Genomic DNA, 72,089 nt, shown 5'->3' on the forward strand with positions numbered 1-72,089 from the left:
GAAGTCACGATTAAGGTTGCGACAGAAACGCAATGAGCCTGTGTTGCCAGTTATGGCGATAAAACATTACGAACTGTGTTGCCAATTTAGTCATTTTTTTTACCTTTGGAACGTTTGAAACAGTACCTGAACTCCCCTCGGAATCCATCGGTCAAGTAAATGCACAATACGCATATGAATAGTATGTGCAAAAGTTTCGCGTACCCATAAATTATAACTGTGTGGCATATAAAGTTCATTGACTAGGCACATTGCAAAAATCTATGTGTGGGACACATAGAAACTATACGAAAAGTTTTCTCAGTGTACCAATACACATTCATCCGAGGCTGAAGTTAGCGCGGGCTACTCACAAATACATTTGGTCCGATGCAAAGTTTGTTATAGAGCTTGCTAATTTGCGGTTGTGTTGGTGGTTTGTTTTCCCCCAGTTTGAAAAACGACATGGAAAAACCAACAGCAGCAGCAACAAATCGCGTGTACGTATACGCGGCATAGTGTGCGTACGGAAGCTGTCAGCAATCTCAATGGGCTAGATGAGATGTTCGCATGTTCGCTACACGAAAAATGCATGGGAATGACATTTGTTACAGTGCCGCACCGCACTAACACCACTTTACCAACATGGCCACACCTGTATATATCACATTGCATCATGACGACAAGCAGGGATGCCCAATGTGTATAAATATTAAATTTACATGAATTTATTTAAAAATGTCTGGCATCCCTGATTAGTAGTTTTATGTTGTCAATAATAGACAATTTTTATTAATGATAATAAGTTTTATTGGAGTACTTCACTCCTATATTTTTCACGACAAAATCGTGTGTAGAAATCTCGTTACAAGGAAAAAAATTACAAAAATAATTAACTGTTCTAAAAAAAGTTAAATAGACGCTATACAAACCAGTGAAACAGTGCTTTTCAATATTAAAGTGTGTTTCGATAAGAGTGTTATCATTACTGCTTGCGATGAGTCATTTTCTATTGCTCCTAAACCAAGAGTGCTATCAACGTGCTATTTGAAACAATTCATTAGGCTGACATTGATCACAAACGAGACCAATATTTTTTTGACTGGTTACTTGCCGTAGCAAACGCTGAAATTTTGAAAAATAAGGTCAGCTCAAAAATATAAAACACGGACTACAAAATACTCTCATAATAAGGTGAGGGTGTTTGGAAGGCTGATTATTATTGAAGTCACTGCGACGTTGGTAAGAAAGTTACTGAGCAATGAAAAAATTGATTTCAAAATTCGAAGCTAAGAATGAAGCTACACCCAGTAAAGAAACCAACAGCTTTGTCGGTAAAACATTCAAATTAAGCAAAGATAACGTTGTTACAGTAGAAGAAGTCCTAGCCGAAGGAGGATTCGCCGTCGTCTTTATGGTTAAAGGACAAAAGGGAGAAAAATACGCTCTTAAACGTTTATATGTAAACAACGAACATGACTTGGGTGTCTGTAGCAGAGAAATTAAAATTGCTAGTAATTTGAGCGGTCATAAAAACATAATCGGATACATTGACCATAGCATTAACCCAAAGGGTAATGGTGTGCACGAAGTTTTGCTTCTAATGCCCTATTGCAAAACTAATCTATTATCGTTGATGAACGCTCGTATACCAAACGGATTTAGTGAACAAGATGTGTTGCAAATTTTTTGCGATATAGCAGAAGCAGTAGCACGTTTACATCAATGCCAAACACCGATCATCCATCGTGATCTTAAAATTGAAAATATTCTGCAAAATGATATTGGAAACTTTGTACTTTGTGATTTTGGATCTGCTACAGCTCGTATTTTGAATCCGAATACACATGGGAGAACCGCTGTTGAGGAAGAGATACAAAAATATACAACACTATCTTATCGTGCACCGGAAATGATCGACTTATTTAGTGGTTACGATATAACAGTCAAAGCAGATATTTGGGCACTCGGCTGTTTACTGTATAAACTCTGTTTTTTTACACTACCCTTTGGAGAAAGTGCGCTTGCTATCCAAAGTGGTCAATTCAGTATCCCCGATAATTCTAAATATTCCAAAGAGATGCATCAACTGATCAGATACATGCTTGAACCAGATGCTGATAAGCGCCCGAATATTTATCAAGTTTGTGAGATTGCCTTTAAAATTGCTGGAAAAACTAATCCCGTGCGAAATTTAACTAAATGTTCAGTACCTCCCATAGAGCTATTAGCAGCACCACTGTTTGAAAGTGAATCTAAACGCATTCCAACATGTGCAACAAATACTAAGACAACGAAATCTATTAGCCTATCCACCGAGGCAGGCACCTCGGTTGCCCCTCGTCAACGCCCGAAAGCATCACAGTCCACGGTAAATAATAGTTTTTCACTTGGGCTTCCGCCCAATCCGTCACCTAAAAATATTTTATCTTCACCAACGCCAGGAGTGGTTTTGTCTATTACGCAGGAAAAAGTGTCACAACCGGAGGCCTTTGTAGCCAGCTTTACTGCTAACTTCCCTCCGCCACCAGGACAAGAAATAGCTGGTAGTAATATTTTTCAAACAACTTTTCCGGATCCTTTTCGGGAAGCAGAGGCTGTCGATCAAGTTGGTGTTCTTGTTCATGCTGATGCACAAAACTGCACAGGGAGTGCATCCCAGGAATCATCAAACTCGTCAATTCTTCAGTCACCCATTCATGCACCCGTTACCTCACAATCCGGAAACTCTTTTGTTTCCAGCGGCAGTGGTTCCATACCACCCGGAACACTTTTACCTCCAAAACAATCGCACGTGGTAGGACACCGACGAAATATGAGCGATACGTCAGCTTTTAACAAAGCGTATACTACTGAAACGTCAAAGTTCCTCGCTCCATATGACGCATCGTCCAATAATTATCAGCCACCAGAGGCATCGCCTGGAGGAAATGGATCTGAGCAAAACCTTCGATCGATTCCAGCAAACTTTGAAACTCGACTATCAAATCCTCAACTCAATCCAACGGATCTTAATAACCAGGTACAACAAACATGGAATCCTTTCGGTGATCCCACCCCTTTCGCTCAAATGACAGAAGATCATATCTTCGGTGAAGAGTTCGATAAAATTCGCAAACAAGGATCACAAGGCAGTCTGAAGACGCCGCCCGAATTCACCTCTCGGCATCCATCCTTGCCATTGGTTCAACCTATTCTGAATCAACCGGTGGCATCATTTACTCCACAGCAAACTCAATTTTCACCGGAAAACATTCCAGATACACTGGAAGACGACCCTTTCAGTGCAGCACCTTTTACACTACCACCGTTGCGAGATAGATCTCGTTCTCTTAAACATGGCTTAAAACGAATCATTGTTATAGACGGAGGATTTTCCACGCAGTTGGCAACCCATGTTGGTCAAGCGATTGATAATGATCCGTTGTGGAGTTCAAGATTCAATGCCACTAATCCAAATGCAGTAATCGAAACACACTTAGATTTTCTAAGGGCAGGATCAGATTGTATTTTGACTAATACGTACCAGGCATCGATTGAAGGATATATGGATTATTTAGACATGAACGAAGAAGATAGTTTAAAATTGATTAAATCCACAGTGGAACTGGCCAAACTTGCCAGGTCTCGGTATTTAGCGGAAAAAGTGGAAAACAAATCACATAAAATTCCATGGGTAGTTGGATCAATTGGTCCGTATGGTGCACATTTGCACGATGGATCGGAGTACACTGGTAGTTATGCCGACAGTGTTCCATTAGCTCGTATTCAAAAATGGCACCGGCCTAGAATCAACGCAATTTTGGAGGCGGGAGTAGACGCATTAGCCATTGAAACAATCCCTTGTCGAGGTGAAGCTGATGCTCTTTTAGAACTAATGACGACAGAGCATCCAACAGTGCGTTTTTGGATTGCGTTTCAGTGTAAAGATGGTGTTAGTACAGCTCATGGTGAGAATTTTGCTGATACTGCTATCGGTGTGTGGAACAAAGCGCGTCTCATGAAAAACCACAATTTGCTTGCGGTGGGAATAAATTGTGTACATCCAAAATATACACTCCAACTACTACAAGCTGTTCATGACTTGGGCACAGCTGATGAAGAAAAAATTCCTTTGATCGTATATCCAAATTCTGGAGAAATTTGGGATGCGAGCGGTTCATGGACAGGGGAGGAAAATTGTGTTCCTTTGGAAACCTATGTGCCACAATGGATCGAACTTGGAGTAAAATTTATAGGCGGCTGCTGTAGAACTAATGCCAGAGATATTAAACGTCTTAAAAAAACAGTCATCAATTTATATGGCAGCAGAACTTCTTAGGAATATGATTGCAAGGGAAAAACTGTGATGAAACGCTAGCTTTCGATCAAAAAGGTAATTTGCTGTACAATATTTAAATTGAGTATTGCATGTATGGGTCATTCCACGGGAAATTTACAGTCAAATTTTTTTTTCTCTTCGGAATGCAGTGGCAACCCGAGTTTGTCACGTTTTTGACCTGATTTTGTCACGCTTTTGATTTTCAAAAGCTTAGTTTGAAAATCATTTTCAAACATGTCAAATGTGTTAAAACTGTGAAAAAAAACTGTGTTGATTATCGTGGAGTTTCCACAAAAGTTGTTTCTTATCTCCACAACAATAATAGCTAGAAGGCCACTTTCTTTGGCAAAGTTCTTTATAATAATCTTCCCAAAAATTTTGTAGAACATTGTTTTGCTCTATCTCTCACTGCTTGAAAAATAAATTTTCTATCTTACTTTTAGGGGGGTTAATCGAAAAATCGTTCATACCATAAGAAAGAGCTTTTTTTGCTGTGAAATTTCTCTGAGCATAGTTAACCAGTATAATCAACCATTTTGGCGCAATTAAAAAGCGCGCGTTTTCATACCTGTGGGACCTGTGCGGTGAACAGGTGACAAATGTCCACAGAGAGGTAGAAGGAAGTGCGAAATGTTCTAAAAGTGATCAGAATGAAATACATATATGTAGTTATCTGCAAAAAAATAAAAATTGAAAAAATACCCGATTTTGTCACTGTTCCGTATGTCAGCGTAGACATCTGCGACATAGGCCTAAATCTTGAACTGTTGCCCAGTGCGAGTCACGAGCAGACTCTACGAAACGCTTGCATTTAGTCAGCGACTTGCAATTTTTTTGCACACTAAGGCTGTGTACCATTTCGCGAAATTTTTAACTCTTTGGTTAAAATTTGACAGTTCGAGGTTAGTTTTAACCAAGTTATGAGAGCCAACGAGATATGCACAGGTGAGGAAGAGAGATTCGACAAGTTTCACTGATTTTTCGTTAGATTTTTTTTACATTGGTATGGATGCTTATCGCATTATAAATTTGTTCAAACAACCCGGGTTGAAATGAGATGAATTTTATCTATCAAATGTCCGTCTGTGAAGTGGATGGATACTCTGAAGCTGACTCCTCAAAATGTGCCTTAACAAACGACGTCCCGCGTTTGGTTGCATAGGAGTCACTACATACGGGTTTGAATTCGAATACGACGCTAGGAAAGGCTACGGAGCTCGCAGCTTCCGCCAAAGAATACAACCAACTGCTGAAGGATGGTAGATTGACCGTCGGAAGCGATCGCTTATGTTGCGCCTAGTTTATTTGTTTATTTGAAATTAATTCATCTGACAATGATGGTGTATTAATGAATAAAACTACACTAAACTAACAATGACTTAATTCTACTTTTGAAACGCTCAGTCGGTTCGTCAAACTCTAAATGCTCTTCAACGGTCGTAAATGCACGGATGCATGCTGAGACTGGTTCGTGGTATCCAAACACCGTTCGATGGAAAATTGGTTATAATAACGTCGTATTCCGAAGAGACAGTGGTTGGAGAATTCGCAAAAACGTGATCGTTTGAATCGATGAACATCCCTCATGAACACACACTATTCGCCTGCCTCGCCGATAATGCACGCATCAGCTTTGAATTTTATCACGAACAGAACCTCAATGTGAACATCAGAATTCAGTCAAAAATTGAATATTGAACATTGAGTGTGTTCGATTTATCGGATATAGAATGTCCGGGGACGTCAGAAAGTATTCAAAATAATATTACCACGAAAAGGGAATAGTTTAAAGTAGTGTTAGTGGCTTTACAAGCACCAGAAAGCAGTAATTTGCACTTTTGCGTTGCTCACGATATTCGTATATTCAGCGATGCTATGAAGCGTGAGTGTATGATGCTCATTGTTATAGGCGAATTGAACCACTCGCGTAGCTGTTTTATCATGATAAAAACCGTTTGCCGATGCTCGGTGTATCTATTCATTTTGCGAGTTTTCCAACCTCTGCGAAGAGATCTACCTGGTATGCGAAAATTCAACATTGAGAGCAGTTCGGGGGCATCAATTTCACTATTAATTAATTTCGCAATAAACAGTGACTGCTGAAGTTTCCGTCGTCGTTCTAGAGTGTCTAAGCCCAATAGCCGGCATCTATCAGGATACGGTGGTAAATTATTAGGATCTCGCCAAGGCAAATTTTTTAGCGCTAAACGAATAAACCGTTTCTGAACACGTTCAATCCTTAGACACCATGTAACTTGGTAAGGATGCCATACGATACACGCATTTTCCAAAATTGGACGAACGAGAGCACAGTACAGCGACTTCCAACAATGTGGGTCCGAAAAATCCTTCGCAATCCTGGCGACAAAACCTAACTGTCGTAATGCTTTCGATATGATTGTTGAACATTGTAAGTTGAACGACATTTTTGAGTCAAGTACAATTCCTAAATCCGTCACTTTTGTAACTCTAGTAAGAGTAACGCCGTCGATGTTATAGTCGAACAAAATTGGATGTACCTTGCGATGGAACGTGACCACTTGACATTTTTCCACACTGATAATTAATTTGTTTCGTAGACACCAATCAGCAAATGATATTAATGAGTCTTGTAAGCGCCAGCAATCTTCCAGTGTGTGTACTACTATGTACAACTTCAGATCATCCGCATAAACTAGTTTGAGACTTCCATTCAGGTCAGAGCAGCATCGTTAAAAAATATAATAAACAACAGTGGTCCCAGATTGCTACCCTGCGGGACTCCAGAACTATTTGTAAAAGGTCTTGATATACAACCGTCAATCTTCACCCGCAGCTCACGCTGCGTGAGGTAAGATTCTAGCCAAGCAATCAATTGCGCAGATACACCAAGACGGGTCAGCTTATTTAGCAGTATTTTATGGTCAATTTTGTCAAAAGCTGCTTTCAAATCGGTATAAATTACATCGACTTGCGCTTTCTCTTCAATACCATGTATTACGTTCGACGTAAAATTTAGCAAGTTTGTGGTAACCGACCGGCTAGGCATGAAACCATGTTGATCCTTGGATATATAGTTTTTCGTAGCATTGAGAAGGTTTTTACACATTATGATTTCAAACAATTTAGAAACCGCAGGAAGGCTTGTAATTCCACGATAGTTGACAACGTTATGGCGGTCACCACGTTTGAAAACAGGTGTCATATACGACTGCTTCCAAATGCGCGGGAATCTTGCTTGTTCAAATGAGCGATTAAAAATGTCACATAGAGGTCGTGCCAAAATTGCTGCACAACGACATATTAACACCGCAGGCAAACCATCAGGTCCGGGGACAAACGAGTGCTTTAGCTGTTTCGCAGCTGATAAGATCATATCGAAATTTACAGTGAATACTCCCACATCATTTAAATCACTAGGAACATCACGGATGGCTTCATCAATTTCCAAACTTGAAGCGGTATCCGGTGCGAAAACAGTGGCAAAGTGTTTGGCAAACAACTGGCTTGAATCTGCTGCAGTTTCTGCGGTCACATCATCCATATAGATATTCTTTGGGATTGCAGCACTTTTCCGTTTAGAGTTTACGAAATTCCAAAAGCCACGCGGATTTCTTCGCAAATTTATCTGCACACGTAACACATATGATTTGTACAGTGAGGCATTCAAAATTCGATATGCGTTACTGGCTTGTTTAAACTTTTGTTTATTGCTCGACGTTTGCTGACGACGAAGCTTTCGTTGACAAGCATTGCGTGCACGTTTTAGGGATCGTAATTGTGAATTGCTCCACGCGGACGAAAACGGCGGTCGTATTCGTGGAACGTTCGAAAGTAGCCAATCATTCAATACGGAACAAAAATTCTGAGCCATCACATCTACATCATCAGTTGTGAAAACTTCATTCCAGTCAACAGTCGTCAAATAGTCAGAAAGAGCTGCAAAATCAATTTTGCGAAAATTCAGTGGTTGTTCAATTTGTCTCTCAACAGCTTCATTGCACGCCACTCGTGCGGGCAAGGAGATTTCAAGCGGGGGTGATGTAAATCAACGGGCACCAGCGGTACAGAGCAGTTCATCACGTTGGGCTCACAGTTAGGCGAACAAAAACACAGATCGAGAATGCGGTTGAGTGAATTGTGTACAAGATTCCTTTGGCTAAGGCACAAATAATCCATGCCATCTAGAAGAGTGCTGCTGGACGGTGGCAACTGGGAGCAATCACATTGTATAACGTTGTCAATTGAACGCCAGCGCATGCGTGGCTGGTTGAAGTCGCCACAAATCAAATAATCGTGGCCGGGCCTGCATTTTTGGCAAAGCTCATTTACCGAAGATACATAGTCATTTACAATGCTAACGCTATGACTCCGGTCAGGTGGAATATAAATTGCGCACAACAGAATCTTTCTGCCTTTGATCACCGACGAAACACATATCTAAAGATTGACCGTTCACAGTGTGCACAACACAGCTGGTGTACCGCTCAGAAACTGCGATCAGTACGCCACCGAAGCGAGATTTGTTGCTGTTAGCGGGGCTCCGATCACAACGGAAAACATTAAAACCAGAGCCAAACAGCTGTTGCGAGTTGATGGTATTGTCCAGTCCAGTCTCGGTCATGATGATTACGTCATAGTTGCACTCATTTGTCTGCAGAAACAGGTCACTAATTTTCGTTCTCAGGCTGCGTACATTTTGATAATAGGTCCAGATGTCGTCTTCTATGCATACAGTGTTCCGCTACAACGTACAGTCGGTGAGAGTTGGAGAAAATTCTAAATCGACAGAATACTCGCCTTTGGCGGGAACCAGTTGGTTCCCACCGTCCAGATAGCATCGCGTTAAATTTAATACATTATGGCTGGATTGTCCTAAGAGTTCAGTATCCGCTACTCCCGGGGCGTGATGTAAATCGGCCGCGCAGCATTTTTTGGTTGGTGAACGAACTCCCTGAACATCAAACCGTCTGGCCAATTTTCAGCATTGATCGCTTGCATTTTTAGGGCAGGATCCAACCCGATTTTGAATGAAACGAAAGTCATGTTTGAAACATCTTTCCCTTTTGGCACGAGACGAATGACATTCATCGGTGCATCAGTGTCCAGACAACGGGAAACAATTTTTTCAACGTCTTTATCGGTGATCATAGGTTGGAATCCGGATAGATGAAGCCAGAATACAGGTTTCGGAGCGGCAGGCATGATAAAAGGCACAGATAGATCATCGAAGTTTATTTCCTTTGTACCTTTGTTTACAGTCGGTCGTGCTGTTTGCTCAAAACTAGCGCGGCGGCGTTTTGCACCTAATCTCGGCCACACAGGCGTTCTGGTTTCATTTGACAAATTGGGCAAAGGCGAGGCAACAGGGCAATTATTTTGAGTCGCCATAGAGGAAATATTATCGACTTTTTGGTTTAACACTTCCACCATGCCAGTCAATTGCTGCAGTTGTGTAACGACAGTGGTAGCATTTGTTGAACGAGAAGTATCCCGATCAGCTAAGTAAGCGCGGACGCTCCTTCCATTTAGAATGTCCCTACACGGAGGGCAGATGAAAATCAGCTTCCCTTGTGTAATCACCTCTCTGCATGAGCGCAAGTTAAAACCACAGCACTGTTGACTAATGTGAAAGTAAGCTTCACAAAAACCGCAACGCAAAGGCTCCAGATCGTTGACATCCAGTTCGCAAGCACCACATTGTTTTTGCTCCATTTCTGCTGTTTACGCTGTTCCGTAGATGGTAACAAACCCACACAACTAGACAGAACAATACTGCTGCTAGAAGATGCTAACGGCCACTATGAAGCGTGAAACTTGTTGCGACGGCGAATTAAAACCACAAAATATCCTATATGTTTGCAATAACTTATTGTACTCCACTTTCCAGGTGCGAAACAGCCAGTTTATAGACTATCGAACAATAATTCAAAACAATTAACGGTATTTAAAATAGCTTAAAACGTATAAACTAGCGATCGCGAATAAAAGAGAGTGACTCTAGTCACAGACAATCAGACAATGACAGACAGTTTAGTTGTAGTGACGGTGGGAGCTTGATAACAAGTTGATGGAGAAACGTTACATTATAAAAATACTCTTTGACACCACAAGCATCCACAATTGCGCAAAAGTTTTCGATACTGACGGCGAAGTCTACAAGGCTTTCTAGCTTATCCTCTTTCAGCGGTGGAAGCGAATTAATCTTCGCTATCATCGAGTTCACTACCACCTCCAGTTGTCCTAACAGCATTCTGAGGGTGGAAAAATTGGCGAACTTTGGAGTTTACCCTTGCCATGAGGGTCAGTGCAGACTTGTTGGCAACCAATTTAGATGCGTTTGTCCAAGATTTTCGAAAAATATCTATAGTTGTTGCTTGTTGTTTGTGCTGGAACAGCTTCAGCTCTCTTCACCAAAACTCAATACCGCTCGATGGGGCGTAACTCTGGACAGTTAGGTGGATTCGCCTCCTTCGGTACAATATGGACTCCATTAGCATCATACCATACTAAAACATCTTTGGCGTAGTGACGGGATGCCAAATCAGGCCAAAACAGCGGGGGTACATCATGGCTGTGTAGGAACGGTAACAATCGTTTCTGCAGGCATTTTTCACGGTCTATTTCCTTGTTAACTGTAACTTTTGCTTGCTCGACCACAGCTGCATATGGCATGCCATACTAAATATTTTTAGGGGAATTTGGCTTTCTTCTTTGTCCTAAAGTGCTCTGCAATGCCATTCCGTTTCATGGGAGTGTAAAAAGACATACCAGGAAGCTGTGTAAAGTCTTCTATTTTATCTTTCCAACGATATGTAAATTGTTCCGTTACGTTCAGTTGTTTAGTAGTTATTACTATTTGAAATCTTTCATTCTAACGTTACACTTCTATTTTCGTTTTCACAAAGTGCTACCTAGTCCCAGTATAGTAAACAAAGACGTAGTCCTACGTCAAAAATTCTTGTCTTCTGAAACCCCCACATGCCGAATTTGGTTCCATTTGCTTGATTAGTTCTCGAGTTTTGAGGAAATTTGTGTTTCATTTGAATAGCTCCCCCCCCCCCCCCTCTTACGTCCTCCTTAAAATTGCTCTCTTACCCCCTTCATAAAATTGCTGGTCATTTTATCTATTCAAAGACATATAAATTGTTTAGTTTCGTTTAGTAGTTTAGCAGCTATTAGCATTTGAAATCTTTCATTCAAACGTTACACTTCTATTTTCGTTTTCACAAAGTGCTACTCAGTCCCAGTATAGTAAACAAAGGCGTAGTCCTACGTCAAAACTTTTTCCAAATAGACTATTTCATCGAATTTTTTCCCCGAACTCACTATAGTGTCGCCAGCACCAAATTAAAGTTCTGAATAAACGGCAAACGATTTTTTTCTTTTGCACCGTTCATTAAGCCTAGTGTCGGAAGTAGTGCGCTATATAGCAAATAAAACGCGCTATACAACGCACTACTTCCGACACTATGTAGGCGTAATGTACGGTATGTCGGTTCGAAAGAAATATCGTCTGCCGTTCATTCCGAACTCCAATTTAGTGCTGGCGACACTATTGTAGTGTCTGCCTCGGTTGCCTCCGACCGAGCCCTCCGGAACACGGAACAACAACGTCCGTAAACGTCTACGTTCGTCCAAAAACTGACTCTTGTTTAGAGGATGCTATATCTTGCCACAGTATGCGTAACACAGTATGCGTAACGATATATTTCTCTCCTTGTCTCTTACCGTTCGTATGACGGTATTCTTCCTATGCAAGGGATTTCAGTTACACTCAAGTAAATAATTCAGTTTCATTAGATTTGCTTTACGCTGATTCATCTAACTCGGCTCGTTCCCTACATTCACCCCCTCTTCTACTCTTCTGATAAATTATCAAAAAAAAACTCATGGCAATTATCATTTTTGACATCATCATCATTTTCGTCATTACCACTACCAAATTCGTCGTTACCATTGTCATTTTCATTATTACCAGTACCATCATCATTTTCGTCATTACCATCATTATTTGCATGTTTACTATTTTTTTTCTTCATTACCATCATCATTTTGGCTTCAATCGCCAAAATCATCATAATCCAAATCGTCAACATAATTACAATTATCAACATCATTAAAATGTTCAAAATCATCATCATCTACGCCATCAAAATAATCAAATAGTCAACATCATCCATGACACCAAAATCATCAGAAAGATCAAAATTATCATTATCCATGTCACTAAAACTAACATTAAAATGACCAAATCGTCAATGTCATCTACATAATTTTCGATATTACCGTCATCATTTTCGTCATTATCGTTATCATTTGCATCATAACTATAATTTTCATCATTGCCGTTGTCATTTCCATCATTACCATTGCTATTTTGACATTACCATAGTCATTTTCGTTATTAGCATCATCGCTTTATCATCACCTTCATCAGTTTCGACTTTACAATCATCACTTTCATCAGATTCGTCATTGCCATCGTCATTTTCGTCATTATTATTATTATTATTTTCATCATTGCAATCATCATATACGTCAGATTCGTCAACATAATCATTTTCTTCATTTTCATATCATTTTCGTCATTACTATAATCATTTTCCTCATTGCAATCCTCAATTTCAACATCACCATAATCAGTTTCGTTATTACCATCAATATTTCCGTTATTACAATCATCAGTTTTACTACCTCTGCGGCCGGGGGACCATCGCACACAAGCGATCTTCTACAGCCTGCCCAGAGGCGAACAAACTACGCATACCAGCGTGTTTCAGTAAACCATTCTGCCTTCCCAGAGGTACGCGAATCATACTCGCAAATCACACACGCAAGCATGGGTAAAACAGCCCTCACAAAGGCGGTTCAGAAGACAACCAGATACGCACAAGCATCTTTTCAATTTTCTCAAATAGACCTTTGCCAGACGCCACTAATCCGCGCACACCAGCGTATTCCAACAAAATAAGACGCATACAAGCGAGTTACTAAAAGTCCCTCTCAGAGGAGCTATCGTACACAAACGATTTTGCACAGCCTTCCCAGAGGCGATTAAACTACGCATACCAGCGTGTTTCAATAAACCATTCTGCCTTCCCGGAGGCACGCGAATCATACTCGCAAATCACACACGCAAGCATGTGCAAAAAACAGCCCTCACAGAGGCAGTTCCGAAGACAACCAGATGCGCACAAGCATCTTTTCGCGCACACCAGCGTATTGCAACAAAGAAAGACGCACACAAGCGAGTTACTAAAAGTCCCTCTCAGGGGAGCTATCGTACACAAACGATTTTGCACAGCCTTCCCAGAGGCGTTCAAACTACGCATACCAGCGTGTTTCAGTAAACCATTCTGCCTTCCCGGAGGCACGCAATCACACACGCAAAAAAACACATATGTTCAAAAAACAGCCTTCGCAGAGGCAGTTCAGAAAACAGCCAGATGCGCACAAACATCTTTTTTAATTTTCTCGAACAGGCGTTTGCCAGACGCCACTATTATATTCAACTTAACATACTCACAATTTGGGAGCACTACGCCAATGTCGTGTCCGTCGGTTATTTCCAACCGAGCCCTCCGGAATACGGAACAACGTCCGTCAAAGTCTACGTTCGTCCAAAAACTGACTCTCTGGTTTTAGAGCAAGCTTTATCATGCCATGTGCCAGTATACGTGAGTATCATATTGACCGATTCAAGATTGCTCTCCTTGTCTCTTACCGTTCGTATGACAAATTCTCGCAACACATGCAAAGCAATTTCCGTTACACTGAAACAAATGATTTAGTTTCATTAGATTTATTTTTACGTTAATTCTTCTAACTTCGCACGTTCCCTACATTCACCCCCTCTCCTACTCTTCTGGTAAATTATCTTGATAAAAAATCATTTTCATCATAATTTTTGTCGTCGTCATCATCTTCAGTTTCGTCATTATCATCACTTTTGTCATTTTTATAATCCTTTTCGTAATTGATGATGATGATGATTATCATTTTCGTCTTTTTCACGATTATTTTTATCATAACCATCATCATTTCCATCATCACTATCATCGGTTGGGTCATTATCATCCTTCTGATTTCCCGTTTTAATCATCATTTTTGACATAAATATCATCATTTTCGTCCTTACCATCACCATATTCGTAATAATTATAATAATAATTATAATAATAATTATCATTTATGTCATTACCATCATTAGTTTTGTAATAATCATCATTATTTTCATCATTACCGTAATAATTTTCATCATTATACGAGTAGTCTTCATTTCAATCATTACCATCATTTTCGTGATTGCCATAATCAGTTTCGTCATATTCATCATTTTCGTCGTTACTATCATCATTTTCGTTATTGTTGTCTTCGTTTTCCTGATTACAATAGCCATTTTCGTCACTTTCATTATCATTTTTGTCATTACCATCATTAGTTTCGTCATTATCATCATCATTTCCGTCGCTGGTATGGTCATTTTCATCTTTATATGAGTAGCCATCATTTCAATCATTACTATCATTTTCGTCATTACCATAATCTATTCATTATTTTCGTCGTTACTATCATCATTTTCGTTATTATTGTCTTCATTTTCCTGATTACAATAACCATTTTCGTTATTAGTATCATTTTCGTGATTCTCATCATTTCCGTAATTACTATCATTATTTTTGTCATTACCATCATCATTTTCGTGATTACTATAATCATTTTCGTCATTTTCATTATCATTTTTGTCATTACCATCATTAGTTTTATCATTATCATCATCATTTCCGTCATTGTTATGATCATTTTCGTCACTACCAACATCATTTTCGTCATTACCGTATTTTTCATTACTATCATCATTTGCGTCATTACCACCATCATTTTCGTGATTACAATGAACATTTCCGTCATTATCATCATCATTTTCCTCATTTTAATCATGATTTCCGACATTACAACCATAATTTTCGTCTCTACCGCTATCATTTTCGTGATTACAATAATCATTTTCGTCATTATCATCATCATTTCCACCATTTTTATCATGATATCCGTCATTACTATCATTATTTTTTGTCATTACCACTATCATTTTCGTGATTACAATAATCATTTCCGTTAGTATCATTATCATTTCCGTCATTACTATCATCATTTTTGTCATTATCGACATCATTTTCGTGATCACAGTAATTTTTTTGACACTGTCATCATTTCCGTCATTTTCATCATCAAAAATATAATTTTCGTCATTACCTTAAAATAATAATAATTACATTAATTATTTCCCTCATTACCATCACTTTCGTCAATACTATCATCATTTTCCTGATTACAATAATCATTTCCATTAATATAATCTTTTTCGTCATCATATCCGTCATTACTATCATCATTTTCGTCGTCATCCTCATACCAAATTGTAAGCCTATTGAGGTCTTGGCCGAAGATTCAAAATTCCCCCCAACCTTTGTTACTGTACTGATTGCTTTGAGAGCCGGATGATGTGGGAGGTAACACACCTTTGAAGGTTGCCTGTCATCCTCTCGAACAAACCGCTGTCCGAGGGAGAGGTATTCTGCCGTGAATTCCTGATGTTTCTTCTTCAGCTCCGAATTCCATTCAATGAGAACCGCAGGGGACCGGTGCTATGTAACACTCAACCGTTGTATGCACATTGGTAGATGTACTAGCCGGGCGCTGATCATAACTATTGTCGAGCCCAGGATGGAGGAGGGAATGCTGACGTCTTTTGCAAAACCCACACGTATATTTCGATAAACAGTTGCTAAAGAAGTTGTCACTCCGACAATAACATAACCGTTTAGTATAAACTAGACTTAAACGGTGAGCCGTATTCATAGGACTAGAGGAAACCACAGGTGAACCAATTTGGGAAGCATCAGCATCCAAAATAGAAGGTGGCAGTTTAGAGATTAGATTACCTTTTATTCTAAAATATTTGCCTTCAAATTTTGCACGAATTTCGTTATTGTGTAATAAACTCTCACTGCTTTCCTCGGCTGCCTCCAGTGCCGCTTGCAGCTTATCTAGCTGACGCCAAATACTACCTGTCGTGTCCGTCGGTTATTTCCAACCGAGCCCTCCGGAATACGGAACAACGTCCGTCAAAGTCTACGTTCGTCCAAAAACTGACTCTTGTTTAGAGGATGCTATATCTTGCCACAGTATGCGTAACACAGTATGCGTAACGATATATTTCTCTCCTTGTCTCTTACCGTTCGTATGACGGTATTCTTCCTATGCAAGGGATTTCAGTTACACTCAAGTAAATAATTCAGTTTCATTAGATTTGCTTTACGCTGATTCATCTAACTCGGCTCGTTCCCTACAACTATATTTTCGCCGAAAACTATTTTCTCGAATAATATTGCTAAGAATATTTTTTTTAATGTCAATATAGACCTGGTTAAGCTATCATCAAAATAAATGAAAATTATTTTTATGCGTTTCAGCAAAATATTAAATATCGCAGTAAAAGTAAAATTTTGTACCTTAGTCTCTGGGCATAGTTTACCAGCGTTAACTATAGTTTTGATGATCTACCATAAAATCTAGGGTAAATTTCGTACGATTTCGTTAAATTTCGTCAAACGCGGTGATGTACAACATCATGATAGATGATTTTAATGAGAATTCGCGCCCTTATCAGCTTAGAAAAAAACAATTTCATAATAAAAAAATGAAATTAGCATCTATTTCCCTTATAGGCTCGTTTTTACATGCTTTAGATTGCGATGTGTCAAGGCATACGAAAACAGCATTCAAGCCCTTTTTAAACTTTTTAACGCTAATTTATTTGGAACTTCGTCCATCTATGAATGGCAAATAATAACTGTAACAAAAGAAATTCACTCAGAATTGAGCTTTATGTCAATGAAATCTGCAAAAAATGCGCTACTTTTTAGCCTTATGTATTTTACAGCCTTATATGATATTTTATAGCTTTCAGCCGAAAATCGAAAGATTTTCAGTCTTTCGTAGGAGACCGCTTCCAACCATTTGTTTGATTATCGTCGCAATGATTTGTAAGCCATTCCTCCTAGCCTCCGTTTTTAGTCTAGCGTAGATCGCCTCCGTCGTCCCAAAGTTTCTATAGTTATGTCGAGGTTGTCTACGAAGGCTAGGAGTTGATCTTTTATGCTGAAGATCATTCGTCTCGTTTCGACATATAGGGCAGTCCATTCCCTTGCAGCAACCCTAAGGTTGGTGAGCCCCTCTTGTTATTTTCTTTTTTACAAAAAAAAACAAAGCCTTGAGCTTAAAACTTCTTTCTAAGACTTGACCCTTTTTTATCAACAGACCTCGCAGCCAGCTGTTAGATTACAGGACAGTTACGGCGCTAGGGCAACAATCCTACGGACTCTATCTAGTAGCACCGCTTAACCGAGATTCGAGCATACGACGACTGGCTTATTAGACCAGCATCGTAGCTCGAAGCTAGCAGAGTGGTATTTCATGAAGATATTCCTTTTTGTATTTCTTGTTACCAACATTGTCATGAAACAGATTAAAGGTTTGCATCATGCAGAACAGTCGGGTGCTTTATTTCTCTCAAGAAAATCTGATTCTGTAAGCATAGTAAGCACAAGTTTTTTACACATGCGAAAATTTATTATTTAAATATTCAAGTATGTCCTTATTTCCCAATATCTAATGATATTTTTCTTCTTCATTTTTAGTACTGTTTGGAATACCTAATACCGACCTCTTCATCGTTTGTTTTTGATATTGGTTAACTGGGCACGGCTGGTAAGATAGATTTTAATTTCCGTTTAGATTGTGGATATTGATACGTTTGTACTTCGAAAAGATGCTCAAGTCATTCCGTATCTTTTATACAGCTAGTATTCATAGAACACTGCGTATTTAAACACCATCGTAGCTTACATTATTTAGTGATATACTTAGGTTGAAGTCTGAGATGATAAAACAAAATTTATGTGCGGTAAACTGTGACGGATTCAACAAAAATAGTTGTATTGTATATATGATCCTTTCAATTCAGAAGAACTATATATACACGTGAATAATGAACAATGTTCCTGTTTGAACCTTCTACCACGTTCTCTGCGAATCGGCAAACAATGTTACAGTATGGAAGAGATTGTATCACTTAAGAAGCAAATAATCTCTATTTCCTACATCGTGTTTTTCCGCTAGGTTAGTTTATTTATAGCAAAACAATTGTTTATTCAAGTTATACTATCAACACCACGTCAATGCATGATGTTATCAAAATTTAAAATAATCCGTTTAAAATTTCATAGAGGTTTGTATATCAAGCTTGTTAACTTACCGAAATCAAACGTTATCGTTTATTGTGCAACTTTAATTTTTTTTCTTATAGAACAATAAACCACTTTCTTGCGCCTTTTCTATTTGTCTAGTCTATTGCAAACAGCTCAGTAGATAAACACACTTCCAATCTTCAAAAGCCTAACTGGAGCAACAATTGCCAGATTAGCTTAAGGGGACATAAGCGACAAACTTTTGAAAATTGCATTATTTTTTTATTTCTGATTTTGTTCCTGCCGTCTTTTCCACTTATTTTGATACTAATTTTGTAATGATGCGACTACGGGAAGTGGCCGAAAAACGATCATACACATAAGCGTTCCAGTGCGGCGTGGAACAACCTTGACAGAATAAAACGCCCCTCCTGAAAACCCACGATTAAACTTTATGTACCTTTTTCTCAGAAACTACACAACGTATTAGAACAAGCTTTTTTTTTTTGTTTTGTTGCCATCTTTCTTTTCTTCTCCTTTTTCGTTTTTCTCAAGCAGTATTTCGTTTACAAAGCTCAAAAGTTATAAAAGTCTTTGTCAAGCTACTACCAACAAAACAAAACAAAGTTTGTTCCAATACGTTGTGTAGTTTCTGAGAAAAACTACAAAGTATACAGCGCTAAGAGTTGTACGAAAGAATGACGTAGGACTATATCAGATCATCAGATCAAAAATTAATGTAAATTGCATTTCTGGCATATGTATGTTTATAAGAATCTGTGAGTGCTATTGTTTAAGTGAATGTTTAAATGAGAAGAGCGAAATATTCAGATTCAATTCATCATTTAATGCAATGGTGGCTTTGAAAATATGTGGACGGGGGTTCATAAGTACAACGCCTGCAACCTTTGAGACATAGAGATTTCTTTTAAAAATCACTTGTGTGCATCATAAAGGTTGCAATAGTAATGAATGACCAATTTCTGTTGTATTTGTATGAAAGTCCTTATTCTCCTACCACAGGGGTGACCCCATCATAAAACAAACCATCATAAAACAAATAAATTCAAAATAAATTCATGCCTCCAAAAACTCCCACATGCCAAATTTGGTCCCATTTGCTTGATTAGTTCTTGAGTTATGAAGAAATTTGTATTTCATTTGTATGGGAGCCCCCCCTCTTAGAATAAGAAGGGGTCTCAGTACACCATAGAAAAACATCTTACCTCCAAAAACTCCCACATGTCAAATTTGGTTACATTTGCTTGATTAGTACTGTTATGGAGAAATTTGTATATCATTTGTATGGGAACCCCCCCCCCCTCCTAAAGAGGGGAGGGGTCTCAATTTACCATAGAAAAAATTCTTGCCTTCTGAAACCCCTACATTCCAAATTTGGTTCCATTTGGTGCTTGATTAGTTCTAAAGTTTTAAGGAAATTTGTTTCTCATTTGTATGGGAGCCCCCCTCTCTTAGAAGGGGAAGAGGTTCCAGTACACCGTAGAAAAAAAATCCTGCCTTCTGAAACCCCCATTTGCCAAATTTGGTTCCATTTGCTTGATTAGTTATCGAGTTTTGAGGAAATTTGTGTTTCATTTGTATAGGAGCCCCCCCTCTAACACCCTCCTTAAAACTGCTATCTCACCCCCCAATAAAATTGCTGGTCATTTCATCTATCCAACGACATAAAAATTGTTCAGTTTCGTTCAGTAGTTTAGTAGTCATTAGCATTTCAAATCTTTCATTCAAACGTTACACTTCTATTTTCGTTTTGCTACCCAGTGCTACCCAGTCCCAGTATAGTAAACAAAGACGTAGTCCTACGTCAAAAGGCACATAAAGTTTGAAGATCGTGGTTTTTCAGGACCGGCGTTTTATTCCGTCGAAGTTGCCCCACGCCGCACTGGAACGCTTTTGTGTATGATCGTTTTTCGGCCACTTCCCGTGGTCGGATCATTTTGAAAATTGAAATTAGTATCAAAATCAACGGAAAAGACTGTAGAATCAAAGTCTGAATTAAAAAATAATGAATTTTTCAAAATTTTTAGTCGTTTATGTTCCCTTAATCAATTACAGTATGTAAAGTCGCTTTTTATGCGGTTTGTTTTTTTTCGGTTACTCAATAACGGTGCAACCTATCAGCTTAACGTTTTCCATGTTAAATCAAAAGTAATCATACTTCATTTTTCAAAAATTCGCGTTTTTTTTGTCCATTAGGTGTCGTAATAACACAATCATATAACACATTTTTTCATAAAAATTAAAACGAATAAGTCTCTTTTTAAAGGATTTCAAATGAAACTTGGAACGTATTTCCGCGTCATATTTAGTTATTTGTTTTGAAAATGCATTTCTAAAAATGTTCTATGTTGGGAAGCCGTATCTACTTACACAATTTTCTAATATTTCTCCTCTATATTTGTATATAACATTTAAAAGTGATACGTAGCTTACCAGTAACATTAGAAACCAATTTATTTATATACCCGGTTAGGCATTCTGCATACTGTATCTGCAATACAAAGAAAATAAAAAAATACTAACAATATCGCATAGTGAGATTCGCTTGTTTACTATATGTTAATAAAATTTATGGATTGAATAAAAATATATAACTGTCGAAAAATAACTCGATGAAAAAAAGCATTCTCACTACACTGAAATCTAAGGCACGCAGTAAATTAAGCTACCTTGAAATTGAGCCTTTGAAAAACGCCAAGAGAGATTATTATAATATGGATCAAAAACATTTTAGACAGTTTCGAATAATTTGCTTGACCCACATTTTCATTGTTTCAAAATGTTTCAAAAAACTATGAATTTACCTTTCCCACAGTTATAAAATTGATAAAACCTAGTCTCAACTGTTGGAATGTAATATAATAAAAACATGTTAAAAATATTTGTTTATACGTAAAATAAAATGTCTTAAAATAAACACATAGTTTGTGACAGAAATTCAACTGGAACTCCAGTGAATCAAAAATTAAAGAGCGTAGTCACACAAACCAGCACGACTAGTGATAAAAATTGATAGTTAAAAATTTAAAACATAAATAAATTATTTCAGGATATCCTACAAAATACTCTTAACATAAAACGTACCGAAAATTCTTAAACCATGTTTCGTTTTTCTACTACACTCAACCCCCGCTAATATGAAAAACACCTCGTTCAGAGCAGGCGAATTCATTTTTAATCTGTATATTTGGTAACTCTATTCACTTTCACACACGCGCAAGGCATACACCCTATGATCTTGTTGTTTTGATTTGACGAAAACAAACGTTTTGAAAACATGTCGAATATGCGCAAATTTTGAACATCCAGATTGTAGAAGAGCAAATTGGCTCGACAGTATCAACTAAAATGATCTATTTTGAGTGCTGGAGAGAAATAAGTTGCATATGACCTATATTGCCAAAGCTGCTGAACAAGAGGAAACGTATTAAGTTTTGTTGCTTTTTTTTTTCAATTTGCCCGGTCAACTACCGTCAATTGTGTATGACGCTTGATCAGTTTTTAATGTGAACGCATTCATACCAACGGGGTTCAGATTAAAAATGTTCAGATTAAGGAAGGTCATTCCAGCCGGGGTACACGGTACTATGAGCTCATAACTTATAGGATATCAGGCGAACCAAAATCAGAAAACTAACTTTCACTTCGCTATTTGAAATTAGGTATCTATTAATAATAAACACTTCAAGAAAAATACAAAATAACAAGTGTCTATTCGTTGTTGTTTCTGAGATATTGGCTGTCAAAGCTGAAAACGGCATTACGTACGTGTTTTTTGTCGTTAAGTCGTTAAAAGACGTTTAATTTCGAATCAATTTTCGAACATTATTTTCAAAATCAAATCTAATTTATTGCGGCAATTGCCCCTATTTAGACTACCCCGATTTACACGATTATCACAGTCGAATCTCGCACACGATATCGCTCAAGGAAAATGAAGCGAAAAAGAAGGAGAAGGAAAAAGAAGTCAAACTAATTCGCGTTGACGGCATTAAACGATCTCTTGCACACTCATAGAAATGCCCGTATGTACGTGTGGGTGAAAATCTGCCAAAATGTTTCGATCTCTTGCGCTCTTTAAGAAGTCCCTATTCCGCTTCACCCCTACAGTAAACTTTTGGAGGTGGCAGCAGCTTACGTTCGTCAACGCGAATAAGTTGATTAAACTAAAAGCCTCTCTAGTGTCAGATTAACAGTGCAAAATGCGGTATGTTGCATTGAATGATTATCATAGTAGTCTAAATAGTCATGAAAGGGGCAATACTATACATAATTTTTTTTGTCAATAGTAAAGTTTATTATATTTTAGTTTTTTCAGATCAAATTGTAGTTTGAACCTTAAAGTACCTATATCTACCGTATTACTAGCTTTATCGATAAAATTTATATAACTTGCAATTTTTTTCAGAACTTCTACTTTATTTCTACAGTTGATTCCTCTCAACGCTGGCTTCATGATATCACGAAATTGGAGGCGACTATGTCGTAGTTGAAGCGGTGCGATCGTGTCCTGCAGCAGTTCACATGCGGCCGTTACACGGACGCATTCTCTGAATTTGTGCTGGAGTGTTTCGATTGACGTTGTACAGTATGGGCAGTTTTCACTACAGACGGTAGATAATCTACAGACGCGCAAAGAGCGTGGCATAAAACACCAATCGAACCGTCAAATCGAGACACCAAATGAGCAAAGTAAACAAACTTGTGTTTCGTATAGACAGGGAAGACTAAGTTTTGTAATCTACCAGAGATGTTAAAACTTTAACTATTGATTTACTAAAAACATATGGATTAGTTACCTTGGATATATCATATAATGCTTTGAAAAATTCAATTGGCTTGTTCACTTTGCAAAATATGCGTCGTAATTCGCGAAGTTCCATGGAACATACCAGGTGATTCACGCAACTTACTGCTGATTATAGGAAGATTGATCCAATTCTGACTAGTTGCCAAAACTGTTTAAATAATATAAACAAAAAAAAGTGTTGCCGAATTGGTAATTTTTCTCTTTGCGCGTCTGTAGATTATCTACCGTCTGTAGTTTTCACCATCCTCTCTTCTGCTGACAAACATTAAGCGTCGGTGCTCTATTTTTCCACTCACCATCAGGTTACAATATAGTTTTTTGATGTGACGATAGTCCTCGCAGGCGTGGGATGTTTTTCCAAATTTGACGCCAGTAGTCCCCTGGATTTTCTCGTTGCACCTTTGGTTCTGCCGTACCCTCCACGTAGTGCTGGTAAATGGAGATGGCTGTTGTGTTTGGTTGTAGATATGGGAGAAGAAGCGGTAGCTGCTGCTTGATCATACGAAGGCATGGGCATTGGCTGGATTCGGGTTATTCTGTGTAATGCACGCATAATAGAATGGGATTGAGTCTGTGGATTGAGTCTAGCTCATTGATATGCCTATTGATGAATAACGCTTTGCACTTGAGCGCTGGCAGTTGCAATCCGAGTCCGCCTATTTCGTGCTAGCTGTTGTATCGGAACGCGGGCTGGAATTCCCCGCCAGAGAAATCCCAGTTTAATTGCACAATTTACCGCAATGAATTGACAAATATCACTCCCAAGATTTTCACTGTTTCTGTCGTTTGCAACTAGTCCACATTCAACGAGTTGCTATTAGTGAACCCTAAGGTATAGATGTTAGGCTATCGCGTTTATGTTCGTGTTCTCTCTATAGCCACTAAAGCTTTATAAAATTAATCGAACATAAAATATCTGTAATCTGTGGGGGGTTGACCAGTTGGACGCTGATGAGTGCATTACTTCTATACTAGGCCCGAAGAGTGATCTTATATCGGAGTCTCCAAGATTCATTTCTGTCTGTCGAGACAGCTTACGACAGCCAGTACAGCGCAGTAGTGAATTGACTCTGGAGATTCCAAGATCCAACAACGTCAAGTGATTGGTCATAAAGTCACGTAGTAGTGTAGTTATCAGTGTTGTATAAAATGGTAAACGTTTGAAGCTAAGTGATAAAGATATATATTTTTTATACCTTTGGGGTATTCATATTCCGTTTCTCTTACCTTTTTATGATGGATTTTACCTTAATTTAATAGAAGTTCCCATTCTCATTAAAGCCGTCATTGCCTTGCTTCCATGAAGTGTAGCTATTTTTGGTTTGTCTCAGTAGTGCGTCTTGAGCCATTCTGCTGCAACTTTCCTTGTTTGGGTGGTGGTCCTAGTTTCTTCCCCGTGCGAGCAAGGCATTGGATAACGTGTATGTCCAGTGCAATTCTCTCCTAATTTCTATCTAATTTTCCTTGTCGAAAACTCGCAAAAAACAATATTACAATCCACGCATCCTATTCCTATCTCCACGTGGTGCCGGCTGGGGTACGCAACCTCGGTTGTCATACGCAGGGCTTCGACCGATCCTTTTTTTCTACCGCAGTCACACCAACGCGCATTCAAGTTCACACCGTCCGTTTAGAGGTGGAATACGAACGCTATGCATAACACAACTGGCAGTTTGCTCAGTCAAACGCCGAATGCACGCAACAGAATGAACGCGTTCTACAGCTTTTTGACATTTTCGTTTCGATCAAGTTGCCTTTACCGTTTGGAGCAGCGAATGACTGCAAAACAGTCAAATGACTGGCAATCACCACGCTAACGAAAAGCAACCGCACAATCGTATGATTCAATGCTACAAAAAACAACCACTACATGTGCATGGAAAAAGTCGGTCGGACTCCGTCCAATACAAACGAATATTTTGCTTACGTCGGACCGACGTCCGGGTGACAAACTATTACTGTGAGCAGCCGATTTGAAGACAAAAAGAGAAACGAAAAAATACGTCACCGTATGCTTCCAGTCAGTTTGCAGTTTATATTCTCAAAGCGCAAAGCAAAACGGGAGATTGACTGTTTGCTTTTGCTGAGATGCCGCATGAATTGTAAGACGGCAGCAGCGTAAGCGACAGATTGACTGGATAAGAAAAATAGTCAAATGATCGTTCAAAAAGCGGAGTTTGAATGCGGAAAGTTCGCATTCACGGCAGTCACATTCAACTTGCGATCCCTTTTCAAGCCCTGGTCATACGCTAACAGGAAAGGGGGCACAGTGGCTCCCGCCCACATTATGATGGCAGCTCCATCAGCGGGATAAGGACCTTAGGTTAACAGCCTACCGGAACACAAAAAGTTAATGAAAATGAAAGAAGAAATCTCTCTGGATTATTGGCAACGACCTTTATTCTTATTCTTATTCTTATTAATACCAACACAGCCTCAATAAAGGATTCCTGGAAATAATTTTAATTATTTCTATTCATAGAAATATTTCAAATTATTTTCTTGTCTGTATTAACATTTGCAAAATATCAGAGATATATTGCAAATGTTCAATCGGCCAGGCCAACTGTGATGTATTGCCGCAAAGACGATTATAAGAAATAAATCTTGTGTGAATAAGTTATTCATACATATTACATAGATACATTTCAAAATCAACAGGGGAAGAAGAAACAGGGACGTCTCGTACCAACCGTTTCTGATCAACTGTAAATTTGTTTCGTTGGGAGTATCTTTGCTAATAAAGGTTAAGTGATACTCCAGACCCTCGGGGATGAACTTATGGCATTAACCAAAGTCAGGCTGCAATAGGCCAAGGTTATAGCGCCTTTTTTCGCTCTCTGAAAATAGATACATTCCACCTACCTATCTACTGAATATATATTGGCATCATTTTAATAAAAAAAGAATAAAACTTAGGAATAATAAAATATATGAATGCAGGAAAATCAAATAGATAAACAAGTGAAGTTATAAAACGACCTCACCGGCATTTGTTTCTTCGTCCGTTCCATTAAATTAAATTTGAAAGACAGTTTGAAGATCTTTTCGAAAGCTAGGTTTTGGGCAGGCAGGACTTCATAAACCGCAAAAATCACTACCGTATGCACGAACGTAAATTCGGACCGATTTCAGTAACGGATGCCGCCAGGAACTCCAGCTACATAATTAGTTTGATATTACCTCCAAGGCACTTGCTAATTCTATATCTGCTGCCGCAGGCCAATCACGAAACAACTAATTTGTAGCTTGATTATTCCCAACGATCGGACGCAACCGATAATTCGTTTCATTAAATAATTTTTCACAAACTGTAAGAAAATTTTGACAGCCTCTGGATTATTGGCAACGACCTTTAGCATGAAAACACGGACACGAATCGGATCATGGAATATACTAACCCTTGCCCAACAGGGCAAGCTGACTCAACTTGCAAGGGAAGCTGGCTGCCTGAAGTTTGAAATCCTGGGGCTGAGCGAGGTCCGCTGGCCGGGTACTGACGAACACGAGACATCATCCGGGCAAGTCTTGCTCTACTCTGGCATACGAGGTGAAAATGCTACTCGAGAAAGAGGAGTTGAATTCCTACTGAGCCCGGGGGCACATGCGGCCCTGATGAAGTGGAAACCGATAAATGAGCGAATAATCGTTGCCAGATTCAGAACACGGGTTAGGAACCTTACAGCAATCCAGGGCTATGTGCCAACAGATGCTGCTGACCTGCAGGAGAAAGAGAGTTTTTACAGCCAGCTGAACAGCGAAGTTGAGAAAATCCCGAAGGGGGACATCCAAATCCACGTGGGCGACTTCAACGCGAAGATTGTTTACAGAATTCTGTGGTAATAACAACATGATCATTGGTGGATCGCTCTTCCCCCAAAGACCAGTATATAAAGTCACGTGGGTTTCCCGCGACGGCCGAACAGAAAACCAAATTGACCACATCTGCATCAGCCGAAAATGGCGAAGGAGCCTTCTTGATGTACGCAACAAACGCAGCGCTGATGTCGCATCCGACCATCATCTTGTTATCGCTGAAATACGTTTGCGCGTCGCACGTGTCCAACGACGGGAGGAGAAAGTTGGGTACCGCTACGACATCCGCCGATTGGAGAATCCTGAGATGGAAAGGGCCTTTGTCGAACAACTTGAATCCCGAGCCTCGGAGTTTCCACCTGGTGGAACCGTCGAAGAGCAATGGACCGGCATCAAGAACACCTTCATCCCGACCAGTGATGAAACCCTCGGAAAAGCGCGCAGCGGGCGGAGGGAGTGGATTTCGGATGAAACTTGGAGGAAGATGGGCGAACGGAGAAAGGCGAAAGCCAGCATTGAACGAGCGCGAACCAGATCGGCTAAGACAGCTGCCCGTCAACGATACGCCGAACTGGAAAGGGCTGTTAAACGTGCTTGTAGGCAGGACAAGAGAGCCTGGACTAACTCCCTAGCCGAAGAAGGAGAAACCGCCGCCGCCAATGGTGGTATCCGTTTGTTGTACGATATTTCTCGCCGCCTTAGTGGTGCCAGGATGAATACAAAGATGCCGCTAAAGAACAGAGCTGGTCAGCCACTGACTGACCGTATAGAACAGCTTAAGCGATGGACTGAACATTTTAAACAACTCTTCCGAGTTTCAAATGTCAGATACCAACAAAACCAGCAGCGTATGACGCCTACAGTTCGTCGAATTAATCGCGTCAACTCGGAGGCAGGGATGCCACATATAATTCTGTGTTTTTTGTTGGAAAAATCTGACAATCTGTACGGCGAGGAAAAATATCTGTGCAAAAATCTGTTCAATACAAAACAATGAGAGTGAAAGAGATAGAGAGTCAGTTTGCTGACTATTTCCGTCTCTTTCACTCTCATGTAAAAGCTCAAAAATCTGTTTAATCTGTGTAATTTGGCAAAAATCTGTATTCTATGCATACAGATTCTGTACAGGCGATTTGTTTCAAATATCTGTTAAACACAGAATAATCTGTGCATGTGGCAACCCTGCCCGCGGCACGAAGCCTTTGCGAGATCCGTTGAGTCTCTGATAGAATTTCCGTGCGTCGTGAAAGCGGTACAGCTGTTCGAGTTCTTCGCACTCCTTCTCCTCTTGGTGGCGCTTCTTCTCCTTGAAGAGTCGGGTTTGCTGCCTCCGCTTCTGTTTGTATCGCTCCACCTTCTGACGGGTGGCTCTACGCAGCATTTGTACCCGCGCTGCGTTCTTCTCAGCCAATATCTGCTGGCATTCCTCGTCAAACCATTCGTTACGTCGCCCCACTACCCAGGACGATCTCCGCTACGCTGTTAATGGCTGTTTTAACGGCATTCCAACAGTCCTCAAGAGGGGCTTCATCCAGCTCACCCTTTTCCGGCAGCGAGGTTTCGAGAGATAACGCGTAGTTTTCGGCGACCTCCGGTTGCTTCAGTCGCGCTAGATTATACCGTGGAGGGCGGCGGTATCGTATGTTGTTCACAACAGATAGTTTTTGACGTATCCTTACCATCACTAGGTAGTGATCCGAATCAATGTTAGCGCCCGGATAGGTTCTGACGTCGATAATGTCTGAAAAGTGCCAACCATCTATCAGAACGTGGTCGATTTGTGATTCTGTCTGGTTGGGTGATCTCCAGGTGTACCGACGGTAGAGGTTATGCTGGAAAAAGGTACTACGTATGGTTGTATAACATTTCGCCGAAGACCATATCGCGGAGTACCGTTTCGCGGAATACCATTTCGCGGAAAACATTTTCGCGGAAAGTACCAAAACGCCGAAAACCCTTTCGCGGAAAGGACTATTCCGCGGAAAACTGTTTGGCGGAAAGAACCATTTCGCGGAAAACCATTTGGCGGAAAATATTGTTTCGCGGAAAACCATGTTAGTGGCAAACGTTTCCTAGATGATTCAGGGCGAGCCGGCCGCAGGCAACGGCGAGTGTTCGCCGGTGACTCGCCGTCGGAAGCGCCGGCCACTGCGGGGGCCAGCCCCCCCGCAGAGATCACATCTGTCTAGGTCTATTCGTTTTCCTAGGTCTACTGACCTCTAGTTAGTTTTCCCTAGTCCTCGCATCGATTTAACTTTCGTTGAATACAAAGCAGCGAAGCCGCTTTTTGCGGCTTCCAAACTGAATGAGCGGTGGTTCTCCGCCAAATAGTACTTTCGGCGAAAATTTTTCCGCGAAATAGTACTTTCCGCAAAAATGTTTTCCGCGAAATGGTACTTTCCGCGAAACTGTATATTCCGCGTTATGGTCAACCGCGAATTGGTTTTCCGGGAAATGGGGTTCGGCGAAATGTTATACAATAAACGACGCAACGAATGTGATTGTGTGCACAACTTACATACTTGACAATGAGCTGAAAATCTGTGCAAGTCTTGGTACCTTTTTTTTAAGTTGGTCATGGGCCTAGCCCGACGCAACGAATGTGAATGTGTTTACATGACAATGAGCTAAAACTCTGTGCAAGTCTTGGTGCCTTTTTTTTAGTTGGCCCTGGGCCCAATCCGCGTAAATTCCAAAAATCGCGTAAAAAAACCGTGTAAATTCCGAAAATTGCGTAAAAAAACCGCGTAAATTCCGAAAAAAGCGTAAAAACACCGCGTAAATTCCAAAATTTGCTTAAAAAAAACAAAATTTCGCGTAAAAAACTGTGGATTTCAACACTACGCGAAAAAATAGACGTGTTGAGTGCATCCGTCTAAATTCCAAAAATCGCGTAAAAAAACCGCGTAAATTCCAAAAGCTGCGTAAATTCCGAAAACCACGTAAAAAAAACCGCGTGAATTCCGAAAACCGCGTAAATTCCGAAATTCGCGTAAAAGAAAAACCGCGTAAAAAGCGACTTCAGTGTATTGTAATTTTAATCAAAAGTCAAGTGGGAAAATTTTATAAGCTTCAAAGCATAAAAAAAACAAGTGAATAAACAAAACTTAACCTTAATCTAAACGGATTGAACTAAAAGTTATCAGATATCAATTAAAATATACTTGAAACGTTTATGAGCAAAAATAAAGATTTTGATATGCTGGGATTTAATGGCCATAAAATTCACCAATCGTAATTAAAATACTTATAAAACCACATTTACATCAGATATGCTAACATAACCATCACAAGAACACTATCGATATCGACCCAGTTTCTTTCACCTTTTGCTTACTGTGGGCACCAACAAAATCAGCCATGCACACTGAATACGTCGCTTCAATTCGTCGCAGGTACATCGCATGCATCGTTGAAGTACATCGCATGGCGTTACCAACGTATCGCACCTAAGTGTGAACCATTTGATCAGAGTATGCGGTACGCAAAAAACTTTAAACGCTGCGATGAGCAGGCTTCATTCTCGGTTTTTTGCTCAGTAGATGCTCATTTGACTGCAGTGCCTCAACGAAACAGAACTCGAAAAAGTAGTGTAAAGGGCTATTGTAGAGCTAATTATTATCTAAATTATTGTTGAAGAAAGTATAGTTCTATCTTTTGTATTTACGGCGCTATGCGATTGCTGCCCCGTTGGTAGCCAAATGAGCGCTCTTTTTGCTACCAACGGGGCAGCAATCGCATAGCGCGGTAAATACAAAAGATAGAACTATACTTTCTTCAACCAATAATGTAGTTAATAATTAGTTCTGCAATTGCCCTTTACACTACTCTTTCAAATTCTGTTTCGTTGAGGCGCTGCAATGAAATGAGCATCTACTGAGAAAAAACCGAGAATGAAGCCTGGCGATGAGGCAAGTTTGAATTAAACGTGAATCAAAGAAAAATGACTGCGGGAAAGACGGACACTTGTCATATTTCATAAACAATATTTTTTTGAAGCAAATCAATGATGGGAAATGTTTCTATAGACTGAATGAACACTTTTGAATTAAACTGCCGATTTTTAGTAGCGCAGTCAAATTTATAAGCTAAACAAAAAAAAAACGTAGATACGCTAACTGATGTAATTTTGTGTGTGAAGAAAATAGCTGGTAAACCGTTAAAAAACAACATATTCATGCTAAACCGACGACATTGCGTTAGTTTGATCCTGGTGAATTTTTGAATATTCAGTAAAAAGTTATTGAAGTTTGAAAAAATGATATCCAAGTCGGAAAAGACGCACACCCAACGGTAGGGAAAGACGGACACACAGATTTTGAACCCATTTTGCCCAACAACGATTTAACATTGCAAATACTTACATATTGTATATGTAAAATTGCTATTTATCCTTTTTGTGAACGATTTGTGCTCTACAATTGTATCCCCTAAGAGTATGTTTGCCGACGACCTGAAGTTCTACCGTGTAATATCTTCGAGAGTTGATTGCTGTGCCTTACAATCTGACATTGATTCGTTACTAAATTGGTGCATTCTGAACGGAATGGAGGTGAATGTGCAGAAATGTAATGTCATCTCATTCTGCAGAAATAGACAGATCACTTCGTTCGACTATAAGATGGAAACAGCCAGTATCACCCGGGTTTACACCGTGAAAGATTTGGGCATTCTTCTGGATAGCAAACTTTGTTTTGCGCAGCAGGTCGCAGTTGCTACTGCTAAAGCTTATGCTGTACTAGGCTTTATCAAACGGAATACACAGCAGTTCCAGGATGTCTACTGCCTAAAGTCCCTCTACTGTTCGATTGTGCGCAGTATTCTTGAGTACGGGGTGCTTGTATGGGCGCCCTACCATGCAGTTCAAATCAACCAGATCGAACGAATCCAGCGTAATTTCATCCGGTACGCTCTTCGAATGCTGCCTTGGAATGACTCAGTCCGTTTGCCCTACAAGCACCGTTGCGCCCTAATACGTCTGCCCACTTTGGTAAATAGGAGGAGTATGTTGCAACGACTATTTATCTTTGACCTCCTGCAAAACAATGTCGATAGCCCGGAGATGTTAGGACAGCTTCGACTCAACGTCCCGCCAAGGCGTACCCGACGAGCGGACTTCTTTAGACTTTCAATGCACCGTACTTTGTTTGCCAGGAATAATCCTATTGATGTGTGTTGTCGTGAGTTTAATGTTGTATCTGATTGTTTTGACTATAATGTGACAAGAACTGCTTTTAAACTTAGAATTAGTATATATTAGAACTGTCTGTACGATACCTTCGAAGACCAGTATTAATAAATTAAATTAAAAAAAAAGTAATCAGAAGTCATATAATAGTTGGAATAGGCCAACTTTTAGAAACGGTTAATTCGTCACCAATTAAAATATTGAAGGAAACCATTTAATTTTTTCGCTCAAAGGGGGGATCGGGAAGGGGGTTTCCCCAAACCAATTCTTTCCTAAATACATGATGAAATATGTTAATCTTACTAAATACTGATAATTCGACGACGCGTGGCACCTTTTTGCGAGTGTCCGTCTTTCCCATATCAAGTGTTCGTCTTTCCCGTCCATGCGCAGAAATTCTGATTTATACATCATGTTTATAATATTAAAAAACTACAAGGTATACAGCCCTAAAGGTTTTACGTAAGGATGACGTAGGACTATATCAGATCATTAGATCAAAGACTAATGTAAACTGCATTACTGGCACATGTATGTTTATAAGAATCTGTGAATTTGGAGCGAACCAACCAACGGCTGAAAGCCCCATCAAATAGTAAATAAATAAATAAATAAATCTGTGAACACCATTGTTTAAGTGAATGTTTAAAAGAGACGAGCGAAATATTCAAATTCAAATTTTCACTGAATGCAATAGTGGCTTTGAAAATAAGTGCACGGGAGTTCATAAGTACAACGCCTGCAACGATGCATGATAAAGGTTGAAATAGCAATTAATGACCAATCTACAGATTATTGTATTAAATATGATTATGCGTAGCTTGACATGTTTCAATAATCTTACTTTAACTCGCTTGTGGCCTTTAAAAGTTACAGTTAATATTAAAGTCAAAGCACGTTCATCGCAATTATGACTTGCCATTCGTATGTCTTTCTCTTTTGATATGAATGGTAACAGGCACGTCAGTTAGCGGGGTCGATTCACTGTTTCTTACTCCGAAAAGGTTTTCCTAGTTTACTTTCACAGCTAACCGCTTGTTACATGGCAGAAAATATCCCAAGGAGCAAAACGGCAGCACTTAAAAGAGCAAGTGTGGAATAAGAGTTGTGTGGTAGCATCCGGTGCTGAATAAGCGAATTTGCTGAAGTACGTGTTGTTTAAACGTTATATCCCACGTTTTTCCTAGCTTCTAATCAACATCTACATGTTGTTATTTAAGTGTGGAATGAGAGTCGAATAGGCATTGTGCAAACGTATCAGCAGCACAGCTAAGAGCAGGTGTGGAATACCGGTCGCTTAAAAGCTACCGAATTAGCTAAGATCAATTGTGGAGTAAAAGTGGAATAAGAGAGGAATAAGCATTGTGCAAACGTATCGGCAGTATTACAGAAAGCACGTGTGGAATAGTAGTGGAATAAGGATGGAATAAACGTATCAGCAGCATTGCTGACAGCAAGTGCAGAATAAAAGTGGAATAAATGTTGCGCAAACGAATCAGCAGCATTGGTAAGAGCAAGTGCAGAATAAAAGTGGAACAAACGTGGCGCAAACGTATCAGCAGCATTGGAGAGAGCAAGTGCAGAATAAAAGTGGAATAAATGTTGCGCAAACGAATCAGCAGCATTGCTGAAAGCAAGTGTGGAATAGTGATGGAATAAGGGTCGAATGAAAGTTGCGCTAACGTATCTGCTGCATAGTTGAGAGCAACTGTGAAATATGTGTCGATTAATCGTCGTACAAACGTATCAGTAGCACCACCAAGAACAGGTGTGGAATAAAAAGTGCTTGATGGCAGCCAATAACACCAATAACTTGAATGACACTTTATACTTTACACTTTATAATTTATATAAATAAATTTATATTAGGTACACTTTTTTTACAGATTAAGAATAGAAAAATTTTTCATAACCACTTTTAGCCGAGACAAGTCTTTGCTGGCCGTGGCCATCCTTTTATTTGTTGTTGTCTGGACGGTATGTATCTTCTCCCTCGACGTGTCGTTATCCCTCGTCCAAGGCAACCAGCTCTGCTTAACGCTTTGCGAGTTACACACAATAGATTTGCTCAGCGAGATGAATTGCGTCGGACTAAAGCCGCCAAAATTGTTTGGTCGGGTGGCATAGTGGCGATACCACCACTGCTGGTAGCGCCGTACCGTAATCGCGTGACCAGCTCCCGCTGCCGGTGCGCAAAAATCCCACTTCTTTTCGTGCCATCTACTGCTGCTTTTTGTTTTTTGGATGAAAAAAACTAAATCCGACCCGATGACAAATATACGAGCACAGACAGCGAGCGACTTAAATAAGCTCAGGAAGCAGTACTATCTGCGTAAACTAATGACGGGGTGTTAAAAGTACTAGCACGAACCACTTCTACTGTTAACTAATCACTGCTGTTGCTAACTAATCACTTCACTGTTAACTAACTGAACAATCGCACACAATGTTCGCAGCTAGCCGACTTCCAGTTTCCAGTGAATTTCACTCATTAGCACCGCTCACCGTCGTCAATATTCAAGAGAAAAAAAAAACCTTTGCGTTGTGAGTGTTGGTGAGTGCTGGTGGTATAAGCGAAATACTTCAGCACAAATAGTTTATTAAATGTTTAACATGTGCAGAATAAATACTTCTAAAGCAATCTTGTACAGCAGATGCCAAAAATGATTTAAGAAACTACTCTTCAGCGCTTAAATGTATTTTAGCCCATTTTTGTTCCACGTTTGACAAACTTAAACTGGTAAATCCACATCGGCTAAAAACTCGGTGCCTGTCATATGTCAGATTATCTCAGATGTGTTCGTCTATGGCTTCCGACCGTCAGGATGTAAGTTCGAATCCGGATGAATGAAAAAAGTATAATGGCAGGCTTGATAAATTTCGAGTCAACCAACGATTTCCTACTAAGTCGTAAGTACTAAGTAAATTATAAAAATACGAATACAAAAGTGAACATGAAAATAACGAAACCCACAAAATAAAATAAAAATAGGTATTTCCTGCATATTTTATTCTTTTTGCTTGTCTAAATGTTGAACTGCAGTGGAATAAACGTAGCTTCAGTGGCATTAGCAGCAGTTTAATAAACATCTATTCGTACTGAATAAACGTTTTACTATACGTTGCATAACAGTTATACAAACGCATCTTCCACGTCCATATTCAGCACTGTGCTGTTTAAATTCTCCAAAACCAACTGTATAAGCATTGAACAGAGGTGTTTAGATATACTTTAAAAGTAGCTATATAGCATGTGCTGAATAAAAGCTGTCGGTGAAATGTTTAATAAGCAAAAATTGTTCCTTGGGATGGCACATACGCAAAATTTTCTTTTTTATTGGTATATGAGTTTTTATCCTCCTACCACAGGGGTAAGGGGTCTCAACCCATCATAAAATAAAGGAATGCCTCCAAAAACCCTCACGTGCCAAATTTGGTTCCATTTGCTCAATTAGTTCTCGAGATATGAGGAAATTTGTATTTCATTTGTATGGGAGCCCGCCTACTAAAGAGGGGAGGGGTCTCAATTCACCATAGAAAAAAATTCTTGCCTTCTGAAACCCTCACATGCCAAATTTGGTTCCATTCGCTTGATTAGTTCTCGAGTTTTGGGGAAATTTGTGTATCATTAGTATAGGAGCTCCCCCTCTTACGCCCTCCGTGAAATTGCTCTCTAACACGCTCCATAAAATTGCTGGTCATTTTATCATCCAACCACGTATAAATTGTTCAGTTTCGCTTAGTAGTTTAGTAGTTATTACCATTTGAAATCTTTCATTCAAACGTTACACTTCTATTTTCGCTTTCATAAAGTGGTACCCAGTCCCAGTATAGTAACTTTCTAGCACACGTTGTAACTTTATTAGACAGAGACTTAAGGGTTTAGTTTGAATGAAAATTGCGATCAATACAGTTATATTTGAGTAGATATTGAGTCTTTACCTTAAAGTGTCCGTCTTTACCGCCCTTCCCCTACCGTTCTGATTCAAACTTCGAACACTTAAGCTATGCTGAAACTTTCTTCAAAGAAAAATGTTCGAAAACATCTTTATTCTACTCCCATAAATGGTTTAATAGCATCCCGATCAGGAGGGCATAAAAAAATTATAACTGATCCTGTTATTTTTCGACCGATTTTTTACTAACAACGGTTGTTATAAATTAGCTACGGCAAGTGGTTAAAATAACTCAAATTCTAACCAAACTGCTTAGCAGTGATAGCAAAAATGTAACAAAGTTTGTAATGTTTTGAACAAAATTATATCAAAATTAGGTTACCGTATTTCTAACAAATTTTGTTATAATTTTATCAAAATATAACAAAAACTTCTTTACCTCTGTCTGCTATATCGACATTTTCCCCGCCTATTGTCAAAAATAGTACAACTATTTATCGGGAACATTTACAAATAGCAACAGAAAAAGATTTTCACATTTTTTCAATTCCAAAAACCGCACCCTTTTAGTCGGAATTGAACCACTGTACCAGAACTACTCTTGAATGAAGGTAGTTTAAATGCTCATGTGATTTGACCGATAGCTTATTTTGGGTTGTCAGTTTTTGCTGTTCGGGCTGTCTATAAATAGGTACGAGCCTGTGATCAAGAAGAAGAAATCGAATCCGTTTTATCAGTGTTGCACCGTTTTGACAATGTTGCACGATGTGCTTTCAAATATACCAGAAAATAAATTGAAAGGAACCTGGCCGTTCAAACTTTTTTAAGTGAGTTTTATATTTCTGGTTTTGATTCTATAGATGTTTTTGCTGATTTTGGTAGGAACCAACCACAGGAAAGATTAAAAACAATTATGAACCTAACGATTTCAGTGATGCGTGGAAGAAAATATTTCTCAATTATACGAGATTTTGTTGGTAAATGATTGGAGAAAACACTTCTTGCTTTTAAATTTTGTAAACAAGACGCAAACCGAGAAAAAAAAATCAGAGGGGTTGTGTACAAGACACGACCGCATGTATAGGTGACGCAGGACTACGTAAGTGTCTTTGTAGTGATAGTATCAGCATCTTTGGCTCGAGCAGCACGTTCCTCCGTTTGTAGCGTATTCATGCTTATAATCATTCGATTCTTCATGTATACATGCTATATGCAACATATATACATGCTACATGCGTTGTATGTAACATTTATCAAAGTAGTAACATTGCATACGTTCAATTCTCCAAAGATTGTACATTTGAAAGCAATTTAGCAAAATCAAGAACACAAACTATTGCTTTCCTGCTACCTTACTGAAATTAAAAATTGTTTTTATTACCCATGGTTCCCCACGTTGCAGGGATTTTACCAATCCAATACTATTTTATCAACAGCACATCTTTTCACTACACTTCTAATGGAACGGCAAGCATGCGTATTCATACAGAGTCGTATTATAACCGAACACTTCAACAGCTGTAGTACATTTTTTCAACACAGCTATCAAATTCGCCGAGGTTTAATCGTTTCGCAGTAAAGAATTTGCGATCTGTTGGGACAATGAACTTGTGTCATTTTTTCTGGCACACTTCCCTAACACAGACATGAAATTGGACTAGGTTTAATCGCGTTCGTAAGAAATTTGTTGGTACGAGGGGGCTTTGTCACTCTTTCTGGCATACTTCCCAAGCAAGGACATCAAAATGGTCTAGGTTTAACCGCGGTGTTAAGAAATCTTGTTGAAATGAGGAAACTTTGTCACTTGTTTTGGCTTACTTCCCAAGCACAGATATCAAATTGGTATAGGTTTAGATCATCGTAAAGAATCTTCCAACCAATCACAAAGCGAGAATTCTAGTAAAACATAGGTTCATTATTTTCAATTTTTCAATAGTTTAACATCAAGAATCTATACTTTTCTTCATTCGGGTCAATTCTTAGAAGATTTTCCGATCGATTGGTGTAAGAATATTGAAAATCGATCGGAAAACCGCTGAGCTATTAGCGCTCAAAACCTTTCATTTTTCGTGACGCTCGCATTTTTCGATTTTTTGGAATGACACCCTATCTCAAAACTTGCCGTAAGACGTAGTCCTACGTCAAAAACTAAAACATTTTATTTTATCGTTAATTATTTTTTTCATAATGTGTTTGCTCGATTACGTTTTGTTTCAAGCGTCTACCAACAAAATAAAAGTTATAAAAGAATAATAAAAGAATTGACGACAAAATTTTCTTAATGCAAAATTGATATAAGAATTCGCTACATGTAATCGTTATTTCGTTCTGATGCACTGAAACTGAACATGAAATATCACTTAGATTGCAATTGCACTTGAAATTAGACACGAAATTTCATTTTAAATTGCATGTCAAATGAATATGGCATTGGATTTGATACTGGACCAACATTTAAACTTGAAACGGGGCATTTAAATTCGACTTAAATTTAGAATTCAAATTGAATTCAAAATAAACATGAAATTTGACTTGAAATTTTACTTGAAGTTAAGCTGGTATTGCATGTACAATTTGGCTTGAAATCAGATTTGAAATTACACATAAAATTTGCGTTACATTTTATAGAAAAGGTATGGCACGTTCCCCATTGTGTGTCCCGGGCACACCAGTGATGATATGTAACATTTTTAGTAGTGGCCAAAGCCCTATTTCTCCTATATAACTCAACGAGTTATATCAGAATCTGTTACAAACTTGAAACTTTTGTTTTCACTTCCTGATCAGTTTATTTCCGATTTGTAACACAATGTGTTATAAATATCAGAATGTGTTATAAATTTGATGTTATCTTGTTATGCCCTCCTGATCGGGATGACAATTTAATTATTTTCGTGCTAAAATTTTAAAAAGGAGGATAAAATGTTAATTTACATTGAAAAACACTAAAAACTACACGAAAAGGTGACGTAGGACTATATCAGATTATTAGATCAAAGACTAATGTAAACTGCATTTCTGGCATATGTATGTTTATAAGAATCTGTGAGTGCCATTGTTTAAGTGAATGTTTAAAATAGAAGAGCGAAATATTCAGATTCAATTCTTCACTGAATGCAATGGTGGCTTTGAAAATACGTGGACGGGGGCACATAAGTGCAACGCCTGCAACCATTGAGACATAGAGACTTCTTTCAAAAATCACTTGTGTGCATCATAAAGGTTGAAATAGTAATGAATGACCATCCCACAGATTATTGTATTAAATATGATTATGCGTAGCCTGTCATAGCTATAGTTACTATATATATAGTTCGGCGGATAGAAAATCGGGAGCCAAATAAACGTCAAAAGCGGAGCCAAAAGCTTTTCAAAATCTAAAATGCAGGAGTAATGTTAAAAAAAACACACTTTATTTTCATAGAACTAGTCATTTTCAACACCCGCCAGTGATTATTTTTCGTAAAAACCTGCACATTTCACCATAATTTCAAATTTAATTTCAAAAATCGGGGATGCCAATTCGCCTGGTTTTCTATCCGCCGAACTATATATATAGTAACTATAGTCATAGCATAGCATAGCATAGACAACCGTACACATCATGGATGGCTGATATGATATACCCGTAAGTACACCATACACCTGGTCATGTCCTTACGATTGTAGAAATGGGTACGTTAGTTGAACGCCTACTTTAAGAGGATTTGCAAAAACTCACGCAATCTTCATAGGTATTCTTGAACCCAGTAATATACAATATGAATATAATATTAAAAATAAAATTAAATAGAGTATACATGGGAAAAATAGAACAATCTCACCATCAATCCGTCGAATGAAAATTAATTACGTCAGTTTCCATCAGTGCATCTAATATCCAATAATTAATTTAATTTTTCCTTGCGATATCCACATAACATATTATACTTACCTGCTACCAATGCCGCGTGGCTCAGTCGTCTGCATCTGGGAACCACGGGGCATCGCACCTCCTAGCTTAGCTACTCAATAGAGCATTACCGAGTATGGCCACGTGTTGGTCGCTTTCTCGTTTGCCTTCCCCATTTCATACCCATGATTATGCGTAGCTTGTGATGTTTCAATAATCGTACGTTAACTCGCCTGTGGTCTTTTAAAGTGCCATTAGTTACAAATAACATTAAAGCCAAAACACGTTTATCGCAAATATGACGTGCCATTCGAATGTCCTTCTCTTTTGACATGAATGGCAACAGGCACGTAAGTTAACGGCGTCAATTCACTGACTCTTGCTCCGAGAAGGTTTTACTGGTTTACTTTCACAGCTTACCGCTTGTTACATAGCCGAAAATATGGCAGATACGCCTTATCCTCGTACCACAGGGGTGAGGGGTCTCAAACCATCATAAAATAAATTCATGCCTCCATAAACCAAATTAGGTTCCATTTGCTTGATTAGTTCTAGAGTTATAAGGAAATTTGTATTTCATTGTATGATAGCCCCCACCCCCCCCCTCTTAGAAAGGGAAGGGGTCTCAGTGCACCCTAGAAAAAAATCCTACTTTCTAAAACCCCCACCTGCCAAATTTGGTTCCATTAGTTCTCGAGTTTAGAGGAAATTAGTGTTTCATTTGTATGGGAGGCCCCCTCTTACGCCCTTCATAAAATTGCTCTCTTATCCCCTCCATGAAATAGCTGGTCATTTTATCTTTCCAACGACATATAAATTGTTCAGTTTCGTTCAGTAGTTTAGTAGTTTTTACCATTTGAAATCTTTTATTCAAACGTTACACATCTATTTTCGTATTCACAAAGTGCTACCCAGTCCCAGTATAGTAAACGAAGACGTAGTCCTACGTCAAAAACTGCTGTTCGGTTTTGATTCAAACTTCGAACACTTTCATGGTCGACATTCAAAGCTCGAATATTTCAGTCTCAGACATCGAACACTTGTATTACTTTGAAAAGTATTAAATGTTTTTAGTGTCATTCAACTTAAATAAGTGAAATTTCATCCTTTTTCTAAACACTGTCTTTTTAAATCCACCTAACAGTATGATTTAAATTTTTCACACAATAATTAGTTTCAATCCGTACTTCTGCAGTCATTTGCTAATATTTTCAAACTATATGTACCACATCTAAAGCAAGTTAACTTTGTACAGCTCAGGTCGCAGTTGCTACTGCTAAAGCTTATGCTGTACTAGGCTTTATCAAACGGAATACACAGCAGTTCCAGGATGTCTACTGCCTAAAGTCCCTCTACTGTTCGATTGTGCGCAGTATTCTTGAGTACGGGGTGCTTGTATGGGCGCCCTACCATGCAGTTCAAATCAACCAGATCGAACGAATCCAGCGTAATTTCATCCGGTACGCTCTTCGAATGCTGCCTTGGAATGACTCAGTCCGTTTGCCCTACAAGCACCGTTGCGCCCTAATACGTCTGCCCACTTTGGTAAATAGGAGGAGTATGTTGCAACGACTATTTATCTTTGACCTCCTGCAAAACAATGTCGATAGCCCGGAGATGTTAGGACAGCTTCGACTCAACGTCCCGCCAAGGCGTACCCGACGAGCGGACTTCTTTAGACTTTCAATGCACCGTACTTTGTTTGCCAGGAATAATCCTATTGATGTGTGTTGTCGTGAGTTTAATGTTGTATCTGATTGTTTTGACTATAATGTGACAAGAACTGCTTTTAAACTTAGAATTAGTATATATTAGAACTGTCTGTACGATACCTTCGAAGACCAGTATTAATAAATTAAATTAAAAAAAAAGTAATCAGAAGTCATATAATAGTTGGAATAGGCCAACTTTTAGAAACGGTTAATTCGTCACCAATTAAAATATTGAAGGAAACCATTTAATTTTTTCGCTCAAAGGGGGGATCGGGAAGGGGGTTTCCCCAAACCAATTCTTTCCTAAATACATGATGAAATATGTTAATCTTACTAAATACTGATAATTCGACGACGCGTGGCACCTTTTTGCGAGTGTCCGTCTTTCCCATATCAAGTGTTCGTCTTTCCCGTCCATGCGCAGAAATTCTGATTTATACATCATGTTTATAATATTAAAAAACTACAAGGTATACAGCCCTAAAGGTTTTACGTAAGGATGACGTAGGACTATTTCAGATCATTAGATCAAAGACTAATGTAAACTGCATTACTGGCACATGTATGTTTATAAGAATCTGTGAATTTGGAGCGAACCAACCAACGGCTGAAAGCCCCATCAAATAGTAAATAAATAAATAAATAAATCTGTGAACACCATTGTTTAAGTGAATGTTTAAAAGAGACGAGCGAAATATTCAAATTCAAATTTTCACTGAATGCAATAGTGGCTTTGAAAATAAGTGCACGGGAGTTCATAAGTACAACGCCTGCAACGATGCATGATAAAGGTTGAAATAGCAATTAATGACCAATCTACAGATTATTGTATTAAATATGATTATGCGTAGCTTGACATGTTTCAATAATCTTACTTTAACTCGCTTGTGGCCTTTAAAAGTTACAGTTAATATTAAAGTCAAAGCACGTTCATCGCAATTATGACTTGCCATTCGTATGTCTTTCTCTTTTGATATGAATGGTAACAGGCACGTCAGTTAGCGGGGTCGATTCACTGTTTCTTACTCCGAAAAGGTTTTCCTAGTTTACTTTCACAGCTTACCGCTTGTTACATGGCAGAAAATATCCCAAGGAGCAAAACGGCAGCACTTAAAAGAGCAAGTGTGGAATAAGAGTTGTGTGGTAGCATCCGGTGCTGAATAAGCGAATTTGCTGAAGTACGTGTTGTTTAAACGTTATATCCCACGTTTTTCCTAGCTTCTAATCAACATCTACATGTTGTTATTTAAGTGTGGAATGAGAGTCGAATAGGCATTGTGCAAACGTATCAGCAGCACAGCTAAGAGCAGGTGTGGAATACCGGTCGCTTAAAAGCTACCGAATTAGCTAAGATCAATTGTGGAGTAAAAGTGGAATAAGAGAGGAATAAGCATTGTGCAAACGTATCGGCAGTATTACAGAAAGCACGTGTGGAATAGTAGTGGAATAAGGATGGAATAAACGTATCAGCAGCATTGCTGACAGCAAGTGCAGAATAAAAGTGGAATAAATGTTGCGCAAACGAATCAGCAGCATTGGTAAGAGCAAGTGCAGAATAAAAGTGGAACAAACGTGGCGCAAACGTATCAGCAGCATTGGAGAGAGCAAGTGCAGAATAAAAGTGGAATAAATGTTGCGCAAACGAATCAGCAGCATTGCTGAAAGCAAGTGTGGAATAGTGATGGAATAAGGGTCGAATGAAAGTTGCGCTAACGTATCTGCTGCATAGTTGAGAGCAACTGTGAAATATGTGTCGATTAATCGTCGTACAAACGTATCAGTAGCACCACCAAGAACAGGTGTGGAATAAAAAGTGCTTGATGGCAGCCAATAACACCAATAACTTGAATGACACTTTATACTTTACACTTTATAATTTATATAAATAAATTTATATTAGGTACACTTTTTTTACAGATTAAGAATAGAAAAATTTTTCATAACCACTTTTAGCCGAGACAAGTCTTTGCTGGCCGTGGCCATCCTTTTATTTGTTGTTGTCTGGACGGTATGTATCTTCTCCCTCGACGTGTCGTTATCCCTCGTCCAAGGCAACCAGCTCTGCTTAACGCTTTGCGAGTTACACACAATAGATTTGCTCAGCGAGATGAATTGCGTCGGACTAAAGCCGCCAAAATTGTTTGGTCGGGTGGCATAGTGGCGATACCACCACTGCTGGTAGCGCCGTACCGTAATCGCGTGACCAGCTCCCGCTGCCGGTGCGCAAAAATCCCACTTCTTTTCGTGCCATCTACTGCTGCTTTTTGTTTTTTGGATGAAAAAAACTAAATCCGACCCGATGACAAATATACGAGCACAGACAGCGAGCGACTTAAATAAGCTCAGGAAGCAGTACTATCTGCGTAAACTAATGACGGGGTGTTAAAAGTACTAGCACGAACCACTTCTACTGTTAACTAATCACTGCTGTTGCTAACTAATCACTTCACTGTTAACTAACTGAACAATCGCACACAATGTTCGCAGCTAGCCGACTTCCAGTTTCCAGTGAATTTCACTCATTAGCACCGCTCACCGTCGTCAATATTCAAGAGAAAAAAAAAACCTTTGCGTTGTGAGTGTTGGTGAGTGCTGGTGGTATAAGCGAAATACTTCAGCACAAATAGTTTATTAAATGTTTAACATGTGCAGAATAAATACTTCTAAAGCAATCTTGTACAGCAGATGCCAAAAATGATTTAAGAAACTACTCTTCAGCGCTTAAATGTATTTTAGCCCATTTTTGTTCCACGTTTGACAAACTTAAACTGGTAAATCCACATCGGCTAAAAACTCGGTGCCTGTCATATGTCAGATTATCTCAGATGTGTTCGTCTATGGCTTCCGACCGTCAGGATGTAAGTTCGAATCCGGATGAATGAAAAAAGTATAATGGCAGGCTTGATAAATTTCGAGTCAACCAACGATTTCCTACTAAGTCGTAAGTACTAAGTAAATTATAAAAATACGAATACAAAAGTGAACATGAAAATAACGAAACCCACAAAATAAAATAAAAATAGGTATTTCCTGCATATTTTATTCTTTTTGCTTGTCTAAATGTTGAACTGCAGTGGAATAAACGTAGCTTCAGTGGCATTAGCAGCAGTTTAATAAACATCTATTCGTACTGAATAAACGTTTTACTATACGTTGCATAACAGTTATACAAACGCATCTTCCACGTCCATATTCAGCACTGTGCTGTTTAAATTCTCCAAAACCAACTGTATAAGCATTGAACAGAGGTGTTTAGATATACTTTAAAAGTAGCTATATAGCATGTGCTGAATAAAAGCTGTCGGTGAAATGTTTAATAAGCAAAAATTGTTCCTTGGGATGGCACATACGCAAAATTTTCTTTTTTATTGGTATATGAGTTTTTATCCTCCTACCACAGGGGTAAGGGGTCTCAACCCATCATAAAATAAAGGAATGCCTCCAAAAACCCTCACGTGCCAAATTTGGTTCCATTTGCTCAATTAGTTCTCGAGATATGAGGAAATTTGTATTTCATTTGTATGGGAGCCCGCCTACTAAAGAGGGGAGGGGTCTCAATTCACCATAGAAAAAAATTCTTGCCTTCTGAAACCCTCACATGCCAAATTTGGTTCCATTCGCTTGATTAGTTCTCGAGTTTTGGGGAAATTTGTGTATCATTAGTATAGGAGCTCCCCCTCTTACGCCCTCCGTGAAATTGCTCTCTAACACGCTCCATAAAATTGCTGGTCATTTTATCATCCAACCACGTATAAATTGTTCAGTTTCGCTTAGTAGTTTAGTAGTTATTACCATTTGAAATCTTTCATTCAAACGTTACACTTCTATTTTCGCTTTCATAAAGTGGTACCCAGTCCCAGTATAGTAACTTTCTAGCACACGTTGTAACTTTATTAGACAGAGACTTAAGGGTTTAGTTTGAATGAAAATTGCGATCAATACAGTTATATTTGAGTAGATATTGAGTCTTTACCTTAAAGTGTCCGTCTTTACCGCCCTTCCCCTACCGTTCTGATTCAAACTTCGAACACTTAAGCTATGCTGAAACTTTCTTCAAAGAAAAATGTTCGAAAACATCTTTATTCTACTCCCATAAATGGTTTAATAGCATCCCGATCAGGAGGGCATAAAAAAATTATAACTGATCCTGTTATTTTTCGACCGATTTTTTACTAACAACGGTTGTTATAAATTAGCTACGGCAAGTGGTTAAAATAACTCAAATTCTAACCAAACTGCTTAGCAGTGATAGCAAAAATGTAACAAAGTTTGTAATGTTTTGAACAAAATTATATCAAAATTAGGTTACCGTATTTCTAACAAATTTTGTTATAATTTTATCAAAATATAACAAAAACTTCTTTACCTCTGTCTGCTATATCGACATTTTCCCCGCCTATTGTCAAAAATAGTACAACTATTTATCGGGAACATTTACAAATAGCAACAGAAAAAGATTTTCACATTTTTTCAATTCCAAAAACCGCACCCTTTTAGTCGGAATTGAACCACTGTACCAGAACTACTCTTGAATGAAGGTAGTTTAAATGCTCATGTGATTTGACCGATAGCTTATTTTGGGTTGTCAGTTTTTGCTGTTCGGGCTGTCTATAAATAGGTACGAGCCTGTGATCAAGAAGAAGAAATCGAATCCGTTTTATCAGTGTTGCACCGTTTTGACAATGTTGCACGATGTGCTTTCAAATATACCAGAAAATAAATTGAAAGGAACCTGGCCGTTCAAACTTTTTTAAGTGAGTTTTATATTTCTGGTTTTGATTCTATAGATGTTTTTGCTGATTTTGGTAGGAACCAACCACAGGAAAGATTAAAAACAATTATGAACCTAACGATTTCAGTGATGCGTGGAAGAAAATATTTCTCAATTATACGAGATTTTGTTGGTAAATGATTGGAGAAAACACTTCTTGCTTTTAAATTTTGTAAACAAGACGCAAACCGAGAAAAAAAAATCAGAGGGGTTGTGTACAAGACACGACCGCATGTATAGGTGACGCAGGACTACGTAAGTGTCTTTGTAGTGATAGTATCAGCATCTTTGGCTCGAGCAGCACGTTCCTCCGTTTGTAGCGTATTCATGCTTATAATCATTCGATTCTTCATGTATACATGCTATATGCAACATATATACATGCTACATGCGTTGTATGTAACATTTATCAAAGTAGTAACATTGCATACGTTCAATTCTCCAAAGATTGTACATTTGAAAGCAATTTAGCAAAATCAAGAACACAAACTATTGCTTTCCTGCTACCTTACTGAAATTAAAAATTGTTTTTATTACCCATGGTTCCCCACGTTGCAGGGATTTTACCAATCCAATACTATTTTATCAACAGCACATCTTTTCACTACACTTCTAATGGAACGGCAAGCATGCGTATTCATACAGAGTCGTATTATAACCGAACACTTCAACAGCTGTAGTACATTTTTTCAACACAGCTATCAAATTCGCCGAGGTTTAATCGTTTCGCAGTAAAGAATTTGCGATCTGTTGGGACAATGAACTTGTGTCATTTTTTCTGGCACACTTCCCTAACACAGACATGAAATTGGACTAGGTTTAATCGCGTTCGTAAGAAATTTGTTGGTACGAGGGGGCTTTGTCACTCTTTCTGGCATACTTCCCAAGCAAGGACATCAAAATGGTCTAGGTTTAACCGCGGTGTTAAGAAATCTTGTTGAAATGAGGAAACTTTGTCACTTGTTTTGGCTTACTTCCCAAGCACAGATATCAAATTGGTATAGGTTTAGATCATCGTAAAGAATCTTCCAACCAATCACAAAGCGAGAATTCTAGTAAAACATAGGTTCATTATTTTCAATTTTTCAATAGTTTAACATCAAGAATCTATACTTTTCTTCATTCGGGTCAATTCTTAGAAGATTTTCCGATCGATTGGTGTAAGAATATTGAAAATCGATCGGAAAACCGCTGAGCTATTAGCGCTCAAAACCTTTCATTTTTCGTGACGCTCGCATTTTTCGATTTTTTGGAATGACACCCTATCTCAAAACTTGCCGTAAGACGTAGTCCTACGTCAAAAACTAAAACATTTTATTTTATCGTTAATTATTTTTTTCATAATGTGTTTGCTCGATTACGTTTTGTTTCAAGCGTCTACCAACAAAATAAAAGTTATAAAAGAATAATAAAAGAATTGACGACAAAATTTTCTTAATGCAAAATTGATATAAGAATTCGCTACATGTAATCGTTATTTCGTTCTGATGCACTGAAACTGAACATGAAATATCACTTAGATTGCAATTGCACTTGAAATTAGACACGAAATTTCATTTTAAATTGCATGTCAAATGAATATGGCATTGGATTTGATACTGGACCAACATTTAAACTTGAAACGGGGCATTTAAATTCGACTTAAATTTAGAATTCAAATTGAATTCAAAATAAACATGAAATTTGACTTGAAATTTTACTTGAAGTTAAGCTGGTATTGCATGTACAATTTGGCTTGAAATCAGATTTGAAATTACACATAAAATTTGCGTTACATTTTATAGAAAAGGTATGGCACGTTCCCCATTGTGTGTCCCGGGCACACCAGTGATGATATGTAACATTTTTAGTAGTGGCCAAAGCCCTATTTCTCCTATATAACTCAACGAGTTATATCAGAATCTGTTACAAACTTGAAACTTTTGTTTTCACTTCCTGATCAGTTTATTTCCGATTTGTAACACAATGTGTTATAAATATCAGAATGTGTTATAAATTTGATGTTATCTTGTTATGCCCTCCTGATCGGGATGACAATTTAATTATTTTCGTGCTAAAATTTTAAAAAGGAGGATAAAATGTTAATTTACATTGAAAAACACTAAAAACTACACGAAAAGGTGACGTAGGACTATATCAGATTATTAGATCAAAGACTAATGTAAACTGCATTTCTGGCATATGTATGTTTATAAGAATCTGTGAGTGCCATTGTTTAAGTGAATGTTTAAAATAGAAGAGCGAAATATTCAGATTCAATTCTTCACTGAATGCAATGGTGGCTTTGAAAATACGTGGACGGGGGCACATAAGTGCAACGCCTGCAACCATTGAGACATAGAGACTTCTTTCAAAAATCACTTGTGTGCATCATAAAGGTTGAAATAGTAATGAATGACCATCCCACAGATTATTGTATTAAATATGATTATGCGTAGCCTGTCATAGCTATAGTTACTATATATATAGTTCGGCGGATAGAAAATCGGGAGCCAAATAAACGTCAAAAGCGGAGCCAAAAGCTTTTCAAAATCTAAAATGCAGGAGTAATGTTAAAAAAAACACACTTTATTTTCATAGAACTAGTCATTTTCAACACCCGCCAGTGATTATTTTTCGTAAAAACCTGCACATTTCACCATAATTTCAAATTTAATTTCAAAAATCGGGGATGCCAATTCGCCTGGTTTTCTATCCGCCGAACTATATATATAGTAACTATAGTCATAGCATAGCATAGCATAGACAACCGTACACATCATGGATGGCTGATATGATATACCCGTAAGTACACCATACACCTGGTCATGTCCTTACGATTGTAGAAATGGGTACGTTAGTTGAACGCCTACTTTAAGAGGATTTGCAAAAACTCACGCAATCTTCATAGGTATTCTTGAACCCAGTAATATACAATATGAATATAATATTAAAAATAAAATTAAATAGAGTATACATGGGAAAAATAGAACAATCTCACCATCAATCCGTCGAATGAAAATTAATTACGTCAGTTTCCATCAGTGCATCTAATATCCAATAATTAATTTAATTTTTCCTTGCGATATCCACATAACATATTATACTTACCTGCTACCAATGCCGCGTGGCTCAGTCGTCTGCATCTGGGAACCACGGGGCATCGCACCTCCTAGCTTAGCTACTCAATAGAGCATTACCGAGTATGGCCACGTGTTGGTCGCTTTCTCGTTTGCCTTCCCCATTTCATACCCATGATTATGCGTAGCTTGTGATGTTTCAATAATCGTACGTTAACTCGCCTGTGGTCTTTTAAAGTGCCATTAGTTACAAATAACATTAAAGCCAAAACACGTTTATCGCAAATATGACGTGCCATTCGAATGTCCTTCTCTTTTGACATGAATGGCAACAGGCACGTAAGTTAACGGCGTCAATTCACTGACTCTTGCTCCGAGAAGGTTTTACTGGTTTACTTTCACAGCTTACCGCTTGTTACATAGCCGAAAATATGGCAGATACGCCTTATCCTCGTACCACAGGGGTGAGGGGTCTCAAACCATCATAAAATAAATTCATGCCTCCATAAACCAAATTAGGTTCCATTTGCTTGATTAGTTCTAGAGTTATAAGGAAATTTGTATTTCATTGTATGATAGCCCCCACCCCCCCCCCTCTTAGAAAGGGAAGGGGTCTCAGTGCACCCTAGAAAAAAATCCTACTTTCTAAAACCCCCACCTGCCAAATTTGGTTCCATTAGTTCTCGAGTTTAGAGGAAATTAGTGTTTCATTTGTATGGGAGGCCCCCTCTTACGCCCTTCATAAAATTGCTCTCTTATCCCCTCCATGAAATAGCTGGTCATTTTATCTTTCCAACGACATATAAATTGTTCAGTTTCGTTCAGTAGTTTAGTAGTTTTTACCATTTGAAATCTTTTATTCAAACGTTACACATCTATTTTCGTATTCACAAAGTGCTACCCAGTCCCAGTATAGTAAACGAAGACGTAGTCCTACGTCAAAAACTGCTGTTCGGTTTTGATTCAAACTTCGAACACTTTCATGGTCGACATTCAAAGCTCGAATATTTCAGTCTCAGACATCGAACACTTGTATTACTTTGAAAAGTATTAAATGTTTTTAGTGTCATTCAACTTAAATAAGTGAAATTTCATCCTTTTTCTAAACACTGTCTTTTTAAATCCACCTAACAGTATGATTTAAATTTTTCACACAATAATTAGTTTCAATCCGTACTTCTGCAGTCATTTGCTAATATTTTCAAACTATATGTACCACATCTAAAGCAAGTTAACTTTGTACAGCTTCACAATGCAGATAATTTATTATCTCAAAGGAAAAACCGGATATTTATCGTGGGTGTTCGAAGTTTGAATCACATCTCAAAACGTGATTCAAACTTCGAACACTTTTTATTTATCTAATATCTTTGAAATCTATACCTATAAAGAAGAATTTCTGTCTGTCTGTCTGTCTGTCTGTCTGTCTGTCTGTCTGTCTGTCTGTCTGTCTGTCTGTCTGTCTGTCTGTCTGTCTGTCTGTCTGTCTGTCTGTCTGTCTGTCTGTCTGTCTGTCTGTCTGTCTGTCTGTCTGTCTGTCTGTCTGTCTGTCTGTCTGTCTGTCTGTCTGTCTGTCTGTCTGTCTGTCTGTCTGTCTGTCTGTCTGTCTGTCTGTCTGTCTGTCTGTCTGTCTGTCTGTCTGTCTGTCTGTCTGTCTGTCTGTCTGTCTGTCTGTCTGTCTGTCTGTCTGTCTGTCTGTCTGTCTGTCTGTCTGTCTGTCTGTCTGTCTGTCTGTCTGTCTGTCTGTCTGTCTGTCTGTCTGTCTGTCTGTCTGTCTGTCTGTCTGTCTGTCTGTCTGTCTGTCTGTCTGTCTGTCTGTCTGTCTGTCTGTCTGTCTGTCTGTCTGTCTGTCTGTCTGTCTGTCTGTCTGTCTGTCTGTCTGTCTGTCTGTCTGTCTGTCTGTCTGTCTGTCTGTCTGTCTGTCTGTCTGTCTGTCTGTCTGTCTGTCTGTCTGTCTGTCTGTCTGTCTGTCTGTCTGTCTGTCTGTCTGTCTGTCTGTCTGTCTGTCTGTCTGTCTGTCTGTCTGTCTGTCTGTCTGTCTGTCTGTCTGTCTGTCTGTCTGTCTGTCTGTCTGTCTGTCTGTCTGTCTGTCTGTCTGTCTGTCTGTCTGTCTGTCTGTCTGTCTGTCTGTCTGTCTGTCTGTCTGTCTGTCTGTCTGTCTGTCTGTCTGTCTGTCTGTCTGTCTGTCTGTCTGTCTGTCTGTCTGTCTGTCTGTCTGTCTGTCTGTCTGTCTGTCTGTCTGTCTGTCTGTCTGTCTGTCTGTCTGTCTGTCTGTCTGTCTGTCTGTCTGTCTGTCTGTCTGTCTGTCTGTCTGTCTGTCTGTCTGTCTGTCTGTCTGTCTGTCTGTCTGTCTGTCTGTCTGTCTGTCTGTCTGTCTGTCTGTCTGTCTGTCTGTCTGTCTGTCTGTCTGTCTGTCTGTCTGTCTGTCTGTCTGTCTGTCTGTCTGTCTGTCTGTCTGTCTGTCTGTCTGTCTGTCTGTCTGTCTGTCTGTCTGTCTGTCTGTCTGTCTGTCTGTCTGTCTGTCTGTCTGTCTGTCTGTCTGTCTGTCTGTCTGTCTGTCTGTCTGTCTGTCTGTCTGTCTGTCTGTCTGTCTGTCTGTCTGTCTGTCTGTCTGTCTGTCTGTCTGTCTGTCTGTCTGTCTGTCTGTCTGTCTGTCTGTCTGTCTGTCTGTCTGTCTGTCTGTCTGTCTGTCTGTCTGTCTGTCTGTCTGTCTGTCTGTCTGTCTGTCTGTCTGTCTGTCTGTCTGTCTGTCTGTCTGTCTGTCTGTCTGTCTGTCTGTCTGTCTGTCTGTCTGTCTGTCTGTCTGTCTGTCTGTCTGTCTGTCTGTCTGTCTGTCTGTCTGTCTGTCTGTCTGTCTGTCTGTCTGTCTGTCTGTCTGTCTGTCTGTCTGTCTGTCTGTCTGTCTGTCTGTCTGTCTGTCTGTCTGTCTGTCTGTCTGTCTGTCTGTCTGTCTGTCTGTCTGTCTGTCTGTCTGTCTGTCTGTCTGTCTGTCTGTCTGTCTGTCTGTCTGTCTGTCTGTCTGTCTGTCTGTCTGTCTGTCTGTCTGTCTGTCTGTCTGTCTGTCTGTCTGTCTGTCTGTCTGTCTGTCTGTCTGTCTGTCTGTCTGTCTGTCTGTCTGTCTGTCTGTCTGTCTGTCTGTCTGTCTGTCTGTCTGTCTGTCTGTCTGTCTGTCTGTCTGTCTGTCTGTCTGTCTGTCTGTCTGTCTGTCTGTCTGTCTGTCTGTCTGTCTGTCTGTCTGTCTGTCTGTCTGTCTGTCTGTCTGTCTGTCTGTCTGTCTGTCTGTCTGTCTGTCTGTCTGTCTGTCTGTCTGTCTGTCTGTCTGTCTGTCTGTCTGTCTGTCTGTCTGTCTGTCTGTCTGTCTGTCTGTCTGTCTGTCTGTCTGTCTGTCTGTCTGTCTGTCTGTCTGTCTGTCTGTCTGTCTGTCTGTCTGTCTGTCTGTCTGTCTGTCTGTCTGTCTGTCTGTCTGTCTGTCTGTCTGTCTGTCTGTCTGTCTGTCTGTCTGTCTGTCTGTCTGTCTGTCTGTCTGTCTGTCTGTCTGTCTGTCTGTCTGTCTGTCTGTCTGTCTGTCTGTCTGTCTGTCTGTCTGTCTGTCTGTCTGTCTGTCTGTCTGTCTGTCTGTCTGTCTGTCTGTCTGTCTGTCTGTCTGTCTGTCTGTCTGTCTGTCTGTCTGTCTGTCTGTCTGTCTGTCTGTCTGTCTGTCTGTCTGTCTGTCTGTCTGTCTGTCTGTCTGTCTGTCTGTCTGTCTGTCTGTCTGTCTGTCTGTCTGTCTGTCTGTCTGTCTGTCTGTCTGTCTGTCTGTCTGTCTGTCTGTCTGTCTGTCTGTCTGTCTGTCTGTCTGTCTGTCTGTCTGTCTGTCTGTCTGTCTGTCTGTCTGTCTGTCTGTCTGTCTGTCTGTCTGTCTGTCTGTCTGTCTGTCTGTCTGTCTGTCTGTCTGTCTGTCTGTCTGTCTGTCTGTCTGTCTGTCTGTCTGTCTGTCTGTCTGTCTGTCTGTCTGTCTGTCTGTCTGTCTGTCTGTCTGTCTGTCTGTCTGTCTGTCTGTCTGTCTGTCTGTCTGTCTGTCTGTCTGTCTGTCTGTCTGTCTGTCTGTCTGTCTGTCTGTCTGTCTGTCTGTCTGTCTGTCTGTCTGTCTGTCTGTCTGTCTGTCTGTCTGTCTGTCTGTCTGTCTGTCTGTCTGTCTGTCTGTCTGTCTGTCTGTCTGTCTGTCTGTCTGTCTGTCTGTCTGTCTGTCTGTCTGTCTGTCTGTCTGTCTGTCTGTCTGTCTGTCTGTCTGTCTGTCTGTCTGTCTGTCTGTCTGTCTGTCTGTCTGTCTGTCTGTCTGTCTGTCTGTCTGTCTGTCTGTCTGTCTGTCTGTCTGTCTGTCTGTCTGTCTGTCTGTCTGTCTGTCTGTCTGTCTGTCTGTCTGTCTGTCTGTCTGTCTGTCTGTCTGTCTGTCTGTCTGTCTGTCTGTCTGTCTGTCTGTCTGTCTGTCTGTCTGTCTGTCTGTCTGTCTGTCTGTCTGTCTGTCTGTCTGTCTGTCTGTCTGTCTGTCTGTCTGTCTGTCTGTCTGTCTGTCTGTCTGTCTGTCTGTCTGTCTGTCTGTCTGTCTGTCTGTCTGTCTGTCTGTCTGTCTGTCTGTCTGTCTGTCTGTCTGTCTGTCTGTCTGTCTGTCTGTCTGTCTGTCTGTCTGTCTGTCTGTCTGTCTGTCTGTCTGTCTGTCTGTCTGTCTGTCTGTCTGTCTGTCTGTCTGTCTGTCTGTCTGTCTGTCTGTCTGTCTGTCTGTCTGTCTGTCTGTCTGTCTGTCTGTCTGTCTGTCTGTCTGTCTGTCTGTCTGTCTGTCTGTCTGTCTGTCTGTCTGTCTGTCTGTCTGTCTGTCTGTCTGTCTGTCTGTCTGTCTGTCTGTCTGTCTGTCTGTCTGTCTGTCTGTCTGTCTGTCTGTCTGTCTGTCTGTCTGTCTGTCTGTCTGTCTGTCTGTCTGTCTGTCTGTCTGTCTGTCTGTCTGTCTGTCTGTCTGTCTGTCTGTCTGTCTGTCTGTCTGTCTGTCTGTCTGTCTGTCTGTCTGTCTGTCTGTCTGTCTGTCTGTCTGTCTGTCTGTCTGTCTGTCTGTCTGTCTGTCTGTCTGTCTGTCTGTCTGTCTGTCTGTCTGTCTGTCTGTCTGTCTGTCTGTCTGTCTGTCTGTCTGTCTGTCTGTCTGTCTGTCTGTCTGTCTGTCTGTCTGTCTGTCTGTCTGTCTGTCTGTCTGTCTGTCTGTCTGTCTGTCTGTCTGTCTGTCTGTCTGTCTGTCTGTCTGTCTGTCTGTCTGTCTGTCTGTCTGTCTGTCTGTCTGTCTGTCTGTCTGTCTGTCTGTCTGTCTGTCTGTCTGTCTGTCTGTCTGTCTGTCTGTCTGTCTGTCTGTCTGTCTGTCTGTCTGTCTGTCTGTCTGTCTGTCTGTCTGTCTGTCTGTCTGTCTGTCTGTCTGTCTGTCTGTCTGTCTGTCTGTCTGTCTGTCTGTCTGTCTGTCTGTCTGTCTGTCTGTCTGTCTGTCTGTCTGTCTGTCTGTCTGTCTGTCTGTCTGTCTGTCTGTCTGTCTGTCTGTCTGTCTGTCTGTCTGTCTGTCTGTCTGTCTGTCTGTCTGTCTGTCTGTCTGTCTGTCTGTCTGTCTGTCTGTCTGTCTGTCTGTCTGTCTGTCTGTCTGTCTGTCTGTCTGTCTGTCTGTCTGTCTGTCTGTCTGTCTGTCTGTCTGTCTGTCTGTCTGTCTGTCTGTCTGTCTGTCTGTCTGTCTGTCTGTCTGTCTGTCTGTCTGTCTGTCTGTCTGTCTGTCTGTCTGTCTGTCTGTCTGTCTGTCTGTCTGTCTGTCTGTCTGTCTGTCTGTCTGTCTGTCTGTCTGTCTGTCTGTCTGTCTGTCTGTCTGTCTGTCTGTCTGTCTGTCTGTCTGTCTGTCTGTCTGTCTGTCTGTCTGTCTGTCTGTCTGTCTGTCTGTCTGTCTGTCTGTCTGTCTGTCTGTCTGTCTGTCTGTCTGTCTGTCTGTCTGTCTGTCTGTCTGTCTGTCTGTCTGTCTGTCTGTCTGTCTGTCTGTCTGTCTGTCTGTCTGTCTGTCTGTCTGTCTGTCTGTCTGTCTGTCTGTCTGTCTGTCTGTCTGTCTGTCTGTCTGTCTGTCTGTCTGTCTGTCTGTCTGTCTGTCTGTCTGTCTGTCTGTCTGTCTGTCTGTCTGTCTGTCTGTCTGTCTGTCTGTCTGTCTGTCTGTCTGTCTGTCTGTCTGTCTGTCTGTCTGTCTGTCTGTCTGTCTGTCTGTCTGTCTGTCTGTCTGTCTGTCTGTCTGTCTGTCTGTCTGTCTGTCTGTCTGTCTGTCTGTCTGTCTGTCTGTCTGTCTGTCTGTCTGTCTGTCTGTCTGTCTGTCTGTCTGTCTGTCTGTCTGTCTGTCTGTCTGTCTGTCTGTCTGTCTGTCTGTCTGTCTGTCTGTCTGTCTGTCTGTCTGTCTGTCTGTCTGTCTGTCTGTCTGTCTGTCTGTCTGTCTGTCTGTCTGTCTGTCTGTCTGTCTGTCTGTCTGTCTGTCTGTCTGTCTGTCTGTCTGTCTGTCTGTCTGTCTGTCTGTCTGTCTGTCTGTCTGTCTGTCTGTCTGTCTGTCTGTCTGTCTGTCTGTCTGTCTGTCTGTCTGTCTGTCTGTCTGTCTGTCTGTCTGTCTGTCTGTCTGTCTGTCTGTCTGTCTGTCTGTCTGTCTGTCTGTCTGTCTGTCTGTCTGTCTGTCTGTCTGTCTGTCTGTCTGTCTGTCTGTCTGTCTGTCTGTCTGTCTGTCTGTCTGTCTGTCTGTCTGTCTGTCTGTCTGTCTGTCTGTCTGTCTGTCTGTCTGTCTGTCTGTCTGTCTGTCTGTCTGTCTGTCTGTCTGTCTGTCTGTCTGTCTGTCTGTCTGTCTGTCTGTCTGTCTGTCTGTCTGTCTGTCTGTCTGTCTGTCTGTCTGTCTGTCTGTCTGTCTGTCTGTCTGTCTGTCTGTCTGTCTGTCTGTCTGTCTGTCTGTCTGTCTGTCTGTCTGTCTGTCTGTCTGTCTGTCTGTCTGTCTGTCTGTCTGTCTGTCTGTCTGTCTGTCTGTCTGTCTGTCTGTCTGTCTGTCTGTCTGTCTGTCTGTCTGTCTGTCTGTCTGTCTGTCTGTCTGTCTGTCTGTCTGTCTGTCTGTCTGTTTTGTGTTCCTTATAGAATCAAAAACTACTGAACCAATCGGCGTGAAAATTTGCATGTAGAGGTTTTTAGGGCCAGGAAAGGTTTTAGTGATGGTTAGAGACCCCTCCCCCCACTAAGAGGGGGGGCTCCCATACAAATGAAACACAAATTTCTGCATAATTCGAGAACTAATTAAGCAAATAGAACCAAATTTGGCATGTGGGTGTTTTCGGTGACAAGAATTTATTCTAGGGTAATTTGAGACCCCTCCCCTCTTTATAAGGGGAATTATAACTCCTCTCTCCTTTAAGAGGGGGGGTTTCCATACCAATTTCCTCATAACTCGAGAACTAATCAAGCAAATGGAACCAAATTTGGCATGTGAAGGTTTTCGAGGGCAAGAAAATTTTCTATGTTGAATTAGGACCCCTCCTCACTTTAAGAGGGGGGGCTCCTGTACAAATGAAATACCAATTTCCTCATAACTCGAGAACTAATCAAGCGAATTGAACCAAATTTGGCATGTGGGTGTTTTCGGTGACAAGAATTTATTCTAGGGTAATTTGAGACCCCTCCCCTCTTTATAAGGGGAATTATAACTCCTCTCTCCTTTAAGAGGGGGGGTTTCCATACCAATTTCCTCATAACTCGAGAACTAATCAAGCAAATGGAACCAAATTTGGCATGTGTGTGTTTTTGAAGACAAAATTTTTTTCTATGATGAATTGGGACCCCTCCCCACTTTAAGAGGGGGGGGGGCTCCTATACAAACGAAATACAAATTTCCTTATAACTCGAGAGCTAATCCAGCAAATGGAACCAAATTTGGCATGTAGGTGTTTTTGGAGGCAAGAATGTTTTCTATGATGAATAAGAACCTCTCCCCACTTTAGGAGGGGGGGCTCCTATACAAATGAAATACAAATTTCCTCATAACTCGAGAACTAATCAAGCAAATGCAACCAAATTTGGCATGTGAAGGTTTTCGAGAGCAAGAAAATTTTCTATGGTGAATTAGGACCCCTCCCCACTTTAAGAGGAGGGGCTCCTGTACAAATGAAATACCAATTTCCTCATAACTCGAGAACTAATCAAGCGAATTGAACCAAATTTGGCATGTGTGTGTTTTTGGAGACAATTTTTTTTTCAATGATGAATTGGGACCCCTCCCCACTTTAGGAGGGGGGGTCCTGTACAAACGAGATACAAATTTCCTCATAACTCGAGAACTAATCCAGCAAATGGAACCAAATTTGGCATGTAGGTGTTTTTGGAGGCAAGAATTTTTTCTGTGATGAATTAGGACCTCTTCCCACATTAGGAGGGGGGGCTCCAATACAAATGAAATACAAATTTCCCCATAACTCGAGAACTAATCAAGCAAATGGAACCAACTTTGGCATGTGAAGGTTTTCGAGGGCAAGAAAATTTTCTACGGTGAATTAGGACCCCTCCCCACTCTAAGAGGGAGGGCTCCTGTACAAATGAAATACAAATTTCCTCCTAACTCGAGAACTAATCAAGCAAATAGAACAACATTTGGCATGTGGGTGTTTTTGGAGGCAACCATTTTTCCCATGATGAATTAGGACTTCTTACCTTTTTAGGAGGGGGGGGGCTCCCATTCAAACGAAATACAAATTTGCTCATAACTTTAGAACTAATCAAGTAAATGGAACCAAATTTGGCATGTGAGAGTTTTAAATGGCAGAATTTTTTTTCTGTGGTGTATTACGACCCCTTTCCCTTTTAAGAGGGTGGGCTTCCATACAAATGAAATACAAATTTCCTTATAATTTGAGTACTAATCAAGCAAATGGAACCAAATTTAGCATGTAGGAGATTTTTGAGTCTTGAATTTATTTTATGATAGTTAGAGACCTCTCACCCCTGTGGTAGGGGGATATGGACTCTCATACAAATAAAACAGAAATTTTGGCGAGTTCAGTGTGATTCGAGCTGTCGTTCAGATCGGTCGCATATTTTACTAGCTCCTGGTTTTTACCCAGGGTTTAAAATTATTTCTTTTGCGGTGCCTGTTGGTTAGGTTACCTATAAATTCACCACGTGTGTAATCAGTCTTTCTAATTATCAATTATCAAATCGGCCGTAGAGGCGAGTGTCGCGTGCTGGCCGAAACGCAAGACTCGTTTAATTTGCTTATTCAGTATTTAACTGAAAAGTTGTATAAGTTTTATACATTCGACAGCCGGAATGAAAGACCATTCAAGGCTGTTTTAAAAGGTCTCTCAACCGATCAATCCGTTGATGAGGTCAAATTTGAATTAACGGAATTACTTGGCGTTTCCCCTATCCAAGTAATTCAAATGAAGAAAAAGCGTCAAATTCGGGAAACCGGGGGCATTTCACAGCAATTTTACCTGGTTCATTTTAACCGAAATCAGGTAAATAGTTTAAATATTTTAGAAAAGGCACGTGTTTTATTTCACGTGCGTGTAAAGTGGGAACTATACAAAAAGTTTGGAGGAAATATTCCTCATTTAACTCAGTGTCGCTCATGTCAAAAATATGGTCACGGCACAAAAAATTGTCACTTGGACTCCAAGTGCATGATTTGCAGCAGTCCTTCACACAAAAAGGACGATTGTCCAGTAAAGGAGCAAAACCAATTTAAATGCGCAAATTGTGGTAATAATCATAAAAGTAATTCTTTTGATTGCCCTGTTAGAATCGCTATTTTACAGCGAAGAAATCAGGGTAAACAAAATCCTAAGCGTGAGCAAATTCCACCGGTAGTTAGTGTAGAACCTGTGAATTACCTACCCGTACAAGCTAGGTCAGGTAAATCATATGCTTCGGTCTTAGCCGGAAACTTAGACATACCTGTTATTCCAGGCAGTTCCAAAAAAACCATTAATCCTGGGCCACCTAGGGACGATGCCATTAATGATGACCTAGGTATGATTACCCAGGATAAACTTTTATTTTTGCAACAAGCAATGTCTACTCTAATGACTTCTTTGTTGCAAACAAGTTCCATGACCGAAGCTATTCGAATTGGAACAAATTATACATATGAAATTGTAATGAAGTTGAAGTTCAGCAATGACTTTAAATAATTCTATAAAATTTCTAAATTGGAACGCTCGTTCATTAAAAGCGAACGAAGATGAGTTTTACAATTTTTTAACTGTCAATAGAGTGCACATTGCAGTTATTACCGAAACTTTTTTAAAGCCAAATATCAAACTAAAATATAACCCCAACTACGTGGTACATAGGTTCGATAGAATTCAAAGTTCTGGCGGTGGAGTTGCTATTGTTATCCACCGTCAAATTAAACATCGCACTCTTCCTCATCTTGAAACAAAAGTTATTGAAGCTTTGGGGATTGAAGTTCAAACGGAACTTGGAATATTATTCGTTGCGGCTGCGTATCTCCCTTACCAGTGTACAAACGAACAAATAAATTTTCTGAAAGGCGACTTGCAAAAACTTACAAGGAATCGCTCAAAATTTCTAATTATCGGTGACTTTAATGCTAAACACCGATCATGGAATAATGCTCAATGTAATTCTAACGGAAAAATTATTTTTAATGATTGCTCATCTGGATACTATTCCATTTTATGTCCAAATGGGCCTACATGTTTTTCTTCTACAAGAAATCCTTCTACAATTGATTTGGTTCTAACCGACCAAAGTCATGCGTGCAGCGAGTTAATTACTCATGCTGATTTTGATTCGGATCATCTCCCAATCACTTTTTGTTTATCACATGAGACAATTTTAAACCCTATTAAATCTGTGTTTAATTATCACAAGGCCAATTGGGAAAGATACAGGTCTCATATTGAGAATCATTTGAATCATGAAGTAAGTTTGCAAAGTAAAACCAATATTGATTCAGCTTTGGAAGCTTTGAGAAGTGCTATTATTGAAGCCAGGGACAATTCTGTTCCGAAGGTCCAAATGAAATTAGATACTCCAATTGTTGATGACAATCTTCAATTGCTTATTAGGCTGAAAAATGTACGTAGGCGTCAATATCAACGAACTCGAGACCCTGCTATGAAAATTATTTATAAAGAATTACAAAAAGAGATAAAACAAAAATTTACTGCTTTGAGGAATGAACAGTTTGCGAATAAGATTGAGCAGTTGAAGCCTTATTCAAAACCTTTCTGGAAATTGTCAAAAATTCTGAAGAAACCATCAAAACCTATTCCAGCAATTAAAGATGGCGATCATATTCTATTAACAAATGAACAAAAGGCTCAAAGACTTGCTCAGCAGTTTGAAAATGTTCATAATTTAAATTTGAACGTGGTGAGCTCAGTTGAAAACGATGTCTCTCAAAAATATGATCAAATTTCTACTTATAACGTCTCACCTAATGAAGTATTTGAAACTGACTTGGATGAAGTTCGTTCAATTATCAAGAAATTCAAGAATATGAAAGCTCCTGGTGACGATGGGATATTTTACATTTTAATTAAAAAACTCCCTGAAATCACTTATCAACTTTTGGTTAAAATATTTAATAACTGTTTTAAATTAGCATATTTTCCTAACTTATGGAAAACTGCTAAGATTACACCTATTTTGAAACCAGATAAAAATCCAGCGGAGGCTTCAAGCTATAGGCCAATTAGTTTACTTCCATCCATTAGTAAATTATTTGAGAGAATAATTCTTAACCGAATGATGTCACATATTACTGAACATTCCATTTTTGCAGATGAACAATTTGGTTTTCGACATGGGCATTCCACTACTCATCAATTGCTCAGAGTTACTAATATGATACGAGCTAATAAAGCCGACGGCTATTCTACTGGAGTTGCTCTTCTAGACATAGAAAAAGCATTCGACAGTGTGTGGCATAAAGGTTTAATCACGAAATTGCTAAATTTTAACTTTCCAATTTACATTGTAAAAATTTTACCCCTCCTCACTTTAAGAGGGGGGGCTCCTGTACAAATGAAATACCAATTTCCTCATAACTCGAGAACTAATCAAGCGAATTGAACCAAATTTGGCATGTGGGTGTTTTCGGTGACAAGAATTTATTCTAGGGTAATTTGAGACCCCTCCCCTCTTTATAAGGGGAATTATAACTCCTCTCTCCTTTAAGAGGGGGGGTTTCCATACCAATTTCCTCATAACTCGAGAACTAATCAAGCAAATGGAACCAAATTTGGCATGTGTGTGTTTTTGAAGACAAAATTTTTTTCTATGATGAATTGGGACCCCTCCCCACTTTAAGAGGGGGGGGGGCTCCTATACAAACGAAATACAAATTTCCTTATAACTCGAGAGCTAATCCAGCAAATGGAACCAAATTTGGCATGTAGGTGTTTTTGGAGGCAAGAATGTTTTCTATGATGAATAAGAACCTCTCCCCACTTTAGGAGGGGGGGCTCCTATACAAATGAAATACAAATTTCCTCATAACTCGAGAACTAATCAAGCAAATGCAACCAAATTTGGCATGTGAAGGTTTTCGAGAGCAAGAAAATTTTCTATGGTGAATTAGGACCCCTCCCCACTTTAAGAGGAGGGGCTCCTGTACAAATGAAATACCAATTTCCTCATAACTCGAGAACTAATCAAGCGAATTGAACCAAATTTGGCATGTGTGTGTTTTTGGAGACAATTTTTTTTTCAATGATGAATTGGGACCCCTCCCCACTTTAGGAGGGGGGGTCCTGTACAAACGAGATACAAATTTCCTCATAACTCGAGAACTAATCCAGCAAATGGAACCAAATTTGGCATGTAGGTGTTTTTGGAGGCAAGAATTTTTTCTGTGATGAATTAGGACCTCTTCCCACATTAGGAGGGGGGGCTCCAATACAAATGAAATACAAATTTCCCCATAACTCGAGAACTAATCAAGCAAATGGAACCAACTTTGGCATGTGAAGGTTTTCGAGGGCAAGAAAATTTTCTACGGTGAATTAGGACCCCTCCCCACTCTAAGAGGGAGGGCTCCTGTACAAATGAAATACAAATTTCCTCCTAACTCGAGAACTAATCAAGCAAATAGAACAACATTTGGCATGTGGGTGTTTTTGGAGGCAACCATTTTTCCCATGATGAATTAGGACTTCTTACCTTTTTAGGAGGGGGGGGGGGGCTCCCATTCAAACGAAATACAAATTTGCTCATAACTTTAGAACTAATCAAGTAAATGGAACCAAATTTGGCATGTGAGAGTTTTAAATGGCAGAATTTTTTTTCTGTGGTGTATTACGACCCCTTTCCCTTTTAAGAGGGTGGGCTTCCATACAAATGAAATACAAATTTCCTTATAATTTGAGTACTAATCAAGCAAATGGAACCAAATTTAGCATGTAGGAGATTTTTGAGTCTTGAATTTATTTTATGATAGTTAGAGACCTCTCACACCTGTGGTAGGGGGATATGGACTCTCATACAAATAAAACAGAAATTTTGGCGAGTTCAGTGTGATTCGAGCTGTCGTTCAGATCGGTCGCATATTTTACTAGCTCCTGGTTTTTACCCAGGGTTTAAAATTATTTCTTTTGCGGTGCCTGTTGGTTAGGTTACCTATAAATTCACCACGTGTGTAATCAGTCTTTCTAATTATCAATTATCAAATCGGCCGTAGAGGCGAGTGTCGCGTGCTGGCCGAAACGCAAGACTCGTTTAATTTGCTTATTCAGTATTTAACTGAAAAGTTGTATAAGTTTTATACATTCGACAGCCGGAATGAAAGACCATTCAAGGCTGTTTTAAAAGGTCTCTCAACCGATCAATCCGTTGATGAGGTCAAATTTGAATTAACGGAATTACTTGGCGTTTCCCCTATCCAAGTAATTCAAATGAAGAAAAAGCGTCAAATTCGGGAAACCGGGGGCATTTCACAGCAATTTTACCTGGTTCATTTTAACCGAAATCAGGTAAATAGTTTAAATATTTTAGAAAAGGCACGTGTTTTATTTCACGTGCGTGTAAAGTGGGAACTATACAAAAAGTTTGGAGGAAATATTCCTCATTTAACTCAGTGTCGCTCATGTCAAAAATATGGTCACGGCACAAAAAATTGTCACTTGGACTCCAAGTGCATGATTTGCAGCAGTCCTTCACACAAAAAGGACGATTGTCCAGTAAAGGAGCAAAACCAATTTAAATGCGCAAATTGTGGTAATAATCATAAAAGTAATTCTTTTGATTGCCCTGTTAGAATCGCTATTTTACAGCGAAGAAATCAGGGTAAACAAAATCCTAAGCGTGAGCAAATTCCACCGGTAGTTAGTGTAGAACCTGTGAATTACCTACCCGTACAAGCTAGGTCAGGTAAATCATATGCTTCGGTCTTAGCCGGAAACTTAGACATACCTGTTATTCCAGGCAGTTCCAAAAAAAACCATTAATCCTGGGCCACCTAGGGACGATGCCATTAATGATGACCTAGGTATGATTACCCAGGATAAACTTTTATTTTTGCAACAAGCAATGTCTACTCTAATGACTTCTTTGTTGCAAACAAGTTCCATGACCGAAGCTATTCGAATTGGAACAAATTATACATATGAAATTGTAATGAAGTTGAAGTTCAGCAATGACTTTAAATAATTCTATAAAATTTCTAAATTGGAACGCTCGTTCATTAAAAGCGAACGAAGATGAGTTTTACAATTTTTTAACTGTCAATAGAGTGCACATTGCAGTTATTACCGAAACTTTTTTAAAGCCAAATATCAAACTAAAATATAACCCCAACTACGTGGTACATAGGTTCGATAGAATTCAAAGTTCTGGCGGTGGAGTTGCTATTGTTATCCACCGTCAAATTAAACATTGCACTCTTCCTCATCTTGAAACAAAAGTTATTGAAGCTTTGGGGATTGAAGTTCAAACGGAACTTGGAATATTATTCGTTGCGGCTGCGTATCTCCCTTACCAGTGTACAAACGAACAAATAAATTTTCTGAAAGGCGACTTGCAAAAACTTACAAGGAATCGCTCAAAATTTCTAATTATCGGTGACTTTAATGCTAAACACCGATCATGGAATAATGCTCAATGTAATTCTAACGGAAAAATTATTTTTAATGATTGCTCATCTGGATACTATTCCATTTTATGTCCAAATGGGCCTACATGTTTTTCTTCTACAAGAAATCCTTCTACAATTGATTTGGTTCTAACCGACCAAAGTCATGCGTGCAGCGAGTTAATTACTCATGCTGATTTTGATTCGGATCATCTCCCAATCACTTTTTGTTTATCACATGAGACAATTTTAAACCCTATTAAATCTGTGTTTAATTATCACAAGGCCAATTGGGAAAGATACAGGTCTCATATTGAGAATCATTTGAATCATGAAGTAAGTTTGCAAAGTAAAACCAATATTGATTCAGCTTTGGAAGCTTTGAGAAGTGCTATTATTGAAGCCAGGGACAATTCTGTTCCGAAGGTCCAAATGAAATTAGATACTCCAATTGTTGATGACAATCTTCAATTGCTTATTAGGCTGAAAAATGTACGTAGGCGTCAATATCAACGAACTCGAGACCCTGCTATGAAAATTATTTATAAAGAATTACAAAAAGAGATAAAACAAAAATTTACTGCTTTGAGGAATGAACAGTTTGCGAATAAGATTGAGCAGTTGAAGCCTTATTCAAAACCTTTCTGGAAATTGTCAAAAATTCTGAAGAAACCATCAAAACCTATTCCAGCAATTAAAGATGGCGATCATATTCTATTAACAAATGAACAAAAGGCTCAAAGACTTGCTCAGCAGTTTGAAAATGTTCATAATTTAAATTTGAACGTGGTGAGCTCAGTTGAAAACGATGTCTCTCAAAAATATGATCAAATTTCTACTTATAACGTCTCACCTAATGAAGTATTTGAAACTGACTTGGATGAAGTTCGTTCAATTATCAAGAAATTCAAGAATATGAAAGCTCCTGGTGACGATGGGATATTTTACATTTTAATTAAAAAACTCCCTGAAATCACTTATCAACTTTTGGTTAAAATATTTAATAACTGTTTTAAATTAGCATATTTTCCTAACTTATGGAAAACTGCTAAGATTACACCTATTTTGAAACCAGATAAAAATCCAGCGGAGGCTTCAAGCTATAGGCCAATTAGTTTACTTCCATCCATAAGTAAATTATTTGAGAGAATAATTCTTAACCGAATGATGTCACATATTACTGAACATTCCATTTTTGCAGATGAACAATTTGGTTTTCGACATGGGCATTCCACTACTCATCAATTGCTCAGAGTTACTAATATGATACGAGCTAATAAAGCCGACGGCTATTCTACTGGAGTTGCTCTTCTAGACATAGAAAAAGCATTCGACAGTGTGTGGCATAAAGGTTTAATCACGAAATTGCTAAATTTTAACTTTCCAATTTACATTGTAAAAATTTTACAAAATTATTTAACTGATCGATTTTTACAGGTTGTCTATCAGAATTCTAAATCTGATAAATTTCCTGTTAAAGCAGGTGTGCCTCAAGGCTCGATCTTGGGTCCAATCCTGTATAACATATACACATCTGATCTTCCTGAATTACCGGCTGGCTGCACAAAGTCGTTATTCTGCGACGATACAAGCATTTCCGTAAAAGGAAAAAGTCTTCGTGTCATATGTAGTCGACTGCAGAAAAGCTTGGATATTTTCTCCAAATACTTGCAAAAGTGGAAAATTTCTCCCAATGCTTGTAAAACTCAATTAATTATTTTTCCTCATAAGCCTAGAGCTTCTTCCCTTAAGCCAAATAGCAATCACATTATCAAGATGAATGGAGTTGCTTTGAGTTGGTCTGACCAAGTTAAATATTTGGGATTAATTTATGATAAAAAACTTACTTTTAAAGACCACATCGAAAGTATTCAAGCAAAATGTAATAAATATATGAAATGTTTATATCCTCTTATTAACAGAAATTCTAGACTTTGTCTGAAAAATAAACTATTGATTTACAAACAAATTTTTAGACCGGCGATGTTATATGCCGTTCCGATTTGGTCAAGTTGTTGTATTACAAGGAAGAAGAGTCTTCAGAGGATTCAAAATAAAATTTTGAAAATGATTTTGAAGCGTCCTCCTTGGTTTAGTACATTAGAATTACATAGACTTACTGGTGTTGAAACCCTAGAAACTATGTCAAACAAAATTATTTCAAATTTCCGTCAAAAATCGTTGCAATCCTCTATTGCTATGATTAGGTCTCTTTATAGATCATAAGTTAGCTAGGTTAGATATTAGGTTAAGATTTATATTTTTTTCCCTTACATTTAGGTTGTAATCCCTACTGCTAAATAATCTTAATTGTCGTAACAAATCATAGGAAATCAGAATAATAGTATATATTGCAATTCTAATAGTGTTGAAAAGTCACCACTTGTGATTGAACACACAATATGATATAGGATAGTTACTCTTAAGTATTTTATGTAATCGAATATTTGCCCCAATAAAAAAAAAAAAAAAAAAAAGAAATTTTGGCGAAACTCAAAAACCAATCCAACTCGAGAAATTCGAGACTCTTCCATAAAACATTAATCAATAACAAGACCACAAAAACTATCTATAGTAACACTAGATCATTCAGGACGAGACGGTCGCGAGTGTTGCCGGTGACCCGCCGTCGGAAGCGCCGCCCACTGGGGGACTTGCAAAACTCGAGAAGTGATAAAGATCATCCGAGATTCATGATTTATGTACAACACAGGTTAATTTGTGGCAATACGAAGTTTGTCGGGTCAGCTAGTAATGCATAAAATATTGTATTTTAACTATGCTTTAGAACGTATATATCTTGCACTTACATAATAATCACGAAGTGGAAAGGTAAATGTTCTAAAATTGGTAAAATAATGCAAACGAAAAAACAGCCACTTTTGCACGAAACGCTAAGAGTATGCGAACGAAGTTAAAATCTGAGTTCACACTTTTTTCCAGTGCCTGCTGATTTCTTACAAGGAATCATACAGTTCAATGTCATACCCCACCGGATAGAGGACATTCTAACGAACACGGTGGTGTACAATAAGCATAATATTTTATCATATTAGCGATACTAACGAGCATTTTATTCTGAAGTGTTCGAAGTTTGAGACTGTTCTAAGTTTGAATCAGAACGGTATATGCCAACATTGGTTTTAATATACAAACACAACTCCCAACTCCCAACTCAAGTTGTAAAAAACAACTCCCCTAATTGCTTAGCCTGATAAAATAAAGCGGATAGCATTTAAATATTCGCCATCATTACAAACCATTTCTCCGAATACCATTTTGCGGAACACCAATTCTCGGTTGACCATAACGCGGAATATAGAGTTTCGCAGAATACCATTTCGCGAAAAACCTTACCCGGGATGTACCATTTCACGGAAAATCTTTTCGTAGAAAGTATCATTTCGCAAGGGTGACCCAACTGAAGGAAAGTAATAGAGGTCAGTAGATCTAGGAAATCTAATAAACCTAGATAGAGATGATCTCTACGGGGGGCTGCCCCACGCAGTGGCCGGCGCTTCCGACGACAATACTCGCGGCCTGTGGCCGTCTCGCGCTGAATTTTCTAATGTTACAATTGATAGTTTTTGGTAGTCTTGTTATTGAGTAATGTTTTATGAAAGAGTCTAAAATTTCTCGAGTTCGATAAGCTTTTGAGTTACGCAAAAATTTCTGTTTTATTTGTATGAGAGTCCTTATCCTCCTACCACAGGGGTGAGAGGTCTCAAACCACCATAAAAAAAAACTTCCTGCTTCCAAAACCCCTCCATTTGCTTGATTAGTTCTCTAGTTGTTCGTGATCGTCGTTAGGGTAGGTCGGTTACCAACGGGACTGGCTTCTTCACACAGTAAATATAACACGTGATGTCTGGCGGCAACCATCCGCCAGCGGCGGTGGCTGCTACTGCACTGAATACTGAATGCTATTTGTTGAACGCCTTTTACACACTTGTAGTAAATAGATTTCTTCCACGTTCAGAACAATAGCTACTGCGTATCACGTTCAATCGAACGGACAATAGCCTTTTGTGACTACCCAGGTAACCAATAAGCATTAAAATAAGCAGTAAATCAGTCGTTTATTAGCATCCCTGGTGTTTTATACTGCAGGTTGTTGTTTATCAGCTTTTTGACTGCATAACTGTTGTAAATTGGCATTCACAATTCTATTTAAATTGTTCTTGTTGGAAACTAGCTGCAAATAAGCATTATCAGCACTATAAAGTAGCCGCATATTTTGTCAACATAGCATTTAAGTAGCATTTAAAGCAACTTAAATGCTAATTGGCTTGCTTTCAAATTGCATTGGAAATGCTTATTGGTTACCTGGGTAGATTGAGCTGGACAGTTATAGAAGCTGACTGCGCGGGAATATTACAATGCGGCTTTCTGCCTCAACATACTCCACCACCAAAACCAAAGGTTTTTCACTATGGCGTACGGATGAACAAATTTAAATGGAACAGATGATCACATTTAGACGGAACGGATCAACGATGATGTCAGTGGGTTAGTTGAATTCTGCTTCTGGCGAACGACGCAGACGGTAATTGCTCGCTGGAGTAGAATCAATATATATAGAATGCCAGTGTCGCTGTTTTTCTACAGGACTCATTGTGGTAAACATGATGCTAACAATCTGTATCAAGTCTGTGAATCGGGAACTTCATTGTCAAAGTTGCTCATTGTTATTTATCTGTTCTTTATCTGTGCGCTGGTTGGTGCTGTCATCAGTGCGCTTATCGCTGTGTTTTCATGCCAGTGAAATGTTTTTAAACGCTCTTTTTCTTTTCGTCTGGATGAATTGAATCTCACAACTGCGTCCTTTTGCACCGATTTTTTCAGAAATTTGAAGACAGCGAAGTTTCCAATCACATTACTTGGCAGCCATATTTGAAATTTTAAACTGGTTGTCAAAGTTTGACAATGAGATTCCCCTTTTGATTAATCTCAGGCACACACACATATGCATATAATGTAAACACATCATCTGAACATGTGTGATGTTTACCACGCGCACTGCAGCGACACTGGCATTCTATATATATTGATTATACTCTCACTGGTCACAGCGGGGCAATCCAAGCCTGACTGTGCGTAGTCCGAGGCCTGCATTCCCAGACGAACCTTTCTAACCGCAAACTGAGCACTTGCTGAGATGATACATCCTCAAATGCTGCAAGCTTCCGTGCTGTACAGCGTTCCTACTACTACGCTGAATCCAAGAACCGGGGACTCACGAGCTGAATGTATCTTGCTAAGCGGCTGTGATTCGCCCACACCGGCATAGCTGAAGCGTACGTATCCGATAACGATTACACGTCACACTTCTTCTAGTACGGCCAACACAATGAACGTCTAACAGGAACTACTCACTGTCCTGATACCAAATGTACCTCCTCTAGCAGTTAGTCAGCAACATGGTCGTCGGACCTGATATCCCACGAGTAAAACAATGCTGATGCAGCCATTAATCCTACGCCGAAAATATCACGTGCTCCAGTAGTATGCTAGCACGATCGTTGAAACTGAAGTCCCGTAAGTAAAACGTTGTCTGTGCCAGGACAAATCCTGGTCACGGCACCAATGTTCATGATCGTCGTTAGAGTAGACCGGTTACCAACGGGACTGAATTCTTCACAGTAAAATAAAACTCCTCTTAGTGGGGTGAGGGATCTCTAACCATCATCAGAACCTTGCCTGTCGCTGTCACCAAAAACCCCTACATGCAAATTTTCACTCCGATCGGTTCAGTAGTATTCGATTCTATAAGGAACATACGGGCAGACAGAAATCCATTTTTAGACGTATAGATTTATATGAGAGCCCCCCCCCCCCCTCTTAGTGGCAGGAGGGGTCTCTAACCATCATAGGGGCCCTATTCTCACAGTCACTTCACCTCACCTTCTCTCACGCGCCCTATTCTCAGTCACCTCACCTAACGGCTCCCCGTTTGATTTGTACAGTCACCCAGGTGAGCGGAGTCACCCAGGTGACTGTGAGGATCGCAAATTGTCACCTCACCTAAAATATTCAGGTGAGGTGACTGTGAGAATAGGGCCCACGGACAGGCAGACAGAAATTCATTTTTATAGGTATAGATAACCTGTGCTACAAATGTCCCATATATAACTTTGTCATATTTGGCCCCGTTAAGACGGTACTGTCAAATGAATCAAAATTGAGTCAAAGTGATCGAACCATCCCTAAATCGACATTATTCTGCTTATATCATTCTAATAAACCCAAACTAATGTGAAGTTGGTGATATCTTGATGATCTATCAAAACAATACTTGTCTCTGTATTTGTAAAAATTAAACATGTTTTAATAAAGTTAAGTTAAATTGTTCAATTGGTTTAACTATTTCGAATTTCTTTCTGCTCACATAACAGTGATAAGTATAAACATTGTATACCATTCTGCATACATTTGATATTTTCTTGTCAGTATGTCTTCACTTTATCGTTTCCTTCGTATGTAAGAAATACGGCTATCAAAAGTTTCTTCCCAAATACATATTAGAATCACATTCATCTCTATAGATTTCAACAAAGCCCAGCTTTGAGTAGAATTGGTAGAGAAACCGATCGGATCGGCTAATGCAAACGTGCACACCAAACGAGGGACCATTTGAACGTAATGCTGCCAATAGAACGGTTACAACACGTTTGCAAATAGTTTCGTCTTCGGCCAGATGGGATTTAAGTATGCGACAGCACATCACTGATGGGTGTGAGTTGACAACACTAGCAGGATATTCATTAGTAAAGTTGTGGAAGTACATAATACTATTGCGAACAATTTGTGGTGGTATGCTATGGGTCGTTTTGACACTATTTTTGTTTGAACCTTCAACATCCTCTAGTATTGAAATTGGATACTTTATGCACATCTCTGGTATCCAACATTGCTCAAGGTTACGAATAAATGTTTTTGTATCGAGCGCCGCGCAAGCGTATCCTATCACTCCAAGGTTATTATCCTCGATAACCATACAGAACTGAGGTGTAAGTGTCAAAAACGGACCTACGTACCGATCTCCTAAAACATTTCTGAATCCTTCCGGTAGACTGTCATTTAAATCGTCACCATCTCTCATAGTACGCTGACACACCGCGTAAACACTTTCTTCATCAGAGTGTATATAGGGTCGAATGGTGTACAAATTTACGGCAGACGTCTCTGGTAGTTTATACAGAAACAGATCATTGCCGGCATCAAGCGGGATTAGCCGTTGCAAGTCTGCTACAAGACCACCACGAAATACCCACGGTTCTTGATCTCCAGACATGA

At 39.3% G+C, this 72,089-nt stretch overlaps 2 protein-coding genes across 3 annotated transcripts in view; one reads left to right on the forward strand and one right to left on the reverse strand.

Annotated features, from left to right (window-relative positions):
- The first annotated feature begins 857 nt into the window (after nucleotides 1-857).
- On the forward strand, nucleotides 858-18,563 carry LOC128736519 (BMP-2-inducible protein kinase). 2 transcript variants are annotated; one of them, XM_053831013.1, is made up of 3 exons: nucleotides 858-2,350; nucleotides 2,447-4,354; nucleotides 17,986-18,563. In XM_053831013.1, the coding sequence occupies exons 1-2, from the start codon at nucleotides 1,241-1,243 to the stop codon at nucleotides 4,298-4,300; spliced, it is 2,964 nt and encodes a 987-aa protein (XP_053686988.1). In that variant the 5' UTR covers nucleotides 858-1,240; the 3' UTR covers nucleotides 4,301-4,354; nucleotides 17,986-18,563. The 2 variants fall into 2 exon arrangements, with proteins under 2 accessions (XP_053686988.1, XP_053686980.1); XM_053831005.1 differs by having other exon boundaries at nucleotides 858-4,354.
- A 52,583-nt stretch (nucleotides 18,564-71,146) lies between these two features.
- The window catches only part of LOC128736509 (protein O-GlcNAcase), a 9,377-nt gene continuing 8,434 nt past the window's right edge, over nucleotides 71,147-72,089 (reverse strand). Inside the window, exon 5 of the mRNA XM_053830997.1 lies at nucleotides 71,147-72,089. This exon is cut by the window's right edge and continues 27 nt beyond it. Coding sequence (XP_053686972.1) covers nucleotides 71,290-72,089 — 800 coding nt within the window. The 3' untranslated portion in view covers nucleotides 71,147-71,289.

The sequence above is a fragment of the Sabethes cyaneus genome, chromosome 1, assembly GCF_943734655.1.
Source record: "Sabethes cyaneus chromosome 1, idSabCyanKW18_F2, whole genome shotgun sequence".
In the NCBI taxonomy this organism is placed as follows: domain Eukaryota; kingdom Metazoa; phylum Arthropoda; class Insecta; order Diptera; family Culicidae; genus Sabethes; species Sabethes cyaneus.

Bases quoted from the DNA above. Each gene is read 5' to 3' on its own strand.
- LOC128736519 (XM_053831005.1), top strand. From the start codon at position 1,241: ATGAAAAAATTGATTTCAAAATTCGAAGCTAAGAATGAAGCTACACCC.